The sequence below is a fragment of the Thrips palmi genome, unplaced genomic scaffold (genome assembly GCF_012932325.1).
Source record: "Thrips palmi isolate BJ-2018 unplaced genomic scaffold, TpBJ-2018v1 HiC_scaffold_2, whole genome shotgun sequence".
In the NCBI taxonomy this organism is placed as follows: Eukaryota; Metazoa; Arthropoda; class Insecta; order Thysanoptera; family Thripidae; genus Thrips; species Thrips palmi.
Window position 1 is genome coordinate 5,349,771 of NW_023144629.1, and position 67,225 is coordinate 5,416,995.

General features: G+C 53.2%; 6 protein-coding genes across 9 annotated transcripts; 1 reads left to right on the top strand and 5 right to left on the bottom strand.

The window, feature by feature from the left end:
* Positions 1 to 1,715: 1,715 nt before the first annotated feature.
* Positions 1,716 to 9,680, bottom strand: LOC117647414 (uncharacterized protein CG7065-like). The gene is made up of 12 exons (XM_034389142.1): positions 7,913 to 9,680; positions 7,572 to 7,818; positions 7,238 to 7,482; positions 6,943 to 7,151; positions 6,754 to 6,833; positions 6,448 to 6,655; positions 6,251 to 6,366; positions 5,892 to 6,111; positions 5,700 to 5,807; positions 5,419 to 5,587; positions 4,330 to 5,334; positions 1,716 to 4,186 (listed from the first exon to the last, which is right to left on the bottom strand). The coding sequence occupies exons 1-12, from the start codon at positions 8,024 to 8,026 to the stop codon at positions 2,732 to 2,734; spliced, it is 4,176 nt and encodes a 1,391-aa protein (XP_034245033.1). The 5' UTR covers positions 8,027 to 9,680; the 3' UTR covers positions 1,716 to 2,731.
* A 1,003-nt stretch (positions 9,681 to 10,683) lies between these two features.
* Positions 10,684 to 12,503, bottom strand: LOC117647600 (facilitated trehalose transporter Tret1-like). Its single transcript, XM_034389438.1, has 4 exons — positions 12,151 to 12,503; positions 11,850 to 12,026; positions 11,326 to 11,772; positions 10,684 to 11,264 (listed from the first exon to the last, which is right to left on the bottom strand). The coding sequence occupies exons 1-4, from the start codon at positions 12,385 to 12,387 to the stop codon at positions 10,743 to 10,745; spliced, it is 1,383 nt and encodes a 460-aa protein (XP_034245329.1). The 5' UTR covers positions 12,388 to 12,503; the 3' UTR covers positions 10,684 to 10,742.
* A 2,305-nt stretch (positions 12,504 to 14,808) lies between these two features.
* Positions 14,809 to 19,396, bottom strand: LOC117647598 (ceramide transfer protein). Its single transcript, XM_034389436.1, has 10 exons — positions 18,961 to 19,396; positions 18,734 to 18,850; positions 18,535 to 18,646; positions 18,336 to 18,452; positions 18,001 to 18,251; positions 17,172 to 17,360; positions 16,824 to 17,055; positions 16,530 to 16,732; positions 16,308 to 16,440; positions 14,809 to 16,224 (listed from the first exon to the last, which is right to left on the bottom strand). Exons 1-10 carry the CDS (start codon positions 19,216 to 19,218, stop codon positions 16,097 to 16,099), a joined length of 1,740 nt encoding a protein of 579 aa, XP_034245327.1. The 5' UTR covers positions 19,219 to 19,396; the 3' UTR covers positions 14,809 to 16,096.
* Positions 19,397 to 19,878: 482 nt separating this feature from the next.
* LOC117647597 (meiosis-specific coiled-coil domain-containing protein MEIOC-like) lies at positions 19,879 to 28,173 on the top strand. 4 transcript variants are annotated; one of them, XM_034389433.1, is made up of 12 exons: positions 19,879 to 20,040; positions 22,186 to 22,256; positions 22,363 to 22,504; positions 22,586 to 22,672; positions 22,751 to 22,828; positions 22,910 to 23,075; positions 23,165 to 23,307; positions 23,461 to 23,583; positions 23,674 to 24,101; positions 24,188 to 24,410; positions 24,493 to 24,667; positions 24,752 to 28,173. In XM_034389433.1, the coding sequence occupies exons 1-12, from the start codon at positions 19,945 to 19,947 to the stop codon at positions 25,018 to 25,020; spliced, it is 2,001 nt and encodes a 666-aa protein (XP_034245324.1). In that variant the 5' UTR covers positions 19,879 to 19,944; the 3' UTR covers positions 25,021 to 28,173. The 4 variants fall into 4 exon arrangements, with proteins under 4 accessions (XP_034245324.1, XP_034245323.1, XP_034245326.1 ...); XM_034389432.1 differs by lacking the exon at positions 19,879 to 20,040 and adding an exon at positions 21,436 to 21,606; XM_034389435.1 differs by lacking the exon at positions 19,879 to 20,040 and adding an exon at positions 21,972 to 21,989.
* Positions 28,155 to 32,055, bottom strand: LOC117647599. The gene is made up of 8 exons (XM_034389437.1): positions 31,964 to 32,055; positions 31,709 to 31,876; positions 31,317 to 31,493; positions 31,124 to 31,213; positions 30,921 to 31,040; positions 28,827 to 28,895; positions 28,614 to 28,709; positions 28,155 to 28,542 (listed from the first exon to the last, which is right to left on the bottom strand). The coding sequence occupies exons 1-8, from the start codon at positions 32,027 to 32,029 to the stop codon at positions 28,444 to 28,446; spliced, it is 885 nt and encodes a 294-aa protein (XP_034245328.1). The 5' UTR covers positions 32,030 to 32,055; the 3' UTR covers positions 28,155 to 28,443.
* Positions 32,056 to 36,263: 4,208 nt separating this feature from the next.
* LOC117647159 (nucleolysin TIA-1-like) lies at positions 36,264 to 50,315 on the bottom strand. The gene is made up of 6 exons (XM_034388729.1): positions 50,275 to 50,315; positions 48,911 to 49,091; positions 41,827 to 41,956; positions 39,686 to 39,894; positions 39,462 to 39,618; positions 36,264 to 39,377 (listed from the first exon to the last, which is right to left on the bottom strand). The coding sequence occupies exons 1-6, from the start codon at positions 50,288 to 50,290 to the stop codon at positions 39,330 to 39,332; spliced, it is 741 nt and encodes a 246-aa protein (XP_034244620.1). The 5' UTR covers positions 50,291 to 50,315; the 3' UTR covers positions 36,264 to 39,329.
* Positions 50,316 to 67,225: the final 16,910 nt, after the last annotated feature.

Sequence of the window (67,225 nt, forward strand, 5' to 3'; positions counted from 1 at the left end):
TGGCCTGGTCGGGCCCTGACAAGACCGACAACTATCAACTAATACCGAGTCCTCAAGCCCCCCAGCGATGTAACTGAACACAGCTCAAAGTGGGACCCTTCCCCCTCCCCTCCAAATCCTTCCCTCTTTTCCGAAACTCGGGGCGGTTTGGTGGCGAACGTGGATGTGGGGTTGTTTGCCCGGAGTCTGCCCCCTACACTACACACAGCGGTGCGGTGTGCGCGCGTCAACAACGTCAAAGTGCGACGGATTGACTATTCCATGAGTTTAGCTTCATTTCCTGTCTTTCTTTGCCTCTCTCTTGTTGTTCAGGGCAACTTGTTGTCAATGTGATATAGGGAAGAGGTCAAAATGAGAACAAGTAGTCCGGGAAATGTGCCTTTATTTCTTTAAGAACGACCGACAACTAGTGCAGCTTGTTCCATCTCGCTCGTGGTGGTGGTGGTGGAGGCCGCGTCGTCGACGGCCTCGCCCAGCGTGCTGCTGAGAACCGGGACCGGCTGGATGACCAGGACGACCAGGGGTCCTGCCTCCCTCTGCAAACAAACCAAAGAACAGATCAATCACTGCTTGCCTGCAGCCTGATTCCGAGAGTCGCTCTCGTCGCTCCGTCTCTCTCGCACCAACACGGGACGCCCCATGAGTGCGAGAGAGACAGAGCGACGAGAATGACTCTCAGTCCGCGGTAGGCTCGACTTGCCCCCAGCCCACAATGGGCCTTCGGCCTGTTTACCGGAGTACGAGCGTTATTATTTTCACAGGCCAGATATTGGTTTCTCTTCAAAGGCGGGAAGTAATTTGCAGAAGTGCCAGTGGCAAAATGCGTTCCAGCATCGCTGCAGGAACAGAGTCCCCTGGAGCGCCTCAGGGGTAGGCAGCCCATCGGGCACTGCGGCGTTGCGTTCACTTCCCGTTCTTGTTCGAAATTTGAAATAAAAAATGACGGTAAAGAACAAAAAGGAACACCTGGTAAGCCTATCTCCACAACTGATTGCTTCTGGGGACAGGGGACGCTGAATTTAGAAGGCGGTGCACGATGGGTGGCCTACCTACAAGGCGCTTGACCAACACCACCTTGTGCTATTTCCTCTCACCCAGTGGATTCTTAACTGTCTCCAATTCTTACCAGTTGACTGCATCGGCGCGTGGCGTCGGGAGCGGCGCAGCGGCGGTGGTGGTTGTTGGCAACGAGGACAGCTCAGGACTCCGAATCGATGACTTCCTTCACTTCAACCCGGTGGATGGGTGGGGGCCAGCCAAGGGACGGGGGCATGGCGGGTCAACCGGCACCAAGGCAGGTCCCTGCAACACCACAATGAAACGCCTTATGACTTTTTGAGTCGTTTCCTCATCGGCTGGCTGCCTGCCTCAGCGAGTATAGCCCCCACACCACGTGTCGAGAGACATCTGGCTGGTTTACTGGTTCTGAAGCGTTTCTATGCCAGAATAAGTATCAGGTGTTCATATTAGAATGACAGATTTCTTTCGTGGCTTTGTATTATGTAAGCATTCAGATGAAAGGGCAAAAACAGACCTTCAAATAAATGATTAACTTTTGAGCGGCAAGACAGTCCATTAAATTCATAATTTCCTTGTTCCTTGTAAGTTTTAATGCGAATGTGACCTTTCTTAATTTTGCAGACGGACATAGTAGTTAGCTGAGCGTTTCTTTTATATTTTTATGTATTGTTAATAACAGTCATGAACAAAAGGGGTTCAGTAAACCAATCTTTATTTGATGTCATTAAGATTAACATTACAGTGCTTCACATTTCTAGTGTAGTATGAACACAGCTTTGTGAAAAGTTACATCATAAAAAGACACATTTCTTTGGGTCTTCTGTTAGTCTTCTTGTAGTCTTACCATGCAGCCTGAGCCTGAAATATCACAAATCAAAAAAAGAACAAGTATACCATGATGATGATTCCTGGAAAAGAAACAGCATGAGTCACAACTAATATGATTGCTAGTTGAAACATAAATTAATTCTTTCAAGGGAAAGAAAACACTGCTTATCATGGAAGTGATTCAACTCTAATTTAATCCACGAAATTGAATGAAATTTATTAATATCATTATAAACTAATAATTACAATATTTACAAGGAATGTGAAAAAAAAACAGCAAATAGTAACGCATGAAACTTGAAAACGCCATTTGGATACCATTCTGTCATCATAATTTCATTTGGTTGAAAGAGATTCATGTGACTTTGGCAGTTACATGTAGTGGCAAAAAATAGAACAAAAAAAAATTCCTACCAATTTGGGCCTGTTAAATTAAGAGTTCAACAGAAAGAAAAAGAATATTGATTAAAATGAGGTTCTGAAACAACACACAATTGAAAAGCCATAAAATCCATGCTACATTTGGTTTAACTAAACAAGTATTTCACGCTAGCTACCAAATCTTGCATCACCTTAACCTCTGAGCATGTCATCACAACACATCCTAAAAATATTTTTAGTTCAGTATACCAGTTCAATACATGACAGAACTTAAAACAATAAATAAGTTCAAAAATAATTATACACTGTGCTGATATCCCAATCCAGATTAAGAAATGAATAATGGCTTCATGTTAAATTGCTAAAACGACCTCACGCAATTTAGCAGCAAAAATGAAAATAAAAAATAATTGTGCTCCCTGTGGGTCATGCCATCCAAGAAGTCTTTCCATATCACACTTTCCCATAACTCTTCTCAAAGTCAACTCATCTGTAAATCACGTCAATAATGGTACTGATTGCCATACCCACCATTGTACCCTGGTTGTGATGCAGGTGGGTACATGGGGTTATTACCAAACGCTTGGAATCCTGGCTGAGAATTATACTGACCCCCCTGTTGGTACATGTTGGCATTGTTCTGTTGGTTTGGATAAAATCTAGCTTGTTGGTCAAAACCATCCCCTTGTTGATACTGGTTGTTGAAAGTACCTGGATAAAATGAGTTTGCTCCATTGAAATTTCCCATGGACATATCCCCAAAACCAGCACCAAAAACATTTTGCATGTTTGGAGGGGGAACGGAGGGAGGAACAGGAGGTGGAGGTATTGAAGGATTTTGCCCAGGTACACTTGAATTATTTGAATTGAGGGCATTCCAGTTGGCGGCTCCCATGGACATTGCAATTTCTCGTTCTTGCCTTTCCTTTTCTTTCACTATTCGCCTCTGTTCTCTTTCTCTATCTTCCAGCTCTTTAATGGCCTGCTCTGCTTTGGCTTTCTCTTCTTGAATCCTTTTGTTCATTATTTCTTGTTCTTGTCTTCTTTTCTCTTCTTCTCTTTCCTCCACAATCTTTCGCTTCTCAGCCTCAGCAGCTTCTTGTTCAGAAACTTTCTTCTTAGCAGCCTTGCACACATCATCAAAACTGTAGTCATCGTCTGAATCCGAATCCAATTTCAATGCCGGTCTCTTTGGTTCCGACTGGGTTGGGTTGCGACTTTGATGTCTTGATGAAAATGGTGACAGCCTTCCGGACTGACCTACTTTGGCGAGTGCTTGAAGCTTCTCAGCTGGTACTACTGTTGAGGCAGGAGCCGCAGGAGCAGATCCTAAGTTAACATACTTGCGCAACTTTTCCACTCTGACAGGGTCTGTTGCTTCCAACTTTTTAAGATACCTAATTAAACCATGCTGTTCATCCAAAGGTAAATCCTTAAAGCTCTGCAGTAGAAGCCTCAGATCCGTCTCTGTTAACTCATCAACAAAAGCATCCACTGCTTGAGCAGCAGTCTCAGCAGCCGACTTGCTAGGGGACTTATTCCTAGCAGGCGGTTGTGGAACTAAACTATCTAAACTGAAAAGGTCTACTTTTTTCGCTGATGATGCACTAGATTTCTCCTGCGATGCTACAGTTGTGTTTTTCGATTCATCTGCATTATAAGCGGACATCAGCAGCTGCAGGCCAGTTATCTCAGGAACTTGCTGCAATAGATAAAAGAAAACCAAATTATCAATGAGGAAATTTGATTTAAATCGAAAGATAACAGAGCACCCGTTAATGACCAACTCCCTTGCGAAGCAGGGAAACGATAAAATGACTGGACCAACCTCCACCGACAGAGCAGAGTTTGTCACAGAGCGTGACAAACACTCGCCACTGACCAGACAGGAGGCCGGCAGCCAACCGTACCCACCTGCTTCGCGGCCACGACGGGGGCCTCGCGCGGCGCCGGCACACTCACAGGGGCAGGGGCTGCCGCCAGCGGGGCCGCGGGGGCCGGCAGTGGGGCTGCGGCCGCGACAGGCGCGACGGGGGCGGGGGCCGCGGGGGCGGGGGCGGGGGCCAGGGCCGCTGCGGGGGCGGGGGCGGCCTCCTGGGCCTTGGCCTGGGCCATGCCCACCACGGCGTTCACCAGCTGCTCCAGCTCCTCCTGGGACACGTCCGTCTTGCCCTGCATGACCAGCGCGGTGGCGATCTCCTTGGCGATGGCCATCCTGTCCACGTCGCCCACGCCGGGGACGGTCACGGGGTCGGGGGCGGGGGACACCTTGGCGACGGCGGGCTTGGGGGCCACGGGGAGCTTGGGCGCCACGGTCGGCACGGCGGGCGTGGGCACGTGGATCACGGTGGGCTCCACCTTGGGCGGGGTCAGCCTGGGGATGTTCTCCAGGAGGGAGGGCGCGTAGTACAGCAGGTCGGACACGGCGTTGATGGCGTTGCGCGTGGCGGCCACCATGTTGCGCTCCACGATGCCGGCCAGCAGCTGCCCCTTGAACTTCTCCTTGACGGTCTCGAAGAGCACCACCACGTTCGTGTCGCGGAGCAGCGCGTCCGAGTTGCCGTGCGCCTGCTTCTCCAGGGCGATGGCCTCGGACAGCACGCCGTTGACGCGCGGCCCCAGCGAGCCCAGCTGCTGCTCCAGCGCCGTGAGGATGCGCAGCACGTTGATGGAGGTGGGCCGCTCGCGCCAGTCCTGGCGTGGTGGCGGCACGCCGCCGCGGTAGGGGAAGTCGCGGTCCAGCTCGCGCTCGCGGTCGCGGTTCCTCAGCTCACGCTCGCGCTCGCGGTCCCGCGGGTGGCCGAAGCCCTGGCCCGCGCCCTGAGCGTGGCCGCCGTGGCCCGCATGGCCCTCTTCCCAGGGGCTGGGCGAGCGCGAGCGGGCCTTCCCCGGCGTGGGGCCGTCCGGGCCGTCGCGGATGAACTTCTTGCGGCGGTTGAAGTGCGGCTTGGCCTCGTCGGCCGGCAGCCCCAGCTTCTCGCGCAGCTCTTCGCGCCGCTTCGTAAAGTCCATCTCGTGGAGCTCCCGCATGCGCCGGTTCCAGAACTCGATCCACTCGGGCTTGAAGTCGTGCTTGTTCGGGTCCTTGCCGAGCACCTGCAGCTCCTGCAACAACAAGGCGGTTCAGCAAGGTGTCAAGGCTGCTGCACCACAAGCCTCAAACCCCTCCTGGAAACTAGGCCACTTTACCTTGTAGCGCTTGTTCCAGAACAGTTTCCATTCCTCCGGGTACTTGGGATGTTTCTCCGGATTCTTTTCATGCTGAGAGAGGATCTCAAGCATCTCCTTTTCAACAATAGCTACTTCCTCACGGAACTTCTCCCACCTGACTTTCTCTTGCTGCAGGTCATCTTCCACCCTGAGAGGAACAAATAGTGGTAAGAGATGGGGTACATGTAATGAAACTGAGGTTCAAGGACACATTACTACAAGACAGTCAGTGACACCCATCACACTGTCAGACAACTTGCCTATCTTTACTGCGCTTTTTGTCATCCTCTCTTTTGTAGTTGTTACGAGGACTTCTAGCTCGACGCCTTCCATAAGGCGACCGCGAGCGCCTACCTCTCGACAGGGACCTAATAAATTGAAAAAAAGCTTAAGTTCAATGAGAAAAAGGTAAAGAAAATGCCAACACTCAATAGGTAATATTTTAGACCTACCTTGACCTTGAGCGCCTGTATCTCCCCTTAGAGCGAGATCTAGATCTTGAGCGTCTTCTACGTCGTGCGCGGGAACCGGACCTTGATCGCGATCTTGAACGAGATAAAGAACTTCTTCTCCTAGACCGAGAGTCTTTTGGGCTGAGACTTGAACTTGCACTTGATATGGATGAGAGCGAGCACATTGATCTAGCATCATCTTCTTTCTTAATTCCTGCCACTGATGAAGAAAGAGTCGGATATTCAAATGACTTGGCTTGATATCAACAATATTTATACATAACAAAAAAATTCAAAAACCACAACATTTCACAAAGTTTTTGTCTTGAAAACAAACAAACAATTAATTTACTCCTTACCATCTTTCACATCAGGTTTGCTTCCAGCTGCAGTATTTTTATCTTCTGCCTCTGTCGATAATTTACGAACACGAAGTTGACGAGTTAAGGGAACACGTGTACCTTTGATAAACGCCCTGAAATTTGTTGGATGCGGAAATTAAAATGCCTCAAGGGGAAACCATATTTAGTGAAAACTGTGCATGTGATCTGCCTACCCTTGAAACTCAATTTCATCATCCTCCTCTTTCTTGTCTTTTTCTGGCCCTTTCTCTGGACCTTTCTCAGGACCTTTTTCTGGACTTTTCTGAGGGCCCGTTTCTGGACCTTTCTGAGGGCCATTTCCTTGACCTTTTTGAGGACCTTTCTGTGGCTGTTGCTTCGGCTTTTCGGCGGCTTTTGCAGATTGAATCTCTGGAGGTATTTCTAAAGGTAACACAAGACAAAAATCCTTTCTTATTTCTGTACATGGAACAGCTAAACAAATGAAATTAATATTAGATAAAAAGAACATTGCTATTTACTGATAACGATCTTGGTGGCAGCAGCAGCTGTCAAAAGCTCACGGTCCACAAGGTGCACAAATGTATTATCAGGAGTTTCACTGAAAATTAAAAAAATTAAGACATTAGAACCAAAAATGTTTGATAAGAACAGAAATCAGGGCACTACAGCCAATGCCCATTGGAATGGGCTTTTTTTGTTATACTTACATGAAATGTTTGCTCTTGTTGATGGTGCACATCAAGTTGAACCGATTGTCATCAAAGTGTCTTGCATCTGTTGCAATAGGACGCAGTCTTCCCAACTTTTCTTCCATTTCAGTAGAAATTCGAAGAACAATTTCAGACAGACCTTTCCTTGCACCCATAGTTTTTGGCAAAGAATTGATGGCATTATATGTGATTGGAAAGTGCCGTTCCTGAAGGTGAAAAGAGGCCCATAAAATTTAACTGCCGTACAGAGCATCAAAAATTCCACTTCACGATCACACAATAATCCTCTCACCAAATACTTAAGGCGATGCATGTAGCTCACTAAATGTGCCATTACAGTCCTAGGGTCCCCTCTTTTGTCACACAGCATGCAAACATAGGTGGATTCCTTTTCATAGGCATCACTTAGTTCAACAACATACTCAAGACCAATCAAAGGTGTGGATTTGAAATCATCCAGCATGGGCTGGATGTTGGTCGGTGGCGGAGGCTCTGGTTCCTCATCTTCATCCACCCCAGGAGGAGCTGGTTCTCCTTCTGCATTGGAGAAAAAATAGGGTAATGTTTACGGCTGTTGAAATCATCATTTTAAAAATATAAACTTTTCTCTACGCCCATATATTGACCTTTCATCTCCACTTTTAAGAACTGAGTGGCATGATGTTTAGAAGACTGCATGAGTGATGAATGGTTCATGCTTCTTTCATGGAACAACAAATTCTTGATTCCCATGAACACCATGTCACACACATGGCACTTCCACTGGGCATTATACCCTGTGCCAACCACAGTGAATACATAGCCAATAGCACCATTGTCAAGATCCACTTTTATATTCAGAAGGCGCTCCTTGTCATTTAAATCACCCTTAGGCTGAAATCAGTCAAGAAAAAAAAATTGGTGCAATATTACAAAATGCTAGATGAAAATTCTGCTTGGATTCAACAATAAGCTGCATAGGTCGTACTTTGTGATTAAAATTCGTGTTTTTCTTTTCAACCATGTCAAATGATTTCTTTCCCTCAATATCAAAATCATCAAAAGCATTGTTTGAACCGGACACATTGAAATATCCCTCCATTTTGATAAGGTATGCGAGATGAATACACTAGTGAAGACTCATGGTGATCCAGATGAAGTGAACTCTCTCAATCACACTGCAAACAAACAAATCAAGAAAGGAAAGTTCAGATCAACTTCTTCACTTCAGCATAACTTAGATCTATATTTTACATTGCCAGAGGAACAACCCACAACTTGAATACTTATTAAGATATAAATTTTAAAAAACCAACATAAAACAAGTTGCTTCACGAGGTAAATTAAAAAGCAGTTAAGATTTACATTAATTAATAATTGTAATTGAAACAAGAAAGGCAAATATGTAAGAATTTGAGATGACCATGATTAAGGCTTAAAGAACTCGTACAATACAGTCACCATAACAGTCTGCATCAAGAAATAAAAATGCTAAAACGGCTCTCAATTTTAATTCCTGCTGTTTAAGCTTTTAGAAAAAAATCTTTGAGTTTAAGGTCTTACCGTTCATTGGCATTTAAGCCCAACCATGCTCTTACTTTCTTCATCAATACTTTTATTGACAAAAAATAATATGTTGAACAAGATACATTAGGTTTTGAAGAACGAAGGAAACACAGAAGTCAATTTCCATTGGGTATTTAACTTATCATCCAGCTGAGACAAGCCTACTTAGAGATTAATACAGAATCTTCTTGTCAGATCCTCTTCAAATCTGAGCCTAATTATCACTTTGGAAACCTATATTTTAGTAAGCCTTGTAGATAACCCACAGTACATTTCTTGTTCGACAACAATTCATGTACACAGATCCACTTACCAACCAGTATCCTTAATCCTGCTACCACTAGAAAAGAGCCAAAGAAGAGCTGTGTTCTTTCTAGATTTTAAATATAAGCAATAGTTACTTACCATTAACAACACTTAAATACTGATAGAGTAGTTCAACAATAAAGAAGTTTAACTGCCACACAGGCATTAGATGTACCTCAAAGACTAAAGATAAATCCAACACCACACTACCAAGTATTCAGAAACTACCCTGGTATAGTAAACCACAAGGTGAACAAAACAACGAACTCATGCCACACCGAGATTTAAAGTATTAAAAAGGACACAACGAATCTGGGGTTACATGAGGAACATTCTTTTTTAAAGATGAGGGGCACTTTGTGAGAAAATACTTTTTAAAGATGAGGGACACTTCGTGAGAAAATACTTCACTCCATGGTCATCTCACTGGATATAAAAGCGATATGCACATTCCCATCTGCTGAAGTTAAACAAGGTATCTTGCTCCAGTAGAAAATAGGAAGCGTGTAGTTTGTGCTGCTTGATTTCGAGCCAACAAGTTGAAGCATCTAGCATGACTAAAGCAAAGAAATACGAATGATATGTTATGTGGTTTTAAAATGTAACTGTTTCTTTGTGTTTTTTTCCTTTCATTTTTTCTTTGTTTTAGCAGTGATATATGGATCAATGCAGCTCCTTAAAATTATTTGGAGCTGCTGATCCGAAACCGATGGAAGCGCTCGTGAATCGTGAGGCGCACTCCGATCCAAACGACTAGGTTGCTGCTAAATAACATTCAAATCACCTGTCAATAAATATACGCCTTCCAACCTCGATAAACCATTGTAGGGGTAGTAGAAAACACTTTTTAGCTGGGACGGTAACAGCGACCACGGTACAAAACAAAACCGAACAACCGGGAACCCGGGGGATAAAAAAAACGAGGGACCCTTAGCTTTTCCCAGCCACCTTTCCCGTCACGGTGCGCTGTTTACATTGTTAGCGAGGGTTAGGCAAAGCAAAGCAGAGCCGTTACCCGCGCCCACTGATTCGCGTCGCAACAAGTCAGAGACTCTGGTGCTGACTGGAACTAAACATAGCGGCGACGAGCAGCGGTTTCAATTGGATTCCTGTTTGGCCAGATTTGTGCTTTTATTCGTATATTGCGCTTTAAGTGAATAAATGGGTGTGACTTCAAAATAAATGCGCTGGGTGTAGAAAACGCTGTCTTGTATCAGTGCCTTTCTAATGGCAAGATGAGAAAGAACGTCCAGACCACCCTAGTCGGCATGTTGTCGGTCCGCGCCATGCCCCGTGGCGTGTGGCGTTGCCCCAAAGCGCTGACACGGGAGGAGGGAAAAGTGGCTAAATATTAATTTACAAATTAGAATTGCTAAAATCACGCTCATTGGGTCAGGACCTAGCTCCGTAGAGATAAGTCACAGACAAACATAGTATAGAATCTAACGAAAGTACATTAATAACGAAGAAACAGCCACCTTTTGAAATGGCGGTGCTCCGTCGCACGCTATCTGGGGGCGACGGTGCTGCGCTCTCGCGTCGTTGCGGACGCGAATGTAACCCGGACTTTGCGGCGTTGCCAAGTTGCCCGACAACACATCGGTCCAGTCTGGTCACAACGACGGCGAAAACGAGGCCAAGCAAATGTTTATTCTATCACTGTTTTTCAGGCGCATGAGTTGAAATAATCTTTTTTGTTAGAATTTTTGTTGAAAACTTGGAGAGGAACGTCGAAATTGTGGCCATCGTCGACCTTACATTGATACTGTTCTTTCGTGTAGGTTGGTGTTGTTACAAAACATGTGTCCGCTTCCCAAGCTCGAGAGGCGCGAATTTTTGTAGGCCATGGAAATGCTGTCGAGAAAGTAGATTGCAAAAGTTTCGGCGGGACGGCTTGCATTTTAATCACAGATAACTTGAATAACAACAAACAGAACGGCAGACGGTCAGAGAAGTGCCTGGATTTCGTCCAAGGACTTGCCCTTGGTCTCCGGCATGACCAGGGCGACGAAGAGGCAGGCGGCCACGCAGAGCGCGAAGAAGGCCCAGTAGCAGGCGAAGTTGCCCAGCGCGAGGGCCAGGCCGGGGTAGAACTTGGTGACGAGGAAGGCGAAGAGCCACACCGTGGTGCTGGACAGCCCCGTGGCCAGGCCCTTGACGTTGTCCGGGAACACCTCGCCGACGAACACCCACGTGACGGGGCCCCAGCCGCAGGCGAACATGAACATGTAGACGCTGACGAGGATCACCGGCGTCCAGGAGACGGCGGCCATGTCGCGGTGCAGGCCCTCCTGCAGGTAGAAGAAGAGCCCCAGCAGCCCCGTGCAGGCCGCCATGAAGGCCCCCGTGACGAGCAGCAGCACGCGCCGGCCGACGCGGTCCACCAGGTACATGGACACGAGCGTGGCCACCACCTCCACGCTCGCCACCACGATGCTGGCCGAGTAGGCGTCCAAGCCGCCGACCCCCTGCGCAACAACAAGATTAGCAAGAGCCAGCGAGTCCCCCTTACCCCCTCCCCCCACTCACCTGGAACAACTGCGTGGTGTAGAAGGTGATGGCGTTGACGCCGGTGATCTGCTGCAGCACGACGAGTACGAGGCAGATGCCCATCGTCTTCCTGGCGATGGGGGAGGCCAGGGCCCGCCAACCGTCCCGGGCCGGGCTCTCGCCCTTCAGGCCGAGGAGCGGCTCGCTCTCCGACCCGGACGACGGGTGGTTGAGGTTCGAATCCCAGCGGGGCCGGCCGTTGGGCGTTTTGGCCGGCCTGGCCGAGGCTTTGATGCCCTCACGGACCTGCTGGAGCTCGGCGTCCACGTCGTAGTGCGGGCCGCGGTAGAAGAGCATGGCCTTCCTGGCGTCCTCGGGGCGGCCGCGCAGCAGGTACCAGCGCGGCGTGTCCGGGAACCAGGCGAAGCCCAGCACGTGCAGCACGGAGGTGGAAAGGCAGCACACGTTCAGCCACCATATCGGCAGCTGCACGATGCAAATCAAGCGAAGGTGAATCAAGGAACAAGTCGGGTTCAAATTCGTTACCAGTGGGCCCTACTCACAAACTTGCCGCAGGCGTACACGGCCAGGATGCCGACGCACAGCAGGATCTGGAAGTAGGTGCTGAGGGCGCCGCGGATGGCGGGCTGCGCCATCTCGGCCACGAAGATGGGGGCGGCCACGATGGCGGCCCCGACGGCGGCGCCCAGCAGCAGCCTGCCCGCGTACAGCATCCACACCTACAGGCGGACAGCGGACTTGCAGTGGAGGGGTGCCTAGGGCACAAGGGGGAATGTCCTTTGCCCCCCCTCTGGATCCGCCCTTGCACGACGGATTCCTCGACGGCGCCCTCGCTTCGCTTACCGACGAGGCCCAGAGGTGCAGCAGCCAGGCGGCCAGGGTGACGGGCCCCAGGCCCAGGATGACGGCCTTCCTGCCCAGGGACTGCACCAGCCTGCCGGCGGGCATGGCGCCGACGGCGGCCCCGATGGGCATGAGCGAGGACACCCAGGACCACTGCTCCAGCGTGACGGGGAAGCCCTGCGCGCCGTGCAGCACCTCCAGGGCGGCCGCGCTCCACCCCAAGGCCAGCCCCACCATGGTGCCCGCGTTGGCGGCTGCGGAGAACAAGAAGGCCTTTGTCTCTCTCGCACCTAGACGGCACGTCCTGCGAGTGCGAGAGAGACAGCGCGACGAAAGCGACTCTTGGCCTCACCTGCGATGGCACCAGCGTGCTGCAGCAGGACGCGCCCGGGGCACGCCGTCATGTTGACGGACTCCTCGTCGCGGCCGTGACCGCCGAGCTCCTGGGCCTTCTGGGTCCGCACGCCGGCCTCCTCGATGGAGAGCTTGCAGCGCTTGGCGCCCGGGCCGAACACAGCCTCCATCCAGGCGTTGCGTCCGGGGTCGGTGACTGGCGACTGTCCGGGTAATGCAGACCAGACGCACCGCACACTCGCACCGCCCGACCAGCGAGAACCACTTCCCTGGCGGCGTAGGGCGCGCCGCGCCGGCTCCGGAGCGGAGGGGCCAAAGTACCCAAAACACGAGACCAGTGCGGGGACGGCGGGCAGGGCCTCGATGACGTCACTACCCGCTCATGTCTCGCACGACAAACGACAATGGGCCCGAAAACGGCGGGTAGTCCGTGCAGGACCGGCTGCTCGGGCGGGGAGGCCAATCCAGCTCGGCCAGTCCAGGCAGGCAGGCAGGGCTGGCGGAGCGCAGCTGTGTCCCGCGTACCCCGCGTGCAGCGTAATGGAACTGCAGGCCGCCAGCCCGACAGGCCGACCCTGATTGCTGCATCTGCCTCGAGCAAGCCGCGTGTACAATAAGAAGGGCAGGTGTACCTACTACGTAGACCACGCACAGCGGCGGGGGTGGCGGGGCTGCTAGACGGTCACAGGTCATTCCCCAGTCAGATAGCGAGCAGGCGGCCCCCATAGCAGGAAATGGGTCAGTGATTGGTCAAATAAACGACTGGTGGGTATAGATATATATATAGATGTATTCATTGCCCATGCACTGCAACACAGGTAACCAAATAAAATAATAATAATGATAATAAATTGCTGTACAATATACATATGATTTTTACAAGAATACAGAACCCTGTTCAGATTTTCAACAACAACAGTAACAACACAAAGGCAAAGCAAAGAATATGATAGGCATCTCCAGAGATCTACACACACTGTTACTTTCAATATTTTTCTTATCACAAAAGTTGGTAATGACGTTTGCCAGACGCTCGAATGGTTGAGGTCGAAGCAGACACTGCGCCAAGGCCTCACAGACGAAAAATTCCCAATTATCCAATTATCATTAATGATTATCATCACATAGTGTGACCCATGATACAGAAGCCCCAACGCACACTAGGTGCAAAAAGCCACATTTATCATAGTTTTGTATCATCATCTTAAGCAAATAAAAAAAAAAAATCGGCGAACTATTCCCGCGACTAGCAAAGATATTTGTGAGAGTATTGAAAGCAGCAATGAATGTTTAATGAAAACTCAAATAAGAATGAAACCCAATAAGAAATGCCACAGTAGGTACCATTGTTAGCAAATTGTGTGAAGTAACCTTAAATACAATGTGATACAAGCCCTAATATACAGGCAAGTATGCATATGCATGTATACCAGGGCTTGTGAGCTCTTATAGATATAATATTCAATATTTATAATAGAAACACTCAACAGTTTCTAAAAAGCAGTACAATCTGTAATGAAGTGCCAAATATTGGAGATGCTCATAAGATGAGATCTGTAAGAAGGACTTATAGATCAAGAAAAATGAGCAAAGGTAACAAGAAAACAATGCTTGTTAGTACTCACATTTTCAAAAACAAAAGGAAAACACAACATCAGTTTAAATCTAACAAGAGTAATGAAAACAGTCAGTTGGAAAGCAAAGTGTGACTCTGAAGTACAAATTGTAAGTTACAGCAACATATTTTTACTAAATGAAAATAAAGACGTAGATACATCATTTCAAATCTTCACAAAGAGAAGAAAATTTACAAAATTTACAATAAAAATTCAAGTCAGAAGCCCAGGCTTAAAATTTACATTAACAATGTGATTTTACTTTGATGGAGTCAACAGCCAACTTTAAAATGCCAAAAGGAAAACCATCGAGTCATTTGTATTTATCAGAAAGACTGAGTGCAAGGGCTATACAATACACAGAAATCTTGGCTCTTTGGCTCATAAGGGAAATTACATTCTCAAAGGATTAAATAAAAATAAAACACCATGGAATGTTTGCACAGTGTAGATACATACATATATAAAGCATAGTGATGCTTGCAGTCAAACATTAGAGTATTTTAAACTATTGTGGCTTGAGAGCAGAGAATACCACTTGAAATATTGTAAAAGGTTTAATGTTACACATGAAGCAACAACAATGATACACAGGCAAAGGCAGTTTATCAGCACAAAAAGTTGTGTGGACAGATTTAGATCTAAGTTCAATTAATTCAAGCCTCCCCCACCCACCCACCCACCCCAAAAGTAAAACTGGGTTCAACAGGAAATATCTGAGTGTTACTACTTTCAGAACATTATGATGAATAGCTTGTAAGTCTTAAAAATTTTGAAAGGAGAAAAAGAAAATTCATACCCCCAGGCTTCTAGCCAGCACTTGCTCCAAATCAAAAAAGAGTGACTTGAAAACAAATATCTAGCATTGGGCAGTCTCACAGTTCCCGCTCAGACTTTGAGCCCTAAATTGAGGAAAATAGCACCAAAAATGATATCAACCCAAGGGACACGGAAAATTTTCCAACAAAACAAACAAAGCTACAAGTCTATTAGAGTCGGGATGTTCAATATTGATCCCGTCTTCACAAAACTAAAATCAAACATTGTTCACTACTTTAAGTCAAAATATTCACACATTATACATATCATCAATCAGAAAATGTTTCATTAACACAGGCTTCCATGTTCAACAATCCTTAGAGACAAAGAGGGAAGGGTATGTTAAGTAAATGTAAATTGTTATTTTAGTTTTTAAAAAAAGAATCACACAACAAGAATGTTTTATCACAGTCATTGCTGTTACCCATAGTGAAGTAAGATGAGAATTATGACCGCCCCGCAAGTATTTCAAAACAAGTATCAGATCAGTAAAAGTAGCTACAATTGTAAAGATCCTCATAAAATAAGAATTCATTTAAATGAAAATTATGCGTTTGATACAAGTTAAATAGTGAACAAAAGTTTAATTTAAGTTAAAAATTGCTGGAGTATGAAATTAAGTGCAACATAATTTGGACAAAGACAAAAGGTAACTTGTCAGTACAACAACAATGCTCAATCTCAAGACATAAAATATTAACCACTGCATCCAACAGAGAAAAGCCAAAGCATAATGCAATTCACTCAAAAATAAAAATGGGTTGGTATAAAATTCAACATCTCAAGAGAAAGTCATAACTTCATAAAGATAAAGCTTCTGATCCTAACTTAATTAATCTAAAAGCCAACACAAAGAGAAGCACATAGCTGATTTGGACCTAACTAACTTCAATGATATTAATTAAGTGTTTGTTATGGCACAATGCTAGTCAAAAATGACAAAGCAATCACTATTCCACAAAAGTCATTTGTAACTGGTCAGCTCAGGTGTTGTAAATGGCATGACCAAGTGACTTTTATTACCTTCACATAGCGCATAAGCACCACATCAAAATAAAAATGAGATATTTTATAAGTGCACAATAATAAAACCATCATCAAAGCGCACATTTTACAGCTTCACTAGGCATGGATATATTATACAGTTTACTTCAAATTTAAAAGAGGATAGGTTTATCTTGGCACTGATCAATGACATAATTTGTGAACCGCTTCAAAAATTTGGGGTATTCTCGCTTGTACACAGCTCGAAGTACTGCTGGTGGGGCCCAACCTCCAGGGTTAACTAGAAAATAGGAGACGCATATATGTAAATCTCTGAATAAAAGAAGAAAATCAAGAGACAGGTAAGAAAATAGTGATACATACCGACAGAACAATACGTGATCTTGCAGGTCAGATCATTGCGAGTAACCTTTGCACCATCTTTTGGTGGATCAACAAATGTTTGACACATGAGGCACACAGTAAGGTACAACCGAACACATTTGCCAGTATTAGCCTGAGAGGAGCATAGAGAATTTAACAATCAAGACAAACCCTTGTTTCTACAAATATTATTACTTCAAAACAATCATCTCAACAACATACCGGTAGATCAGGAATGTCAACTGAATTATTACAGACAACCCAAATGTCAGGACCATCCTGATCCTTGTCATCTGGAACATGTCGCATATGAGACCAGAATAAGGCATCCCTTTGGCTTGCAGGCCAGATTCGTTTATGCACTTGAAGGAATAGGAGGGTGTCGTCTGCTATTTTTTCCAATACCGTCGTTGTTTCAACAGTAGCTGAAAATAATAAAGCAAATAGAACCTCAATAAAATTAGACACAACATTAATTAAGTGACAGTTGTGCAGACGGGACAACAGATTACTAACCTTCCCACTCCAGCCTATACTGAGGATTGAAAAAGTATTCACAAACTTCATGGCCAGTCACACCTTTCACAACATGGCAGGCTTTCAGGGGATCTATAACCATGCCATTGACTTCCTCTTCTCGACGGTACATTTTCATTTCCCCTTCCTCAGCAAACAGTTGCCACACACCTACAGAATCCTCCACACTGAGTCTAGCATAGTGTATCTGTTCCATGGTGACTCGCTCAATCTGAAAACCAGTGACAGGTGCTTAAAGGGTCACACTCAATTGACACTACAGATTACATTATAGAGAGAAAAAGTGTAGGAAAAACTAAAGCTGCATGAAAATTATAAAACACCAACCTCAGGCCACATGTGATGTCCATGATGAGCAGAAGATATTGAATTATTTCCGGTGCCGGTGCCAGCTGCTAATACACTGTGCTGCTTCTTCAAACGATGCCTGTATTCCACCTCCTCTTCCATTTTGTCCAGTCCTGTCTCCATGGCATCGTAAAATTCATCTTCATTCATTGTGCTGTGCGGCCCCTCCTACAGAATCAAAACAATAACAAACCATTTAAAACCAAGATGAAACAAATAACTTTTTCCTGAAATTTGCTTTTATTTTCTAACTTTGGACCTCAGAGGCTTCTGGGACAGTTGCCAGGAAACGACACTGTTTGGAGTCTGAAGCAGTATCTTATAAATCTGAGGCTTTTGTCAAAATCAGCAGTCAGTACGTACAAACTTGGGCTTTATCTTCCTGAGAGAGTGCGGTCAAAGTAAAAGGGGAGCAGGTTGGAGGGAGGGGAGGGCTTGGTTATCTAGGCAGCATCAGTCTTGCTGCACCAGCCTGGCTGCCTCTGTTGTCCTATCAACAGCGCCGGGCCGGGCCGGGCCCGGGTCGGTCCGGCGACAAGGCGGCAGTGGCAGTGGCAGCGGCGGCAGCAGGGCAGCCAGAGGCACCCGGGGGCCTACGCGGCCGTAACTAGTGATAACAGACGGTGTCAAAGCCCTCGCCCTCACACAGCAGGGGCCATGCAACACAACGGCCATTCTGGCTGCATTCTTTTACCTGAACCAAGTTATGGAATAGAGAACCAAAGTTCCATTTTCCCATCTGTGATTAACTTCCACATCGGTTGTCACACAGAAATGCAATGTTTACCAGCAAAATTTTCTTTATTACCTCACAGTCTGGTCCAGCATGCACAGAGGACCTCGGTCCATGACATCGAAGAAGACGAATATTTTCCTCAAGACGGCGCCGGCGTTCTAATTCTCTTTCTAAACGTTTCCGCCATACGTCTTCACTCTGACGAACCATCTCCAAGCAATGTTCAAGAGTAGTTAGGACCCCTGTAGTTGTTGCTTTGAAAGTCATTGCTTCACCTTTGAAATCAATGGCTTTGGAATGACTAGCTGTTGGATTGGGATTTCCTGAAAAAATAATTTTGAATTTTGAGCAATAGAAGACAGGTGCAAATAAAAGTAAACTACTAGTACATAATATGCAGTTCCCACCTCCATCAGTCGTGCTGGTATTGTGAGCACATTCATCAAAATAGCTCTGCAATGTATCAATCTGTCCACACAGTATGTCCCGGAAAGTTCCCAACTCCAAAAGCTTTTCTTTGAGACCTGAAATCAAATAAAATGAGAAACAATAAATAATAATGTCTTCCAAAAATCTTATCTTTGCAGTGTCTGCCAAAACTCATACCTCTTGCTTTCTTGAAGCTACTGGTAGAAGCTGTGGAGAGAGTATTTGATGCAAGCGACACAGCGCTTCCATGTCGTTTCAAGCTGTTTTCGCTGCCATACCCAGACTCGGCCTGAAATACACAGAGATAGCAAGGGTAATTTGATGCAGTGAAAGAATCAAAATGAAGAATTATTAAAAAGATGCTATCAAAAGGTACCTTGTAGGTCTCTAAAATGTCAACCCAACGAGCCTTTTCTTCAGGGGAGGCGGCTCGCAAATACCACACGCTGTCATTCACCGACACATCAAAGCGGCTTTCATCAAATTCATGGGGCTGCAAATAAAACCGCAATGAACTTAGAAACCAAGCAATGAGCAAACTGAGACAGTAAACAGCACCAAGCAGATGACTGTGACAGATGAGAGTCCCAGAGTAAACAGTACCTTTATGGTTGCTTTGAACAGGCTGATGGAGCCCCTGAACCCGATGCTCGTGTCTTTCTTGGACTTGTAGTACGAGAGGGTTCCGCCCTTGAGGACGACGTACCGCGACTGCCAGCCGTGGATGTAATTGGTCCATTTGCTGAGCTCCCCCTGCCATTCGTGGCTGTCCACACCAGTTTCGGAATCATCCTCGTCCTCGCTCACGTTCACGTTCACGCCCTGGTCCTCCACCGCGGGGTGCTCCGGCACCTTCTCCATGCCACTCGGGACTCAGTGGGCGATCCTGGGCATCTAGTTTCGCCTCGGTCTGCTCGACGACTCGCCAGCGGACTGACAGCGACGCAAAAATGACAATATTTACTTTTCAGCCGTCGATCACAACCCGTGGAAGAGCGCCATCTTGCCTGTTTGTGTTCTTGGCTGCGAGCAGACATTCTAGTGGCGGAGATGGAGACCGGAAGTGGAGAGGTGGAGCGGAGCGGGAGACTTTGAATCGTGGCGGGTGCTGCTTGCTACTGCTTGCCGGTAATGTTCCACTCTTCGAGTACTTACGAAAAGCCTTTCGAAGTTTCAGTAAGGAGAAGAGCAAAATACAGACCTGCACATTTTACAGCATACAAACGAGACAGCAAATATTTTTATTTCCCACATTCACTATGATATGAGTCAATGAAGTCAAGCAAGAAGAGTGTGTCTCACTACATTGCCGAAGTCCCGTCGACGGCCGAAGTTCCTCGCGTCTTCTTTTTTATATAAAACGGAGAGGAGAGACCGAGGCGTGGTGGACTACTTGTCGCGGCGGACGCACGGGCGGACGGTTCTTGTTTTGGCGGTCTTTTGAGCGGAGGCACCGGAAGTAGACCGGAACCACGCGGAGCGATGGCGAGCCGCCCGCGCCTCCGCGCTGCAGTGTTTGCTTCCGCTTCAAAACACAACACCGGACCCCACCCGGCCGGCGTGCGAGAGGCGATTGAATCAGTTTGAATGAACGGCGTACTGAGAAATCCACTGCAACAAGCGCAGATCCGAACGAGTATGGGGCGACTGTGGGCAGGAAATTTGACGGCACTCTTGAAGAAGGTGAGATGGTTGTGCGACGGGGACGCTACCCCAAGCGTCCAGCTTGGTCAGCGCGTCCTCGCGTCAACGGCCAGACGCTTTGCTGTCACCCGCGGCATTCATTCATTCATTCATTCATTCATTCCGTTCTCGATCCAGTTACAATCGCACGCCGTCCGTGACAAAGTCAACCCATTTGCTGTGAGCGTAACTTGAAGTTTTATATCCTCGGTCTTCGAAGTTTGAAAATTTTTGTTTTTTCAAACCCCTCGTGTACTTCTCTAAATGGACTGTCGTAAGATGGCGCGAAGCGTCGCTTGTAACTTTTCGAAATCTAAGCCACCTCCTGGGTTGCCCATGGGTCCATCTTTGCGGGTCCAGTTTCCATTCATTTCCACGACTGCTCTAACTTAAGATCTGGGCAGGGACCGATTCCGAGAGTCCGTTTCCTCGCTCTGTCACTCTCGCACTCACGAGGCCACCCGCGCTGGTGCGAGAGAGACAGAGCTCCAAAGACGACTCGGAATCCGTAGGCGGAAGAGGAGTGATGCGATTGGCCGAGGTGCCAGGTCGCTTCGTTATGGTTGCGGTCAGGAAAAAGTGGGCCTTCGCTAAAGTTCCCGAATCTACTGTATTCTGGTGTGAAGGATTCTAGTGGAGTGGGCGTACGCCGGCCCGGGCTAGGCCGGGCTTTCACCGCGACGCCCCCCCCCCCCCCCAGGTCGCAGCTGCACCCCTGCCTGCACCGCCCTGCAGGGCCCTGCACCGGGTGCGCCACCCCGCTGCAGCCGCGCCCTCCGAGGCTTTCCTCTCTCTTGCTCCCGCACGGGACGCCCCAAGAGTGCGAGAGAGACAGAGCGACGGAAACGATCCGCGGGATCGGTCCGCTGCAAGCTGCGCGGGCCAACGGGCTGCCGGGCTGCCTGGCACCGGTGTCCTGGCGAGGCCCTTGTCTAGGCCTAGGCGGCCCAGCAGACTGATCCCGAGAGTCGTTTTCGTCGCCGTGTCCCTCTCCCACTCCATTGGCATACAGTGCAGGTGCGAGAGGGATAGAGCGACGAAAACAACCCTCGGCGTCAGTCTGCAGGCTAGGCCCGGGGCGAAAAGGGGGCCTCTGGGACAGGGGGCCGCCGCGGTGCGCCGCGGCCGCGAGTGGGTGTGTGAGTCTCACAAACGCGATCGCGAACATCGCGAGTCGAGTCGGGACCAGATTCGCGAGGCGAGCCCGAAGAGCCAAGCCGAGCCAGCTGACCGGGACGGGGCGGCCGCGGCGGCCACGGGACGGGGGTGAGGAGGGGGAGGCGAGGGGAGGGGGCGGACAGGGGGCGTGCGGCGCGGCGGTAGGGCAGTAGCGGCGAGCGGCGGGGCTGGCGACCCGACCCGCACCGCAGGCACACTGCAGCGCACCGCGGCGACGAGGCGACTCCAAGACCGAGACCTTCGTGCCCACCGCCAGAGCACGGCGATGCTGCGCCCGGCACCATGAGCCTCTCCAACTCCAGGGGCAGCGTCACTGTCAACGGGGCGGCCTATCGCGGGCGCGCTCCCGGCCCCGGCCCCGCGGGTCATGCCCGCGGACAGCAGCAGGTGAGGCAGGCCAGGCCGCCACCGTCGGCGCAGGCGGGCAGCCAGGCAGGGCGGCGCGAGGGGCGAGGGGGTGCGCTTAAGCGGGGGGCTAACCTCAAAGTGGGCGTGATCCCGGCCGCCGTGGGGCACTGCAGGCGCTGCTGGAGGTGTCCGGGACTCGCAGGCCGCTGGCTGGTGTCCCGCTGGACCGGACTGCCGCCCTGGCCGCGGAGACCTTCCCCGGCCCTGGCGTCCTGCCGCAGGGGACCCTAACCTGTGCGGTGAGCTCGGCGCTTACGCCTGGGCAGCCTGGGCCTGACTTCCAGTGGGCTGCACTGCAGCCCGGGGTGGACAGTGACTGGATCCATGTTCAAGCGAACCACAGGGCATGGAGCTGTGATTAGGTCTCTGTGCAGTGGGTTTCGGGTTCTTGGGGATCCCTCTGCTTAGGTTTTGCCTTGGGGGTGGCTTGAAGGTGGCACCTGCAGGGAAGGGAGGGTTGCTTTGAGCATGGTTCTGTTTGTGAGCCTCGATTCATTTTTGTCGTCCTTTCAAATGGCCGCTGGACTTGGATCACACTGTCCTTTCTCTTTGTTTCAGACCGATGAGGATGACGGTGTCCTGCAAATGGTGAACAAACTGCTTGAAGAGGACAACCTATGTGGATCCAAGTGAGAGAACGACATTTTATTTTGCTGCCAATATTAAATGCCTCTCAACACTGTGTTGTGGTAATGTCTACATCATGCAGCTTCGTTTAATTTTTTTTTTTTTCAGCTATGGAAATTTTGATACCCTTCCAACCAATGAAAAAAATAATGGCACCTGGTGGCCAGATCAGAACCATGATGGATACAGTAAGACGAAGTACCATGATGTTGAAATGTCACCTCGGGGTAGTCATGGAAATAATTCATATGTAAGTCAGCCTGGCATCTTAGGTACATCCTATTCTTGGTAAAAGAGAAAATCTGATGCATATTGTTTTGTATGCTTACAGGACTTTACAAATGGAGGATACGACTCTAAGACTAAATATCATAATGTTGAAGCATCACCTCGAGGTAGTCAGGGAAATCATTCTTATGTAAGTTGATCTGGTTTTGAAGGTATGGCATTTCTATATTGAGGGATTTATTTTATTGTTCCTTTTGTGTGCTGACAGGATTTTGGGAATGGGGGACTAAACTGTAAGACTAAGTACCTTAATGTTGAAGCATCACCTCAAGAAAATAAATCCTATGTAAGTTTATCAGGCCTTAAAGTGATTTTGTTGTTGTTGTTACTACAAGAAATCAAATTCACACTGTAATTGTGCTTTCAGAATATTAGCAATCTGGACAGATTTGGCAATAATTTTGGACGAATGTCGAGTCCTAGAACTTCATTAATGCAGCAACAAATGTCAGATGAGTTGCTCCAACAGTCCCCGCCTCAGTGTTATTCCTACTCTCATGGATTTGATGCTACTCCTGGCTTGAATACCAATGGTACAAAATATTTGAGTTTTTTTTAGAAGCTTTCTTTTTGTTGGATTCTGCTTCAAAGATATTTTTCAATCTGATGTCTTATTTTCTAGATTTATTGACTGATAATAGCTGCCAGCACAACCCACACAACTCTCCTGGTTCGAACGGGAAACTTTTATCTGATGAATTGGAAGATTATCTCAATTCAATCACCAGTACTCCAGAATGCAGTGAATCTCTATCAGCTTTTGGGGTATGTTAAGAAAATAAATTGTTCTGTCAAATAATTTTTTGCAGAGGTAAAAGTAGGCAGTCTTTATTTCATATTCCTATTGATTTTGTTGTTGTGGGGAATGAGTTAGGTTGATGCTTAATCTATACCAATTTCTCTCCTTCCCTATTTTAGAGTGGATATGATTTGAACCTCAATCTTGGATTTGACACGGACTTCAGCAATGAGAATAATATGCATCCATATCTGCCTTCATCTTCTCAAAATCGTTTGGAAGGTCTTTATAGCCAAGCACCTGTGCGTATATTTCTTTTCCTACCTAAAGTTGGTGTCTACTTTCTCAACCATGATTGAAACTCATATTTCTTTTTTTTTTGAACATTCTAGGTGGGCAGACCTATTAGACAAGCCCCACACATGAGCTCTAGCAAAAAAGAAGAGGATTTCTGTATGGGGGATGGTACCAAGCATAATCACCGATCATGCCTTAACTATAACAACAATTGCAGTCACATTGCAAATAATAATACTATGAGTAGCAACTATGGCAATGGAATCAGCAGCAACAGGAATCATTTTAGGAACCCTTCCCCTTTCAATTATCGTCCTTCCCATCACAATCCACTTCCTGTTCCTATGTCGCCTATGCCATTTCCACCTGTGGTGCCCCCTCCATTTGAATTCCTTTCATACCCCGACATTTTCCACAGAAGAAATCCAGTTCCATTTTTGCCACCATATTATGACAATGCAGCAGCCCAAGCTGCTCTATTGGCAGGTGTTCCATCTGTTGGGGGCAGTGGCTTCCGAATGAGGTAACTGGCCATTTTACTATAACTTAAACTGTACCAGGAAGTATTGAAGGACAACAATTTAATATTTGTTTCTTTGATTTTTGTAGTAGGAGATCAGGGCCATCCAATGAGCTGCATGCTCGTCTTGAAGAATCCTACAACCAGTTTAAAAGTCTGGAAAAGGAAAGGAAGAAGACGGAAGCAGACTTGGCCCGCCACAATCCAGGCAAGAAGGTGTCTTCTGCCAACAATATTCCTGTGCCAAGATTGCCTCTTACCCCATCCAGAGTTGACAGATTGATTGTAGACCAGTACCGTGAACATGGGAGGGTGAGCATACCCACTATTTGTGTCTTGGAAGACAAAGCCCTGCAATTCAAATAATATTGTTTCTTTCAATTATGTTGCATAGGTTATCACGTTGGTTGCCAAAATGGAACGTCTTCGAGGAGCCCCAGTCCACCCACGCATTCGCCTTTCTATGGAAAATTGGTTGGAAGCCATTAAAAAGGTGCAGACCAGAAGGAGAGAGGAGTTGATAAATTCCAGCAGTAGGCACCCAATGTTTTTTATGGCAGATGATAAAGGTACAATTTTTCTTGTCAGGACACATCGCCATTTTTAGTTTGTAAATTTTCATTATCATAATAATATTTTCCTTAATTTTACAGATACATTAGCTTTAGCTAGCAGTCTTCGGGACCTCACAAGTAGCTCACGCCAGGCTAGAACAGGGATGTGGTGCGCTCTTCAAGTGACACTCCTTCACAAGGATGGTGTCAATGTGGAATCAGATACTGAGCCGGATACTGATGAAAATGAAACAGAAACAGAGTTTGACCCAGAGTTTGATTTTGACCCACCAGCACAAGATTTACCTTCTTCTATGGAGGATCTGGATGGAAAACAACTCAATGAAAGTGAGTTGTGCGATTCTTAGTTGATGGTTTTAATGCCTATTGCACATCAATGACAAACCAACCAACTAATATCAGGAAGTATTTGTATTTTATTATGTTTTCACAACTTTCATTTTATTTGCTAGACCTTGTAAAGGCTTATTTATTCTCGATATCAAATTCAGAATGGTGTGAGGCACCATCCACATTTTGTGAAAATGTTTAACTTTATCACTTTTTAATATTTGATTTGATTCTTAATATCTTATTTCTTTAAATTTGGCTCCTTATTCAGGCTGAAGGATGCTATCATTTTTGATTTCATATGATTCGGTTTTTCTGCTATGAAGTTGTGAATGAAGTATTTAAGCTTGTTATCACATTTTGTGTGTCCAAATGTATTTTTCTTAAGCTTGCGATGTGCTTTTAAGCTTGGCAACTTATTTTCTCAAACCTAACAAGTTTTTAAATTTTTTTCCCCTTTTGGAAACCAATGGATTTTGTTGTTTTTTGTGCATGAAGTCCTAGCTGAAGATATATTTGATTAAAATATCATTTGTTAACTCTGATTTACTGTGGGATTTCTGATGTCTACATTGTCATTTGATTGCAAGTTATATGCCTCAACTCAAGTTCCTAAGACTGTCTGACCCTCCAAGTGCCATTACCATATTTTGGTCAGTAGTAGTGGATATTTTGTGTTTCTATTTTAGTCCTAATAGTAATTTTAATGGAATTATTTTTCTTTCTTTAAATTTTGTCACTTTATTTGCTGTCTTTGTTAATTGAATTTTTGAAAGGCAGTGTTTTTTTGGTTTTCATGCTGCTGTGGCTAGTCTAAGCATAACATTGTGTTTGAAGTACTGTGGTCCAGGTCGCTATGCCTTCTGAGCCATTTCCTTTGAAAACCCGTGTAAGTTTAGATGTTTAACTAGTTGAAAATAATTGATCTGGCTGGATATTCGCGGCTGTGTGTTAACTGTTTTTGTTAATATGTGATTTAGTCATGTGTCACAGTAGATTTGTTTGTCTGATTTTAATGCAAAGACTTGTAGCTATTTTATGTATTTAAATAATTTGATGTAACACTTCATGAAAGAAGGACTATCTTTCAGTGTTATCTTGTATTGTTCTGGGGCAGGGCCTCGATTTAAAGATGTAAGTTGTTTACCTTATTGTTGTTAGACAAACTGTGCTTACAAGAATGTTAGGGCGCCAGTTTTTGAATGGCCTAGTAGTATGATGCAGCCTGTATGTAGCACTGTTACTGCCTCTATCTTGATGTGTTCTTATTCAAACCTGCACTTTGTGAAAACTGCAAACATTTGTAATTAATCATACATTCAACTGGTTTTCCTCGATTGATTACTCTATTACTGTAAATTTTCTGTGTCCTGAGAGACATAAGTTGTTTCCTCCTTTGCACTGCCTCCTCTGCTTATTATGGCCTTAAACTTTCCCTTAGTTTGATATCGTGATTTGAATGTTTCTCTTCTAAAGTTACCTAAAAACAACATGTCTTGAAGTGTCAACTTGTTGCCATTTCCTCGTGCTTTGAGAACTACCTAGTAGCGATGCTTAGTTGTTTTTTTAAGAGGGCTTTTCTGTGATAATTTATAGACCTCTTTTCTTCATATTAATCCTTAGTAGTTAGCTCCTGGAAAATGCTCAAAATTAGTAACTTGTCAGTGAGACTCCTAATCTTTCGAAATTTGTAAGACGAGTTCATAAACCATGTGCTAATTGTACTGAAAAATTGACCACTGTATGTATGCAATGGCACTCACTGATACATATCAAACTGCCTCTCTTTAAATTATTGTAATTCTTAAGTGATATCAATGAATGACTTGTTTTATCCCCTATCTCTAAGACTGCATTTACCAGTAGTTTACAGATTTAAAAACATTAGTCAATTTTAATTAAAGTAAATTTGTTTCAGCTTTGTTTTAGACTTTTATTACCCTGTAGTATTTGAGACTTATTTCAGTCAACATGTTTTCACATATCTTCAATTGCAACATGCAGCATATGCCAGTTGATGGGATAGAGGTGTGTAATTTTTAAAGCCTTAATACAGCTTCTATTGTGTATATCTGCTACTGTGATATTCCTGCTGGTTCCCAAGTGTTTTGTGCTCATTTTGAGCTCCATTCAATTAGTGTCATTGCAGCATCTCATTAAATTTATTCTAAATTGGATCACTCATTGACACTTTGAATTTGGATTTCAGCATGTCTATAACTTGGTCCAAGCAGTGAAATGCTCTCTTTGGCCTTAAAGTACTATTTTCGAAAGGAAGCGATCAAATTTTTTGCAGGGTTGAAAGAACTTTCAAAAGGAAATGGAATGAGAGATTTCATTATGCATGTTTCGATAGTGTTGTGGCTTTGAAGGAAAAGACAAACACAAGTGATACGTTAGTTCTAAATCTCCCATGAAGGAAAGCTGTATTCAGTTTTGAGTCAAGTAACCAGCAGGTTTGGTTCATTCTGTACTTTCCCTATCAGGAAGTACAACTTTCTCTTATATTTATACATTCTAATAATGATTTAAAAATGGAAGACGAGTTAAACACTTGTTAATTTGAGGGTAATTGGAGAACTAGGGTCCAAATATTCTCTAATGAAAACTTTCTAGTCAGGTTTCAGTCAAACAATTTTCAAATTTCATACCCAACTGGAGTAGAAGCAGTTCAATCTGTTAGTCTGTGTTGCCGTGGAGAGCTTCTTATGTATTAAAGGAATCCTTACTGTCAAGAAATAAATTTGTGCACTGAATTGTGGGTTTTGGGTAGTGCTGAGGGCTTAAGTAGCACTGTCTCTTTTGTTTCCACACATTTCTATCTCAAAAAGTAACCACTATAGATTTTGATTTGTGTCCCCAGCATCCATTTCTATGTTCCTTTTAAGTGGCATCTGTATCACATTTCTAATAACATGGCATGCCAACATGGCATGTCGTGTTTTGAACTATGTGGGGTCTCCTAATGCTTTTGTGGTTAATTTTGCTTCTCATAATAATTTATTGATATGTAGTCATATTACCGTGCAAGCTTGAATGTGATTATACTGTTCCTTGTGAGATGTTACTAAGCCATACGCTAATGATCTTTAGCCTGTTATGTGAGAACAGGGTCTATTTCATTTATGGTTCTCTTTTTATGGAATAAAACTCTCTCATATACTGCTTTATTGGCGTTTGCATTGTTCAATACACGCAATAAACAAATCTGAGCCAATCACTACATATTTTCACACACATCAGAGCTCATTTGGAAAGAAATCTAGGATCTAGGCCGGCTGGCTTCGGGGAGCGCCTGCGGTCGGGGCGGGTAGACTACGATCATGTGTGGTCTAGCCCTTAATGGTAATGGTACTAGGGTAGACTAGCCCGCCGAACTTGCGGCCGCTGCGTGCGGCCTACCCAACCCTTCGCAGGCGCTCCTCACGTGTTCTTTCACTTCACAGTGGACCATCTTCTGCGGCCTGCGCTACTTCCAAGTCAAACCAGTTTGACATTTGTAACACGACGACGAAGTACGAAAACACGTTCGACAGCACCTGATTGAAAAATGAAACGTTAACGTCGAATTGGCGGTAAGACACCAACCGGCGCAAGTGCGAAGTCTTACTTGAAACATGGTGGCTCTGTCGAGGGTGAACAGCCCCAGGACGCTGCAGCAAGCGCTCCCCGTGCGAAGCCTGGTTTGCTCAAGAAACATAAACGCCTGGAAAATGGACAGAAATCGATCCCCGTCATCCTGTAGGAATAGCTTAACAGTGTGCACTCACCACGTCACTTAAAACGCTGCGGTTCCGAGCAATACAAAACAAAACATACACACCTCGCGTTTTTCCGCGTCGTTGATTGGGGACAACGTGCGGGTGCAAATGATGGGGCCTATCTTGACACTCTGCCCGGAGAAACAAGGAGAACGTAACAAGATTCGGTTTTGGCGGCCACGGTGCATATAGTGGGCCAGAAGACCGGCGCAGGCGGCCAACACTTCAGACGCGCTTTTAGCTCCAGAGTCACTAAACAGAGCTCCAACCAAACGTGTGACCCCACCAATAGATTCCTGGTCCGGGGAGCAATCCATTGATGGGGTCACACGTTCGGTTCGACTCCCATTTAGTGACTCTGGAGCTCCGTCCGGGATTTGGACCGCCTTACCTCGTTGGGCACCAGCTGCGTGGCGCAGCACAGCAGGCAGAAGGACAGCACGTGGGTGGCGGCGTTGAGCAGCTTGGCCGGGCGCACCGAGCCCAGCACCAGGGCGAGGAAGCTGGACTGGGTGAGCTGCACCGTGACGTAGACGACGGTGCTGGACGCCACCACGAGGAGCCACCACTGCCCCACGGCGTGGCAGCCTGCGTACATGTCGTGCACCAGCTGATGGCGCACACGCAACGCCCGCCACTGCGCGGCCCTCAGCACGTCGAGCTGGTCGCGCTGGTCGAGCTCGCGGCCCGACGCCATCCTGGCGCCTTTCTCGGCCAGGATCGGCACGAGCGCCTGCCGCGCGCAGTCCCGGCGCAGCGTGGCGCTGCAGTCCGCCAGCACGACCATGGGCAGCATGGACTGCAGGAAGTACAGGCTCAGCAGCAGGCCCCTGGCCACCGTGAGCAGGGCGTACAGGGCCTGGCGCGCCTCGTCGCCCTCCGCCGGAACCTCGTCCAGCATCATGTAGACCACGCTGGCCACGGACACGGGCACCACGGCCGCGACGGCCAGCACGCGCCGCCAGCAGGCCGCCGTCAGCGGGTAGCGCTCGCAGTACAGCCACACGCAGCTGCCGAGAGGGGTGGCAAGTCAGACGGGGCGTCCCGTGTAGGTGCGAGAGAGACAGAGCGACGACTGTGGGCGTACCGCAGCGTGGTGCTGCACGCCGACCGGGCCAGCACGTCGCCGACGGCCACCAGGACCCGGAGCGCGTACATGCCGATGCTGCACACGGACAGGAGGCTGTGCCCGTACTGATGGATGATCAACGGCAGGTGGGAGCACTCCAGGAACAGCACGCCGACGAAGGCCGCCGCCCAGGCCCGGCGCGCCGGCCAGGCCCGCGGCCGCAGCGGCCAGCCCGACACCGGCAGCCCGCCCATCACGGAGGAGAGCACGCCCAGCAAGCGCAGGACCGCCGTGGCCACGCGCCGGACGCGCATCGCGAGCACGGGGAGGAGCACCAGCCTCGTAGCCAAGATCCTCAAGTCGAAGAGAGCGTGAAACTGTCCTCCACTCAAATTTCCAACGACTGTAAATACACTATAAGCCATTTTCCTATCCCACTGGTTTGCCTACCTCTACCTTCCACCTTCCAGCGGGGCGGGGCGCCACGGCAGGAGCCGGTCGAGCCGAAAGACAGCGCAGCACTGTGGAACCAAGGGGCACGGAGTTACAGTGTAGGGCCGGCCTTTCCACTTTGACACGTGTCGCGAGGGACACGTCAGGGCGACACACTGGCCGCTTTCAATATTTTTCAAAGACTCCGCGGGCTGATTCAGGACGGCGCCATTGTCACTCTGTCTCTCTCGCACCCTACGGGAGAGAGAGAGAGAGAGACGACATTGTGTCAGGATAGTGACGGCAACGCGTGTTGGCGCTCGATGCTTAGAGAAGGTTTCGCGGCGTTTCGCGGCGTCAAGGGGAAGCGGCGCCCTTGACAGCCGCGCCTCCATTTCTAGATTGCCATTACGTCATCGTGTGGCTCACAAACAACAAGGAAACAAAAACGAAACTTTGTTCAAATTCGATCCTGGCGAGGCGCAGCTTCCCGGTGGATGCAGCCAAAATTGGAGGTTCGTTTTTACACTCCAGGGTCGCTTAATGGGACTCTGGAGCTCAAAACGCGTCTGGAGTTTCGGCCGCCGGCGCCGGTCTTCTGGCCCACTGTGCAGTCGGCCTAGGGGTACAGGGCCTTGACCCTGGAGACGCGCACCGTGCCGCTGTAGTTGGCCTCGGCGGGGACGCCGGCGCCGCGCCGCCCCTGCACCTTGGGCACGGTGTCCACGAACTCGCGGTGGCACGACAGCACCGTGTTCGTCTTGCCGTCCAACGACTGCGGCAAGAGCACAACAACCTGTCTAAAAATCGGCCAGGATTCTCGTTCATTTTTTTAAAAGGAAAAAAATCATGCCGGACCTGAATGTCGATCCGCCACTTGCCGTAGACGAACTCCTTGAACTCGTCCGCCGTCACGTCCACCGGGAAGTCGGTGAACTCCCATCGCGACTGTGGGATAAAAATCGTCTCTTTTGAGTGGGCCCGGGTTCAAACCCCACCACCGGCAAGTTCGTTTTCCTTTTTTTTTTCTTTTTTTTGGGCGTGCACTTACCGCCGGGAAGGGGCAGGAGAAGACGAAGTCGCTGCCCATGGCGGCGAGGATGACCCGGCGGTACACTGGGTTGTTGAAGCGGGCCTTGGCCAGGTCGCAGACGCGCGTGAAGGTGTGGTGGTACGCGTTCTCCTTCCAGCCGCCGCGAGAGCTCCAGCTGCTCAGCCTGATGGTCCACTGCGCACAGTGGCTTTGCCAGTGTGGAGGCGGCCGAAACTCTAGACGCGTTTTGAGCTCCAGAGTCGCTGAACAGGCCTCGAACCGAGCGTGTGACCCCACCAATGGATTCCTCGTCCGGAGAGCGATCCATTGGTGGGGTCACACGTTCGGTTCGAGTCCCATTTGGTGTCTCTGCAGCTCAAAACGCGTCGGGGACTTTGACTGCCTCTTACCGCCAGCGAGGGGAGGACGTCGAAGAAGTGCTGCACCACGCCGGTGTAGTAGAACCGCTTGGGGTACTTCCGGTCCCGAGTGAGCCGCTGGGTGAAGTTGAGCAGGTTGAGGCCGCTCATGGCGCCGGGGCAGATCTCCACTCGCTGCAGCTCCACGTCGAAGGGGCCCTGTGGAGGACAGGCACCCCGTCAGAGGAAGAGAGAGAGAGGGGGGGGGGAGGGAGGCAGACGAGCACCTCGACGAACTCGACTGACCGCGTAGCTGTTGATGAACTGCCCCCCGACGGCGGGGAGCAGCAGACAGGCGGCGGCGAGCAGCATGGCGTCGACAGGTGCTTCGCGGTGCTTCGCGGACAGACCGACATGTGGCCGGGGAGAGCCCTACTTATAAGGCCGGCAGACCGACGACGACGGGGACCTCGGACGTTCAACCGGGTGACCGATCGGCCGCGAAAAAAAAAAGAATACATGTTGGAGCCATTGATAGCGGTCCCGGTGTCCGAGGCAGCCCGACGCAGTCTGCGAGGCGTCGACCCCGACGTCATCGGACCGATTCGAACGAAGCGCGAACGATTCGCTTGTACACACCGAACGCGCGTGATTGGATCCGGAGGCGAACCCTCGCGTGCAGCAGTCGACCGGGAACGCATTGTAGAGTCCCGGTCTCGAGTGACGTTCTGGCGGCTCGACACAGTTTTTTATTGCGAAAAACTGGAATTGAGTGAGAATGACTGCTGATGGCGCCTGCGAGGTAGGCCACCCATTCGGCCCGCGGCACACCGACGCGCAGACGGTGGCCTACCTCGCCCCCGAAGTCGACAGGGGCAAGGTAGGCCACCATCCTCGCGCCGGGCCGAATGGGTGGCCTACCTCGCAGGCGCTTCTGTCAAAGGATTTGGGGGACGGCGCAACCCAGTCGATGGAACACTTGCGCCGCCCCGGGGGGCTTGGGGCTGTGAACGGGGACCCGGCGGCAGTGCGGGGCCCAGCCAGGCCGAGCCAACGACGGCAAGGCGAGGCCCCTTTTCGGGGCTCGTTAGTTGACTTGAAGGCAATTTGCACGAGTCGCCGCATCCGACTATGGTTAGGTTGGCCCCACTGCCGTCGCCGCTCCTCGCCCGCGGCCACCGAGGCCACCGAGGCCCTCATGCTGGCCGTGCCGGCCGGCCGCCACTTAGCCGCCATTTATGAGAAATTTCGAGGCGCTCCTTTTGCCCGGCCGGCTGTTTTATAAACATGAGGCGGTGTTAGTGGAGGCAACGCGAATCCCGCGAAACCGTGGGCAAACCCTCGCGGCGGCGTCCCGGGCAGAAACAACAGAGCCTCGGCTCGCATCATTTCGACTCTTGTGTATTTTTGGGCCGCCTTAAAACCCCTGGAGCACTGCACGACGGCCTTCGAGGGAAGTTACCGTAGCCGAGTGGTCACGAGCACCGACCCCGATGCGTAAGGTTCACGGTTCGAAACCTACGCACCCGGTCTCTTTTTCTCGTTTGTTCTGTGTGTGTTTTTACGTTACGATTCGCAACCTGGTCCCGCCGCGGGGCGGGGCGGCCGTTTTACGCGAGAGCGAGTGAGAGAGAGGGATGCGCGTGGGAATGGGAAAAGCTGTCCAGCCAGCGGCTCTGAATGCGAAGCAATGCGAAGTTGCAATGCGGCGCTTCAATAATGCTGCGAGCTGTGTTATTGGCTGTTTCGCGATGCCGCCACTGCAGCGCTTCCACCTGTTAGGCTCTGTCAGTTCCGCCCGACTATACATCCGGACTAGACGCGCCTATAGTCGCACCCACGACCCCACTCGCCCGCCGAGCCGCCAAGTTAAGACCGACGCCCTACTCACGTGTCCGCCGGAAGCATTTCATTTTTACGTCGTCCGCAACGGCAGGTGTATGTGCGTGCGTGCGCGCGCGCGCGCGCGTGTGTGTGTGTGTGTATGTGGCGGGGGTCAGAGATTGGCCGTGCGGAGTAGTGGATATTGCCACTATAAGGCGAAAACAAACGACTCACAGCGTTGCCATAGACACACGCCCTCACTCACACACACACTCCCACACAAACAAACACACACACACACACACACACACACACACACTAGGGCGCCAATGCTAGTAACTTTTCTGGGCGCGGTGCGTGCTACGCGCGCTACGCGGCGCCCCATCCCGGCCTTCAGCTTTAGCAGGAGATATGCCCGCGCCGCGCCGCTGCGCTAACAACGTGTATTATCGGGAGGAATTTGTTGTTGGGGCGCTGGGCTGGCCGGACTGGGCGCTGGGCGCGCTGGGCTAGGCGCGGCAGTGGCCGTGGTGCCGTGGTGCCCGCAGTAATTCTGCGGCCAATTCCCTTGCGGGCTGACGCAGGGTCGCCGCAGCACGCCGCCAGGCGGCCCGGCCAGGCCGCCCGGCCGACAGGCCGACAGCAGGCCGCGTCCGAGCGGCAAACTCTCGCCGGCGCGTCTCTCTCGCACGGCCCGCCGAGCCGCACCGCGAGTGCGAGAGAGAGACAGAGAGGGTAGGTCTGCTGCGCTGCCTGGACAGCCGGACAGCCGGCCGGGCCGCCGCAGAGCCACGCAACTCGGCCAGGCAGGCAGGCAGGCAGGCAGCCCAGAGCCAACCTACTTCTTCGGAGGGGCGGCGGCATGGCGGCGGGTAGTTTGAGATTCGGCGCGCGTCCCGGAGAACAGGTAACGGCTAGCATCAACAAGGCCGTGCTTCGGAGCGGCGCTTCGGCTGCGCTGCCTGCCTGGCGTGGCCTGGCGGGGACGCCCGGCAGGACACCACTGGGGACACGGCGCAGGCGGAGCGGAACCTGAACGCTTATGTGGATGGAAGCATGTTAACTTTTTCAATTAGTGCACAGCGGGAGGAAAAAAAGAACAGCAAAAAGAATGAGACTCGTGAATCGGAACACGCCGCTTCGCGGGTCGCTCGCGGCGCTCTGGGCTCACGCTTTGACCCCGCCACCCTGCCTGCCTGCCTGCCCGGGAAGCAATGCTTTTTAATTTTCCGGCCGACTCCCCGCAGCGTGTAAGTGTGAGGGACGGCGGCTGGTGGGGGCAGGTGGGGGCAGGTGGGGGCTGGCGGGCGCGCTGGTGGGGGCAGGTGGGGAATGGTGGGGCGGCAACCAGATGCAATTCAATAACGATGTCCAAAGTGGCCGTTATTGTCTCATTTCGCGTCTCGGCCCCGCCCCGCCCCGCCCCGCCCCGGGCCGCACTGCGGACTTCTTTGCCGTTTCGCCTCCATTCGCGGCGGCAATCCGGAGCGGAACACGGCGACACGGCCGCCGGGAAAACAAGAAGCTAACGAAGCTTCGGAATGTGTAATATCGCCGGCGGGCGTGCCGCTGCCGCTACACGGCCGTCGAGGCAGTGGCCACCGATTTCGTGTTGGCAGGGTCATTAAAAATATATAAAAAAAACCGTTTTGGAGTCTTTTTATTCTTTTTCGAAACCTTGTTTGTACTCTGCATGGGACTTTTTACGGTCCGTGACTCACGGGACATATTCACACACTGGCGGAGTCTCGGGCCGACGCTATCCCACGCGTCAGTTAACTCTGACGTCAAACTCGCGCATGGAGTATCGACGCGGTTTTGCCACCGCCGCCGCCCCTCCTTGCTTGGTTCTTGATGTGTTCCATCGGCAGGGTGCGGTTAATTAGTCATCCAGCCCACCTTGGCTGGAGTCTGACGCCCTGGGCGCAACGCCCCGCCCCGCCCCGCCCCGCCCCGCCACGCCCCCTCCGCAAACTCTAAACCTTGCTTCGCTCTGCCTGGCTCTGCCTGCCTCTGCCTCGCTGCGGCACACGCCTGAATATTTTACGCGCCTCTTCCTAGAGACCGCCCTGCGGCTTGACCGCACTGCGTTCACTGGGTTATGCTTTTGCCGGCCGTCCAAAGCCGTTATTGGACGCTTTGAGGCTGAAGTTCGCCCGGCACCGGCAGCGCAGCACAGCGCACACAGCGCAGGCAGCCGCGTACTAGGATTTGCATTTCGGGGGGCGTGGCCGAGGGCGTGTCGCACGTTTTGCGTACTTGCAGGCTCGACAAAGTGTTTGTGTAAGTAGCATAATCGCGGTTTGTGCTCGTCTCGATGCTCTTAGAGTTTGGCTCGGGTCGTGACCGAAGATTTCTCGTCGTCGTGTCTGGAATTCGTCTCTGAATTTCTTGTTTCGCTCGGTTTTCCCAGAGACTTCTGGAGGCTATTTTTTCTCAGTGAATGCTTTTGAACGATTTGGGATTCCCAAGGAGGCTCCCTCTCTTGCTGGTCTTGTGTCGGGCAGCCGCCCTTAATTCCACCCTTTCCTGGCGCTTTGCTGCTCCACGCCGCGCCCCGCCCCCTGGCTTCATGAAGGAGTGATGCTCATGAAACGTTTACCGGCCCCACCGCAGCCGACTGGGGCCGACCGGGGCAGACTGGGGCCCGGGCTGGGGTGGCCGGGGCTGCTGCGAGCCTCCACGCCGCGTCGATGCCTGCCGCCAAATCTCAGAGGAGCAACTCGGACTCGGGGAACGGGCCGTCGAGAGGGGCGCAGGTTGTAAAGGAACACGCCACAAGAAGAAGTCTTACTTCCAGAGTAATTTATTTCAGGACTTTATAAGACACTATTTTCACACTTATTTCCACGTTTGGATTTACTGTTTAGGTTCTCGACTATGAGAACTAAGTCACAACGCAGGGAAAATGCAACAAAATAATGACCATTTTTATCCTCACTAACATCGGAGGACTGATGCTTACTATATAGCTCATGACTGCCCATTCCATTTTTGATCTATGGGCTGAGCTCGGATACCTGCCTGGCCCCGCTATCGCTGTCCTACTAATATATACATAAATGGTGCGCTAAATATAGCTATTGTGCTGTACTTAAGTACAAACATGATTACTTACAACGTTACTCTTTCACATTTTTTAAAAAATAAACAATAGTAGTAACCATTATGTTCTAAAAATTACACTCTTAATGTAACTACAATCAGTATCAAAACACTTTCCTTCATTCCTCGTGAAGAATATGATGGCCTGTGTAACTGGCAAAGGGACGGCATCCCATTAGTACCAAAGCGGTGAACAGTCTTCGACAGACCGATTGCATGAGTATCAAGTTTACCCTTTGTGCATGATAGGCCTCCTGGTAGAAGTTCGTGAGTATCTTGCTGAGACTTATTTAAAATATCTATTTTTTAAAACTAAACCACATAAAAAGCACAGCAATAATAACACCTTTGAGGCATTTCCATTAAATGGAAAGGTTTTCGAAAAACAACAATAGTAACAAACAAATAATACGAACGATTGATAGCAAGATAGACAAAGACTTGCAACTGCCCAGCAGGAGTTATGAAAATCCTATTGAAACCTTAGCGTTTCAGAAACAATGTGAGCAAGTTAAAACATACAAACATAACATCAATATTGCATACAATGCAACGTAACAAAACACACAATCACAATACGATCACAAGAGTACAAAGAAAAAAGATAGGTTATTTATCATTTCCGCAGGCAAAGAAGAGACTACACGAAACCAGACAGTGGCAGTGTTCGCGCAAAAGCAGGCTTCGGACGAAAGTTCTTTCGTCAACCAGTTTATGGCCGAGGTGAGAAAGCCTCAGTGAAGAAAGCAACTAAAATGTTTACAGGATCGAGTCAGTGCGGGCGTTCGAGACAGCAACAACAGAGTACATGACTTGGATGGGTTTGCTAAAGCTGCTCTCCATGGCCTGCTTGCATGAAAATTGCATTAGTCTCACTCACATAACCTTTCTTAAAACATTGGTAACTCACTTTGGTTAAGAATCTTACGCTCTTAGGGGTAATATAAGGGAATCCTAAAAGTATTTTGTTTATAGCACCGTGAACAACCAACACAACTTCGTAGTTTTATAACAAATTGCGAAATTGAAAGAAGATAGATCACACACTTGCGTTAACTAACAATTACCAATTAAATGTATGATATTATCAAACGACGTTTTGTTTAAACATAAATACAAACACCTTTCTGACTTTTAATAACGGGAAGCTCAATCCGTGAATAAGGCTTCCACATATTTAACACTAGTTCAACTTATTCGCACGCCGTACATTTTTTGCCACACAACTCACCTTACTATTAATTTTGGTTTGTAAAGGATTCCTATTTTCCTTTTACAAAATACATTAATATAATCTTTCAATTAACAAATTGACTTTGTCTATTTCTATTTACACTGTACACTTGTGAATATTTTTTTTGTTAAGTGATTCACTTTCACACCACTACAAAAATGGAGAAATATGTTTTTGATTTGATTTTTTTTTGTTGGCTGAGAACCTTGCTTGAGTCTGGCAGATCACTTCTTTGCGCAGTGAAAGTGTCACACACTGTTAAACAGTTCGTGACTTCAGAATGAATTATTTGGCACTGCAAATTTCTTTATCATAAAACACTTTTCGGGGAAATGATTTGCATTTTAGATCTCGTACAACTAAACGATGTGAAAATATGATAGGTTCGGTCTGCACACCCAGCTTTTCGATATTGTTTGTCCTTCATTTCGGACAACCAAATTTTTTGCTCTGTATGATGGAGAATATTGTTCCGCTGTCCTCAAACGGAAAATATCATACTCCGTTGGCAAATTTAATGCAATCACAATATAGTTAATGACTAGAACCGAAAGTAACTATCTTCAACAAGTAAAACAAAAACAAAAATAGTTTGCAGACTAGAAAATTCGTCGTTATCAGGGAACGTTGACCAAATTACTGATATCAGAAAAGAACTAAAACGTAAGGGCATACTTTGTTATGCACTGTGAAACAAAAACAAAAAGAATAATTTAACATGTAATATTCCCAAGTTTCGAATTGTCTATGAGGATGCGGTATTGGAACCTCGGGCCAATCCTTAAGCAACATAACCTAACCGTTTGTTTTTGAATCCTTGGTTTTAGGCATCTATGTTCTAGATCTATAGAAAGCTATCAGTTTATCTGATCTCCATAACATGCAAGTAAGGCTATTTTCTTTTATCGAGGAGGAAACAGGCTGACGATACAGAATCCCCCTCCATACACTGTTTATTTGTACATTGGAAGGTGCAGTTGGAACCACACACTACATGGCTCCTCTGGGGTTCTCTTTGAACATGTTGACCATGTGTCCTAAGCGGAGTACGCAATAACAAACTATACATAACCACATTCGATTTATAGGTAAATTATATATAATGCATCATTATGTCCCCCGATCTTGACGGAATGCATCATTTGTTCCTTTTATTTATCACGTAATCCATCTCCATAAAATAAATTTAACCAGCCCTACGATGTATGAGTTTGGTTTCGTAATGGCATCAAATAAAATGATAATGCTACGGAATCATTCACAGTTTAGCTTTTTACGACTTCATATCTCTTAATTTGTATTACTAGGTATGATATCTGTATAGTTAGCAGTGTACACTCAATTAACATTGTCACCGAGTCCAGCGCCCAGCGAGGTTTCGCGTATATTAACATGTACACACAGTGTATCAATAACATGCTACCAACACCCGACAGCTTTCTGGCAGGAAAGGCAGAGTTGGTTGGCCTACATGTGAGGTGGGTCCCAAGAATGCGGCCGTGCGCTTCTTCAAACCAGTAGACTCGGTGTGAGCCAGTCCTCTTCCGCAGCCAGTTGCTGTAAAAAAGGCGGAGTGATTGGTTAGTTGGATGAGACCGGGCGTGCGGGTACACTGGAGGGTGGTGGACAGGGCAGGCCTACCTGGTACTGCGCCTGCATGGCGGGGAAGGCCATGATGCCGGCGGGTTGCTGCAGGGCCGCGGCGCTGGCCTGGGCGGCGGCCATCTGACCCGCGGCGGGCATGGTGGGCTGGGCGGGCAGGCCCTGCCAGGTGGTGGGCATCTGCAAGCTGGCCATCCTGGAGACGAGAAAGTGTGAGTGGAAGGCGTGGATAGAGACAGGAAACGACTCAGAGTGACACTCACCCCATGTAGCCCGCCTGCTGGTAGGCGCCGTACTGGCCGAAGGGCGACGCGGTGTACCCCGTCTGCACGCCCTGCATGAACTGGCCGGCCTGCATCTGGGCCGCGTTGGAGGCGGCGGCGGCTGCTGCCGTCGGGTAGGTGGCCGTCTGCGGGTACCAGTAGCCCATCTGCTGCCCGTAGGTGTAGGGGTACTGCGTGGTCGCCATGGCCTGCGGACAACCAGTCGGGGGATGAGGAAAAAAAAACATTGAGTTTGGCGCGCGCGTGTTTGCTGCCGAAGTTGGTTCTCTGCGACTCGTTGCCTTGGTTGCCGTGGGCTGCCGTCGGCGGGCCGTAACAAGCACGGTGGTGGGGGAGGGACATCAGAAACAGTGTCCCTAACCTAACAAAAAAACGACACATATCCAGCTAGCGAAAAATCGAGGAATGCAAACCAAAATCTAGAACCGCGCGAAAGCTGCGGGCTGTGGAGCAAGTCCCGAAAGGTCGCGAAAGGTCGCGTTTCGCCATCTGTAGACTCATTCCTCGAGAGTCGTTTTCGTCGCTCTGTCTCTCTCGCACCTGTACGGAACGCCCCATGAGTGCGAGAGAGACAGACTCTCGGAATCAGTCTGCAGCCTGCTGGGTAAGGCCTGCCGGGGCTACATTCGCCACGGGGCCTTACGGGCGCAAGAAGAGGGCGGCATGGAACTACACTGGGGATGCTAAATGGCTCTGCCCATATAATTTGTCTCGTTAATATATATGTATACGTCCCGGGGAGCACGCCGTGCCGTGCCGGCCGTGTAAGGGCCTGGTCGGGCTCTACACTGTACACGAGGGCTGTGTGTTATACACTCATTAGCAGCGGCCCAATGCGGGCAAAAAGTGTCGTGCAGGTTAGGTTTATTCATGGCCGAGCCGCGCCACTGTAACCCGCAGCAGCAGGGACGCCTCAATCACGGCCAACAACAACATCTTGTTTTTGTTTTGCTTGTTTGTTGTTGTTTTTTTTCGGCCACGGGATCAGAGCCGCGGGATCACGTTAGGCCAGGCAGAGCGCGCTGTAACGTAATGGCGAGAATGAAACCAGAGAGACGGATGTACACATTTACATCTTCATTCTACTCGCCATGCCATCGTTCGCGTCCCCCCACTCCCCTTTCCCAAACCATACCCGTCACGACCCCCCTCCCCCTCCCCGCGTTGGGCCTCATGACATTGATTTGTCATCCCAATCACATCGGAAATGGCGGGCGGCAGTCTTGGTTCGTTACGGCACGACAAATCGCTTTTCATTCTCGAATCAGCGTTGGCGGCGGTTCGCGGGGGTTCGCGGGGGTTCGCGGGGTGGGGTCGTACGCCGCGGCCCCTCGACGACCCCAATCGACTGTCGTAGTCGGACAGGGTGTGGTACAAGCGAGTCGACCGCAATAAAAAAAAATAGTAAAAATATACCGATGAGAATACTGGAAACGGGTTTGGGGGAGCTGAAAACCGAATCCGTGGTTTCCAGCGACGAAAAATCCGCGAAAACCGCGTTCCAAATTTTGCTCTGGGTGGGGACAATGGGTGGTACAAAACGCAATGATTCACGCTAATTGGAATGCAAATGCGGGGGCTGTGGGGGCGTTCGGGAGGCACCGCCAAATGCCCCCTGATGGCGACGCCGGGGGCCGCGCCTAAAGCGGCTGGGCCGCACAGTGGGCCAGAAGACGCGTTTTGAGCTCCAGAGTCGCTGAACGGGACTCGAAGCGACCGTGTGACCCCACCAATGGATTGCTCCCCGAACGAGGAATCCAATGGTGGGGTCACACGTTCGGTTCGAGTCCCATTTAGCGACTCTGGAGCTGAAAACGCGTCTAGAGTTTTGGCCGCCGGTGCCGGTCTTCTGGCCCACTGTGCGCCGGGGGCCGTCCCTAAGCGGCGGGGTCTTTGACGCGGACGTGGCATCATCTTCAATCTCGGCCGTCGTTTCACGCGTGGCGGGTCAAAGCCCGTCAAAGGGGAAGGAAGAGGCGCGCGTCTATTGGCAGGATGCCTCTCCCTCTCTCTCACTCACGGCGTTCCGCGCGTTCCGCGGGGGAGCGAGAGAGAGGGAGAGAGAGAGAGAGAGAGAGAGGGAGAGAGAGAGAGAAAGGGGGAAAAGGAGAGGCACGCACCTGGGTGGTGGGAGGGGCGTTGTTGGGGTCCCCGGACTCCTTCCCCCAGGAGCACTTGACGGGCTGCCCGCCGATGTCCGTGTTGTGCACGGCCACGATGGCGTGCGTGGCGGACTCCTTGGTGGCGAACCTGCAACACAGAGGCGAAGAGTGAGACGCGAAGCCAGCAGACTGAGTCGTCGCTCTGTCTCTCTCGCACTCGCAGGGCGTCCCGCCACCGCCGTGGAGGTGCGCGAGAGACAGAGCGACGGATGAGAACGACTCGCGGAATCGGTCTGCCGCGCGTTTGAAGCGTTTGAAGGGGCGAGCGTGGCGCGCCAAGTGCCGCGGCCGAGCCGCCCGCAGAGGTTTCCGTCGTCGCCCGGTAGGTGGCGCCGCCGTGGCCTCGGGGCGGCGTCAGTGGCAGGCCGGGCCGGGCCGAGCTGCTCGCCGGCCGCCGCGCTGCCAGCCGCGCCGGGCCGAGGCGGCATCGCCCTGGCATTGCAGCTGACGGGATCACCGCCACCGTTGCCGCCAGCACCACCAGCACCGCCAGCCAGGGCGCAATCTTCTGGCTGCGCGGTGCGGTGCGGCGCCGCGACTCATAGAGGGTGGCGGCTTAGAGGGGCTCTCCCTTGCTCTCGCTCCCAGAGCGTGCGCGGCGCACAGTGGGCCAGAAGACCGGCACCGGCGCCGATTTTGATGTCAGTGCCCGCGGCGGCAACGGGGGGAGAGAGAGAGAGAGAGAGAGAGAGAGAGAGAGAGAGAGAGAGAGAGAGAGAGAGAGAGAGAGAGAGAGAGAGAGAGAGAGCCTTTGTTGCAAGGGCGTTCGTTGGCCGCCAAAGTGTTCCAAGAAGCGCCGGGGCGAGGCGCGGCGCGAGGTCAGTTTAGAAGTTCATATGAAAGCGCGCGCGCCGCTCGGTACCCGGTTCTCGCATTTTGTTACACATACGCGTGTGTGTGTTTGTGTGCGTGTGTGTGTGTGCGCGTACTGCGGGGATATGTAATATCATGGCGGCGTCCGACAACACCCGCACTCACACACGTCCGGACACACACACACACACACACGAACGCCACACAGCCGCGACCGCCGCGCCACCGCCGTTCTTCGCCACCTCACAACTCGGCGCGAACAATATGCTGCTACAATGCAAAAGCACCACGGCGCGGCGGCGGCGAGCGGCAGCGGCGGCCCGAAAACATCATCAAAAACAACAACACATGGGCGCCGACATGCAAGTAAGGAAAGAATATTGCACTGGCACGTAAATAAGGCCCGGGGACTATTTCCGGACTTAGCGCGCGACGGAAGAGTGGGGGGGGGGGAAGTCAAGTAGCCCGACCGGAAGCAGGGGGGTGGGGGGGTCAGCAGGGGGGAGGGTTTTTTCCCTCCAGTGCGCGGTGGGGGTGAGGCTCCACAAGGTGCACAGTAAATCATTAGCGAGAAATAATACCCGTGGGGCTGAAAACACACAGGAGGTCGAAGAGGGGAGCTTTCACGGCGCGCGGTGTTTCGCTTCAAGTTTTCGCTTCCATCGACGCGGCTTCCATCGGGGCCCACTGTAGGGCGGGCCCGCGAGCGGTACATTGTTTTCGCACGAAGGGTTTCCTTCTTTTTTTGGAGGGGTATGAGTCCCACTCGTACGTGTCCCCCCCTTCTTCCCCGGTCGCCATATTTACTGTATATGCGGCGAATGAAATTGGGCCCTGGCTGTTGCGTTGCGGTGCTCCGGGGCCGTGGGGCCCTGGGGCCGCGGGGCCGCGGACCCCGGAGGGGACCGGAACGGTGGGGATTTAGCTTCTCCCTCGATACATAGTAAAAAGGGTCTCCCCTCCCAAGCCTCTTTCTTAACCCCGGGCGGCAGAGTGAGGAGGGTGGGGAGGAGGAGGGGGAGGCAATGATAGTCTCGCAATGGATCCCCTCCGAGAGGGACGTGCACTAGGGGACATGCTACGCCATTTCAGGCCCCGGTTTGGCGCGCCTAGAGTAAAGACAGGTGAAGCGGCGGCCGGACAGACGGACAGACGGACAGACAGACAGACAGACAGACAGACAGACAGACAGACAGACGGACAGGCAGACACGGCTACTCTGGGTGATGAGGTAGGGGACGACGCTTCGGTCGCATCCAGCAGCAGGAGGAGGGAAGGAACCCAGTTGTGGTCCAAAAGTTTGTCGGAAAGCAAGGAGGGAGCTTTCGGTGCGGACTGTGCGGCGCGTCTCTCTATCGATACCGCAGACAATGAATCGCACGCAACAAGTGGCGTGGTGAAGCGGCCGCGCGAAACCGAGCGAAGCGCAGCGCGCCGCTCAAAACGGAGGGTGGCAAATAACTCGCCGCAAAACTGGGGGGAAAGGGGGAGGGGCACACACGCGTTCGCAGTGCCGCCACCAAGCCGATTCACGACCGCGTTTTTCTGGTGTAGGAATGCAGAGCGCCCGCGGGATGCGCCGTGCCGTGCCGTGCCACGCCGTGCCACGCCACGCCGTGCCACGCTGCGACGCCAGCAGCGCGCCTGCCAACTGCCGGGTAGGCAACGGGGAGTTGGTGCGACGCACGGCTGCACAACGGGTTGCCTACCCTGGACTCGACAGGCGCGCTACTGCCGGGGTAGGCAAGGCAGGCAATGTGAAGTGCTTGCCAAGGGGCTCGCCACGGGGCGGCCCAGCCCGCGCGGCGGCACGCTGTAAGTGCAGTGCGCCGCGCTGCGACTGAAGGCTGTTAAGGCGCCAGTCCGTCCCGGCCTGCTGCAGCCTGCTGGCGAGGCTCGCAACTAAAGATGGCACCACCAAGGTTACGGCGGAGCCCAGGCGAGGCTAGCCCAACCCGAATTAAACTCGTAAACGTAAAACCGGTGACTGCCACGTCTGTCTGTCTGTCCGTCTGAGCACCTGTCGGCCCGCCCGTCCGCTCGCCCACCAATGGCGCCGCGCCGCTTTGGGCTGTGGTGTTTGCCTTCATGGGAAATGTATTATCCGCGACTTTTCACGACTATTCGAGCTTCATGGCCGAGTCGCTAGTTTTTATTCCGTACCGCTTTACGGTGTAGCGGTGTGCCGCAGAGATTAAAAACGCAGACCACCCATTTCCTTCTGCAGGTGGCCCCCGCGGCCCCCGCCGCCCCCGCCGCCCCCGCCGCCCCGTGGAAAAGTCGAAAAGTCTCGACCTCCATCTCGCGTATTTCCAATCACGGTAGCTTCGTCGTCTCGCGGAATCTCCGGGAAATCAAGCCGAAATGCCGAACCACGGCACGGCACTGCACGGCGTGGCCGTGCGGATTCCTCTGGCGTCGCCCCCTGCCCCCCCCCCCCTGAACATCGTAGACACTCGCACTGGGGAAGAAGAAAAAAAAAGGGGAGAAAAAGGAAAATGATGACTTTCCTTTTCGCCTAGTGCAGCGCGCAGGCCGCCCTGCAATCTAGGGCCCGTTCCTTCATGCCCCCCCTCCCCCTTCCTTAAACGTGGAGCCATGAACTCCCCCCCCCCCCCCCCCCCCCCCCCCCGCCGTCTTCCGACGCGCCAAAAGAAAACTCTTTGCTCGCCGGCAAGTTCCAGTTCCCGGGGTCCGGCCGGGAATTTGTTGGCTCCCCCGCCCCCCCCCCCCCCCCCCGATCCCCAATCTCTCTCTTCCCGTGTCAAGACGTGGAGGCGCTTACCAACTCCACCACTGCCGCGGCTTAGCCCCCCCCCCCCCCCCGGTGGCGACACGTTTAAAGGGGAAAATAACAACGCGTTTCGCGCTTAAAAGGCAAAACTTTGGGAAAGGCCGGCCGCTGCGGCGTGGTAGCGGCGGTGTGACCACATCGTTATCTCGTTTGTCGCGTGACGGCCGCGTCACCGTCACATCCGGTGGGCGTGACGGGCCGTGACGGGCCGTGACGCGCCGCTGCCCCCGAGCTAGTGGGGGAGAAAATGAGATTCGTCCGGCGGAGCGGGGCGGGGCGGGGTGGCCACACCGGCCACCACACTACCTTGGCCGGCCGGTGCGGAACGGGAACACCGCGAACGGGACGGACGCGTCTGCCGCGTTGGCCGCGAGTGCGTGACTGGCCGACCGCCCGGCCGAGGACACCACTCTCATTCCGACGCGGGCCTTGTGTCTGTCTCTCTCGCACTCATGGGGCCGACCGAAGACGCGGCCTATTGACCGATATCGCTCACTCTCTCGCACTCGTATGGCATCCCGAATCGCTCCGACACCTACGTCTCTCTCTCTCTCTCTCTCTCTCTCTCTCTCTCTCTCTCTCTCTCTCTCTCTCTCTCTCTCTCTCTCTCTCTCTCTCTCTCTCTCACGCCTGGAGGAACCCTCAGAGCTACTTTTTCGGATTCAATCCGCGCTGCGATGATGCGAAAGTGCCGAAAAATCATTCCTCAAAGGCGCGCGGCGCGGCGAAGATTTCTTTACGATGCAACAAAAAAAAGGGGGGGAAGGGCGGAGGTGCGATGCGCAGCAGACACACTAGCGAAAGAAGAATCTTGAATCAGTCAGGCGGATTCGAGTTTTATACAGTACTGTAAAATTATATTGCGCCAGTCCCACTGGCTTCAGCCCGCCGCTGCTGGGCACTGGGAGGAAAATCCAGAGTCAGGTATGGAACTTTAAGGAGAGAAAAAGGCCGGGGGGGGGGGGGGGGGGGGGACGTCTGTCTGCCTCTCTGTGTGACTGCCGCGTGGCATACTTCCGTGGTTTATGCTCGGCACCTTATCACCATCAGGAGCGTGGCCAACCGTGTGTGTGAGTGAAGAAGAGAGAGAGAGAGAGAGAGAGAGAGAGAGAGAGAGAGAGAGAGAGAGAGAGAGAGAGAGAGAGAGAGAGAGAGAGAGAGATCGGCCGCCAGGCTGAGAATAACTAAAATTCTTTGAGTCGCATAACATTATGCACACCGCTCGAGGGGAGGTAGAAGGTAGAAACACACACACACACTCACAAAAAATAAAAATAAAAACAAAAGCGAAACCGATAAAGAAAACAGTCTTTCCGGTGTGTATATAAAAATAATTCCTGATGGATAAACTGCAGTGCATACAAAACGATTTGAATAGAAATGCGCCGGCTTATCTGCGCGAAGGAGAACAATAAAAAAAAAACAGTGTAGAGGGTGAATTTGTCGCGCGACTTTGCAATCGAGTACTGTACGAGTTTTTGTCCCTGCTTTTTTTTTCTCTCTCTCTGGTTCTGCTGAGCGCCTGTATCGTGGAGAATGAGGTGTGTTTACAAGTGGGGCGAACAAGCTATGCGGCGAGTCGCGATTTCACGGTCCTTTAGCCGCGACTTCACTTGTGAAAAATCAGCTCATCCGCCCATTAGTCTTCGTTTACTGTGGGGGCGCAGGGCAGGACCAGCGGACTCATTCCGAGATATATGTTCGTCGCTCTGTCTCTCTCGCACTCACGGCGCGTTCCGTATGCGTGCGAGAGAGACAGAGCGAGGCTCTGCAGCGCCCCCTATCGCGGCGCGCCCCAACTAAACACCACTATCTGTCCGGTCGGGCTTAGCGCCTGATCCTCTTCCAAGGTGTGCCTGTCGTCGGGGCTGTCTGTCGCCGTGTCGTGTCTGAGACGCGGTCTGAGACACGGTCTCCAGGTCGGGGACTCAGCCACCCTGCCTAGGGCTGGAAGAAAACGTCCAACGCGCGTGGAGCGAGGGGCGGAGGCAACACAACTCTTGAGTTTGATAGATTCCCTCTATTTTTTTTTATTCCCGTCTTGGCGGGAAAATTGAGTCAAAACAAGGCCGATTTTTTTTTTTACTTTGTTCTTTCCCTTGAAAAACAAAAACAAAGTTTGTTTTCATGAGCCGCGTGATCAGGCAGCGGTTTTCTCTGCGAGCTTGACGCGCGCGGCTCGCCGCCGGGCCCCTTCAGGACGCTAGTCGATGAACAGAGGAGAAGGAAAAGGGAGGGGAGGAAAAGAGGGAGAGAGGAGAGGAGGAACGGAGAGAGAGAGAGAGAGGAAGGGCGGAAATAACGTCACTGTCACTACGTCAAAGAGCCGCAGAGTCGTGGAGGGCGTCCCCCGGCAGGCCAAGGAGCCCCGGAAGACGGTATATTGATAAAGTTGCCTACGACAAGCCGGGGACGCCGCCACGGCCGCCACGGACTGGGCCGGGATCAACTCTTATACCACTTGAGGCGGGCGAGGCCGAGGCGACGCGAGCAACAGCTGCAGCGGTGGGCCGCGGACGGACAGGACACGGGCAGGACTCGAACCGAACCTGTGACCCCACCAATGGATTCCTCGTTCGGAGAGCAATCCATTGGTGGGGTCACACGGTCGGTTCGAGTCCTGTTTAGTGGCTCTGGAGCTCAAAACGCGTCTAGAGCTTTGGCCGCCTCCACCGGTCTTCTGGCCCACCGTGGGCTGTGAGCGGGCCGAGGCAGGAACGGGCGGCGGTCCGGTGCTGTTTTGCCCTGTTTTGCAGTGCCCTGCACTGCTTGGCACTGCTTTGCAGCGTCGAGTGACGAGAGGACGCGCTGCTAGGCCCCGCCGCTCCGCTGCTACGCTGTAAGGGTAAGCGCAGGGTGGGGTGGGCCGGCCCTGTCTCCGCGCGATAGGGTGATCGCGCATGTAAACTACTGCTGGCGGTGGTCCCAGGGGCGGGGCGGGGCGGGGCGGGGTGGAGGGAGCGACCCTGGCAGGTTGCCCGTCCGTGAGGCCACGCACCGCAGCCATTACACACAGACCATCCTACATGAGCTTGTGTGCTGCCCCGGCGGTGGAGGTGGTGGTGCCGGTGGTGGTGGCGGCCACGGCCAACCATGGCGGGGCTCATATAGTGCACCGAGCACGACATGCGCGCCTTTCCCGAGGTGGCCGACGACGGCGCCCCGAAACAATGGTCGTCCTTGTTTTTGTTGTTGTTGTTGTTGTTGTTGTGTTGTTGTTGGCCTGCTGGAGCCTTGCAGAGGTCATTATTCCTTTGCAGCTCGCTAGGGGCGCAAGGGCCGCGCGGTCCGGTACGGACGATTCGCTGCATCCCCCCACTCCCCCGCACAAGTCGTTAAACTTAAAATCACCCAGAAATAAATTAAAAAGCAACTAAGAGAACTACCTCCTGACAAAAAAAACACTTAACAATGTCATCGTTTCTGCTTACTCACCGGATGAACGCGTAGCCCTTGTCCTTAAAGACTCGGATCTCCTGGATGTTGCCGAAGGGGGCGAAGGTCTTCGTCATGAGGTCCTCGGACAGCCCCGCGGCCAGCCCCCCGCAGTACACGGTGCAGTTGGTCGGGCTGGACTGGTTGTACACCTCGTCGAAGGTGAGGGGTTTCGAGTTCACTGCAACAAGGCAAAGAGATCGCGGTCAGGCCGGAGCGTCCGAAGAAGAGGCGCTGAAGAAACGTTTCTGTATGTATGTGTGTGTGTGTGTGTGTGTGTGGTATGGGGCGTCGATGAAACGAATGGACTTTATGGAGCATTCTTGGACTTGTTTTTAATAAACTTTAGTCACAATTGGTTTGATTGTGTCGTGGCTGAATGGAACCGAGCAACGGCAATTGATGGATGAAAGGAGAAATGATTCTAGAATTAGTAGTCTACGAATCGTTTATGCTTATTTCTACAGGGCAGCGAGTGTATAATACAAAAACAGAACAGTACGGACCCTCTTACGGTGTACATGAGTGATGAAGCACTGGTGCTGCATCCGTAGATTAAAGTGCACTTTACGAGGTTTTTAAATATTTGATCAAGAAAGTGCCAAATGTCGGGGTCCAATGAGGACATCATCTTTTGTCCAGAGGAACGAATCGACTTCGCAAAGATTTCAAAAGTTGCAAAAGACAACAATGAGAAACCATTACCGATAGTAAGACTGCGTCCAAAATTATGACTACATAATATAAAAATGCGGAATACGTAATGGAAAATAGTAGAATACTGACATACAAATTTTAATTTTGTAATGATTTTGGAGAAAATTTCTTTAAATGTTATTTACAGTAAAACTCTACTTGTTAACTGGCATGCAACGAAATTATCAAATACAAGAACTAGGGGTACATTTTGTGTTGTGTGTCGCTCCTGGCAAGACAAACAATAACGATTTCGAGTTAATCAATACTATTTAAGTCACTTTTTTAAAATCATCACCATGGCGCCTTATGTTAGTTTTATTATGCTGACAGCTATTGGAAGAAAACAGATTAATGCAGCATTTTTGAGAGGTGAATTTTGAAGGATCTTTAGTTTCTGGTAGACCCTCTCAACAGGCAGTGGACCATAGCATACGCACTTCAGGACACATAGTTATTTTCTTGCATGGGATTTTCGTTTGTCCATAAGGTTCAAAAATTAAAAGAAAAGTAAGAAAAGCATATCATCAAAAAACCAAACTAGTCTAAGCGGAAACAGTAAATGTATATGATGAAAGACGTAAAAATTATTGTGAAGAAAATAGTGTACGAAACAAAAACAAAACAAAAAAAGGGTTCAAAGGATACCCAGGAGGCTTTTAACTTACGATGCCCTTGATTCATTCATTGCCTACTAGTGAGGTGGTTTGGGATCTGAAATAGAAGGCCGGAATAAAACGAAAAATTAATCAGTGCATTTATCTTTTTCTTTTTAAGAGGAAGGAAAGGAAACACCTAACCGCCAGTGAGGCGAGCGGCACATCGTCATGGGTGCATCGAGAATGAGATTGATCGTTCGGGGCGACTGGCTACGAATGATTGGGGACGAAATGCACCGATGAAGGCAGATAGGCCGACGGGTTGACCACAGCACGGAAAACTTGCGACGGATGCGTCATACGGGCCTTCCCTGCAGGCCGAAAGTCTCTCTCGCACCTGCACGCCACGCCCCATGAGCGCGAGAGAGACAGAGGGGGTCGCTGTTTTTGGACTCGGCCCTCTGCTGGTCGGTCGGGGCCCGCGCGCGCGCTTAGCGGGCTCTAACGTTCCATTGGCACGACACTGGAAAAGAGGGGAGGGGGAGGGGCAAGGCCGCGTCTGTGACAGTAACCTTAGAAACAATTGTCAAATAATGGGGCGTGTTGATGCTATCTCTCTCGGATGGATGCGGCCACCTTCCGCCTTCGGGGAGCCCAAGCCGAGGGAGGGAGAGAGGGACGTTTGCCTACTTTTTCGGAACCGGAAAAAGTGTGCTTCCGATTTTAACAAACATCTTGGAGCGCTTTTAAGTTTAAAAAAAAAAAAAAAAAAAAAAACGACGTAGCCGACTCTTTGCCCCCTCCCTCATTCGAGAACAAACGAAAAGAAAATCCACACGTGGCGATGATGATGATGATTCCGGAAACAGATTTCGAAATGCCGGAACTCGGCCACGCCGTCTCGAGGCTCCGTTTCTCTCGTCGATGCGGCACGACCGTCCCTGGCGGATGCATTCTTTTTTCCCTCTTTCTCTTTCTCTCTCTTTTACCTTTTCTTTCTTTCTTTCCCCCCTTCCGGTGGGAGCAGCCGAACGGGGCCGGAAGTGACCGGCACGTCTGCCAGTGTGGGCGCGGCGGCGCCTGCCCAGGTGGCACGCCTCTCATTGGTTCGTGTGATTTGGGGGAGGGGGACGCGATGACGCCCCCCCCCCCTCTCTCTCTCTCTCTCTCTCTCACACACACCACACACACACACACACAGCGCATCAAGGAATCCCGGCTGGCAGGCAGGTTCACGAAAACGTGTACGGCGAGCCGGTTGCAAAATTTCGGCCTCACTGTTTCTGCCTGGAGCTCAAAACGCGTCTAGAGTTTCGGCCGCCTCCGCCGGTCTTCTGGCGAATCCACTGTGGGTAGCACTGGGTAACCAGGGCCGCGTCGCGGAGGGCCCGACGGCCCGAAGGCCCTTTCCGGTGTGGCTTTGACAAGTTCTTTGGGTACGCGCGCGGACCGGCGGACGTGGCCGATCCCCGCGGGGGAGGATTTGCTCGGAGGCACGGAGGTGCACAGCGCGAAACACGGCCGAGCGTCCAGGATCGATAATACTATGAGGAATAATAATACTACTAATAATGATAATGATAATAAAATAACGGTGCGCTAAATGGAGCGGTGCGCCGGACCGGTGCGCCCACACCGATTAATTCCCGGGAGCTGCCTCCACCCTTGCTTGTTGTCCTCCCCGGGCCGGGCCGCTCCGAGTCGAGCACCTGCTGCGAAAGTGGATTAGGTGTTAGCACCGCCGCACCGCTCCGACTCCGTCCTGTGTTCGTCAAATAGAAGGGAACCGAAGGGAACCATCTGGGGGAGCGAGCGAACACTTGCTCCAATTAATACGCCACGTTGACCCTGTGACGGGCACCCTGTGACGGGGACCCTGTGACGGGGACCCTCTGACGGCAATCCAGTTTGAAACCAATCAACTCTACTTACTGCTCACCAGGGCTCCGATAAAAGAGCCGGTGGTTCATGAGTTGGTCAAACTGAGACTGCTGCGAGCACGGCGATGAGGAAATGCCCTACGCCCTGGGTGAGTTGAATCAACAAATCAATCAACGTTTTAGTTGTGCATACTAATCTCCATTCATGGCTCTTGGGACACGGCGAGGCAGGGCACGGTGCGGCACGGTGCGGCAGGGTGCCCAGGGGGGACGACGAGTGCTCCAGGGGACCACACTGCTGAAACGCCGCACCCGTCCCATGAGGGCCCAGCGCTAGCAGCCCAACGGCCCAGCCCAGGGCCGCCGCGCCATGCGCCATGTTTGTACATTTGGCTTATTGGTTCATTTGCATGGCACCGCCGGCACGGCCAGCGCGGCCAAGAGGTGGGCTGGGACGGCCTCGGTCGCGGCCTCGGTCGACCTGGCACTGCGGCAGAACTCGCCAACTCGGAGGAGACCGCGTGGCGGCTCAGCGCGGCACGGTGGGCCGGAAGACTGGTGGAGGCGGCCGAAACTCCAGACGCGTTTTGAACCCAAGAGTTGCCGTGGCCGTGGCTGGCCGTGCCACGCCACTCCGCCGTCGTGCTCCGGGGACTGCATGACTGCATCGGGAGCTCATGACGGAGGAGCTACTTTTAGCTTCACCCTGCGGTATCTGGGTCAGGCTCATGGGTCATGGGCTCGGCGGCGCAGGGCTCGGCGGCATGGCCTCGGCCCGCCGGCCAAGCGGCCCTGGATGGCCGGACGCAGAGTCCTGGAGGGCGCGGGCATTTGGCAGTCGGTGTGTGTGTGTGTGTGTGTGTGTAGGTGTGTAGGTGTGTGTGAGGTCCCACTGTTGCATTGTGTTGTAGCCGCACTACGGCCATCCCCCACCCCCAACGGCCAGCCAGCTGCCCCCCGCCCCCCTCCCCTGCCTCGTTGCTGTCAAACAGCCAGGATACGTTGGCTGATTCATGACACCGCAGCCAGGCAGGGTTATCGGGCACACATAAAGGCGTGGACTGGAAAATATATGCCCCGCCAGGCCCCGCCAGAGCGCGCGAGAGTGTGTGTTCGCGCGCGTGTGCGACCGTGTGTGTGCGCGTGAGTGGCGGGAGGGGCTGGTCCACGCCTCTCTCTCTCTCTCTCTCTCTCTCTCTCTCTCTCTCTCTCTCTCTCGCACATCGCGAAGCAAGCCGCGATTTCGGCGAGGGTCGTAGCACGCCGCGGCGCCGCGAGGGTCAAGAAGACCGGGGCAGGCGGCAGTGGCTCGCAGTGGCTCCCCCTAGGCCGCCTCTAGGCCGCCTCTAGGCCGCCGGCCGTGCCGCCAAGTGGTATCGGAAGGCTGGGGCCGGGGCCCTTATCGACATGACGCGCTCAATGGCCTGCCGTTATCGAGGCCGCCCCGCCCCGCCCCGCCCCGCCCCGCCACCTGCCGGCCAGCTTTGTTTATACAAGCGAACCTGACGCAGCAATCCACCACGACTACCCCCATTCCATCCCGTGCGCTATCCCATGCCGGCACACCCCCTCCCCCCTCCCCCCCTCTCGCGGACCGCAGGGCCGGCAGAGCAGGCAGAGCCACGCCGTGCCGCTATCTTGACACGCTCAAGATTTGTTTTACGAGCATCACACCTGTAGCAGTGCAGTGGCAGCGGCAGCCAGCGTGTTTGCGGCCCCAGCGTGTGTGTGTGTAGGTGTGTCTGCCGCTGTGTGTGAGTGCGTGAGAGAGAGAGAGAGAGAGAGAGAGAGAGAGAGAGAGAGAGAGAGAGAGAGAGAGAGAGAGCGCACGTGGTGCGGCGTCGCCTCCAGAGTCCGTGCGGCCGCTCTGGCCCGCCCCGCTTTTGAATAATGAAATGCAGCCATCCATTAAACAGGCCGAGTCGGGTGACTCCAGCAGGGCCGGGCCCAGCCAGGCCGAGCCAGGCCTTGGAGGTCAGTGCCGCCGCCGCTGGCTGGCTGCCTGGCTGGCGGAGGCAAAGCTTAGGCACAGCAAGCGCCTAGAAGAGCGGAAAACAACAGAGCTGCCTCCACGAGGCGGAGCCGCCGGAGAGGTAGGCAAGAAGCCACACTTTGCCCCTGCACTGCAAGTAGGCTAACAGTGCCCCGCTGGCTTTCGGCGCTGGATCCGCCGCCTCTAGCACACTGTTGTTCTCGAAGACGGCGATGATGGCGGACCCGATGGCGGCGGCCGTTGCCGGGGCGACAACGAGGCATCCACCAATCGCCGGCCCGGTGGCGCCCGCCTGCAGTGCATTACCAACATTACGGCCCAAACTTTGAACGCACCGCCGGCCCCCGCCAGGCCCCGCCAGGTTGGGCGCCCTGGAAAGTTTGGCCGATTACGGCTACGCTCACAGCCTACTTGACGGCAATAGGATCATGCCCGGGGTGAATAAGGCTCATTGGTGCTGCCCTTCCCCCTCCCACCGAGTTTACCTCGGGAGGACAAGTATACTGGCTCCTCAAAACAATGATCGGGCCCTGGTTTAAATAGGTTTCCTGCTGTTTTCCTTTGAAAATTTTAGATGGAAGCGAGGTTGGACGATTTTTAACTGTGCCAGCACGCTCGCGCTCTCCGCTGACAGCAACGCTTCACGAACAAGTTGCCAGGCACCAGCAACATTCTCTGGCGACCGCCGCTTCTGCGGGGGGATGTCGGCTCCAGTCTTAAACACACCTTTCGGGCCGCGCCCTTCATCTTTCGCTCTTTCAGGTTGTCACATTTTCGACAAGCCCCGTGGGCTCCGCCCCGGTACACCCCGCCCCGCCCCGCCCCGCCCCGCCAAAAAGCCCCTGGACCGACGCGGCCGGGCCGGTTTTAACGGCCGTCCATTTAAATGCGGCTGGAGGGCCTGGAGGGGTGTTAATCCTGCTTAGAATCCCAGTGGACAGACTAGACCAGCGCCACTAAAGCCGGCGCGGCGGCCCTCCCCTCCCTTCCTTTTTCCCTTGGCTTTCGGCGACAAGAAGCAGGCGCCGTCCGTCTCGGAAGCTGCGCGAAAGCGGCGAGAAAGCCGGGCGAAGTTCACGCGAAAGCCCCGCGAAAGATGCAAGAAAGCTGCTTGAGAGCCGTGCAAAAGCTGCACGAAAGCCGTGCAAAAGCTGCACGCAAGCCGTGCAAAAGCTGCTCGAAAGCTGTGCAAGAGCCGTGGCTAAAACCCTTCACCAGGAACGAAGCAAAAAAAGGAGCAAAATAATGTGGCGCGCACAAAAAAGTTACTTTAATTATTTTTTTAAAAAGGGGTATAAATAAAATAAACAGTCTCCTGCCGGTTGGGCTGGGGTGTTTCAGAAGCAGCCCGATAATCCCGGGGCATTGCTTCGACCCCGCCACGCCACTGCAAGGCAAGGCGGGCAGGCGCTCCCTTTTCCAGCCCCCCCCCCCCCCCCCCGCGACCTGAGGCCTATTCCAGCACTAGTTTTCCGTGCCTGCACCTCCTTCCGTCTTTCACCGGCCCAGTTTTCACAAATCATGAATTCATGACAAAATACTTATGCGTGACTAGGGGCAGACAGGGGATAAAGGAAAAAGGGGGGAGGGGGGGCAGAAGGGGACCGGCTCTCCGCGGCATCACGCGTGTCCTAGCGCGGGCCCAACCCCTACCTGACACACACACACACACACACACACACGAGCGCGCACGCGCAGGCCGGCCTCTAACTCTCTCTCACTCCCCAAACTCTGCCATAAACCCCCCATCCACCCCGGCAGGCCCTACAGGCCCTGCAGGCCGGGCAGGCCCGGCAGGACGGCATTCCCTGGGTTGCCTTCCTCCCCCACGTGCCCCGTTTATTAAAACCAGAGTAGTGGCAGTAGCAGTGGCGGCATCACGCGCCCATAATCGCGCGGCCGTATACTCAACAATTTGAATGCGACCCCCCGCGGGGGGAGGGGGGGGGGGGTGCGCCGGGTGAACGCCAAGCAGGCCGAGCAGGCCCTGCATGTCGCCGGGACGGTGCTTTGTTGTATTAGCGTGGTGGCGCCGGACTGCACGGCCATGGCGGCCTCGACGGAGGGCCAGAAAACCGGCGCCGGCGGCTTAAACTCTAGACGCGCTTTCAGCACCGGCTTTAGTCACAATGGTTTCAAACACATCCCCAAAAACATCATCTTGTTGCAACCGCTTACGTCCTTACTGCCAACACTTCACTCCCTCACTCGAAAAAAAACAAACCAACAACACAATTTTGTAAAAAGACAAAAAGAACGAGTGCGCGCTGCTGCAGTAAAAGTGCTTTACAGTGGCGACGACGATGATGAGGGACGGGGAGCAAAGCTGCTTCCACGGAGGAGCGCGGAGCGCCCAGAGCACCGCAAGTGAAAAGACTAAGTGAGACGCTACACACGCCGCCACGGCACGGCGGGCACGGCAGGCACGGCACGCCCGTGGCACGCGCAAGGCACGCCCAGCCCGAAGGGCCCGCTGACGGACAAGACCTGCACTCTGGCAGCCCGACCACCATTTCTCTTTAAGTTTGATGAGAAAAGTTAAGCAAAGTTGTCCCGGAAAAACCGCACGGTCGTCGTCCCCCGCGGGCTCACCGGAAACACTGGTATTGAAGGGAATTTGGGTCCGGCCCTTCGCCTAATTTACTTTCTCTATCCGACCTGCCGAGCGCACGTCGGGCAGGGCGCTGAGCAGCGCGTCGAGCAGCGCGTCGAGCCCCGACCGTGTCGCTCTTTGACGACATCCCCCACCCCACTTCCCGTTTCAATTTTCATCCCAACTCAGTGCTTGCCCGCGCGCTTTGGTACACTGCAACCCGTGAGCAGAACGAGCAGACCGATTCCAAAGAGACGTTACTTCGTTTCATCGCTCTGGGCCCGTCGGCCCTTCGGCCGGTCGCAATCAAGGCAGTAGTATGGTCCCTCCACTATGACAGCCGCCATCGAGGCCCCACTTATTGTAAACTCACCATCGCGGCGGCTGTAACATTGGAGCACCAAGATGGGAGATGTTACATTGGAGCACCAAGATGGCGGCTGTTACGTTGGGGGACCAAGATGGCGACTGTTACATTAGGGACCCAAAATGGCGGCTGTTACAATAGTACCCTTATACTACTTCAAGACAAATCCATTCGAGAGAGAGACCGAGCCACAGTTCCCGAATAGCTCGTCAGGCGGGAGGACAACCCACCTGCAGGACGCAGAACAGGGGCAGCGGCGCGTTAGGGATGTCGCCTGCTTCGGTCCGCTGAGGCGCTCAGTGCGTCTGAGTGCCGCATCGATTTTTCTTGGCCCCTCGCTGCCCGGCCACCAAAGCCAAAGCCGCCGCCAAGCACACTGCCTACAAGTGGCGGCTCGGCCGAGGCTAGGCTCCTTGTCCAATCTGCGCCACTTCCGGCCTGGGGCGGACCTCCCCCGGCGCCACTGATCACGGCTCGCTTTCAGCCAGCCTTTTGTTTTTGCTTGAATGTTACTATTGGAAGCACTTCACCGCGCCGGATTTGAGCGTAACTCAGAGTGTGCTAGGTGCTGCTACACTAAATCGCGCCCAAACAGTCCAGCGCGCTTTTGCATCATCAAGTTTGAAATGACGGCTGAAATTGGGCGAGGGAAAACGGGTCGGCGGCGGCGTCACAAAACAAACCGAGAAACAAAACAAAAACGCTGTACGAAAAGGGAGAATGGAGAGCAAAAAGACACGAAAAGGGCGTGGTAAGGGATGGGGTAAGGGATGGGACGAAAAGGAAAGGGCGATCACGCGATGCGGCCACTCAACAAGTCACCCCCCCCCCTTTCCACCACCACGCACTCCACTGCGGTAAGTACACCGTGAAAAATGTCTCTGCGGCATATTAATAATGTGTGGCGCCGCATGCCACACGTTTTGTTTCCATTGTTTTTCTTTATCCGACGACTTTGTGTTTCTTTTCGTGGGGGTTTTATACCGTTCGCCCCGCAGTGGAGCTGCCACCGTTCGTTCGACTGGCTGCTCGAGAGTCTCGAGAGGTAATATCGAGCCATCGGCAGGGACAATTTTAAAGAATAACACACTTCGGCGGACGGTCTGTCTGCTGCAATCAAAATCCCTCCCCCCAGCGCTGGCGACGGAAGGTGCAAAGTTGGGCTGATTGCGAAGGCTTGCGAAGGCGGTGGCCGTGAGGCGGTGGAGCGGCGGGGCGGCGGCGGCGGCCCAGAGGCCGAAACCGAACCCAATTCTCGCGCCCACGGCCTTCGAAGCAGCACTTCGAAGCACAGTGATTTCACCAAAAAAAGGCAATACAATTTCGTACCAACAGTATCACAATGACGCATTGTCAAAAACCAAAAGAAACCTGAAGGCGCAAATTTCATTGCGAAAACTGGAGTTACTGCAAATTCTGCGAAGAGCAAAGTCTCTTGCTTGCGACTGCATACTTTAATCCTTGTCTCTTGTTTCTTTTTTCCAGGCCACCTGGTTTATTTGCCGCTCAAAATAGAACGAATTCTACAACAACTTCTCGCCTTTGAGTTCCAGCTCGAGAATGCAGACGGGCGAAAAAAAAAGCAATAAAAGAGAGCGCAGTGGACTCGCTGCCACGGATTTAGCTCACTTAAGGACGCCCCCTCACTGTCTTCTCTTTCAAGCGCTCTCTCTCTCTCTCCTTTTTACTCGGCCAATATTAGACGAATAAAGGCTGTCTCATTACTGGCGATGGCAAGACAAACAGGAAAGTCAATCAAACAGGCTGACAGGTGGCGCCCGTGGCGTTGCGCGCGGGGCGTTCTGGGTGGCGTTCTGACTGGCGTTCTGGGTGGCGTTCTGGGTGGCGTTCTGGGTGGCGTTCTGGGTGGCGTTCTCGCCCGGTTGACGCGCTGCTCGGCTCGGCACGGCTCGGCACGGCACAGTGGTGGGTGGTGGGCTCGTCAGGGGAGCCGTGCGTTACGAGATAGCTCTAATACGTCTGGATAGCATCTCCTGTAAATTATTCCGCCGCCATGAAATACGGGGTGCAGCCCGACGGGCTGTCTCCCTCTCCGTCTCTCTCGCACCCCTACGGGCGGCCCCGTGAGTGCGAGAGAGAGGGCGAGGCTCCGTTCGGCATCGGCCTGCTGGACGAGGCGCCGCTCGCTTGCAACAAGCAGATCGGGTGGCCATTATAGGGTGGGGCGCGCGAGCCCCGCGAGCGCGTCGGAGCCTCAAATTGCCCACGCCGCGGGTTCGAATACCAGGTAAACACTCTTTTTTTTATTTCACTTCTAAGTGATTTTTTTCCAGTCAGACAAACTGAATGATGTTTTTTCACCGGTGGCACTAACGTTACCCAATTCGAACCAAAATCGGTTTTATTCGAAGAGAGAAAAATATTTTATATTTTACGTTTCGGGTCCCCCGTCGGCCCTGTTTCCGGACTCTGGCGGGCAGGTTAGGTGGGGAGACGGGTCCGGCTAAGTGCATTGCGAGTTGGCAACTCTAGTGGGGGGGGGGGGGTAGCCGTGCCGGCACTACGCAGCAAGTACAGCCAACGCCGACCAAAGCCAGCCGGGCCGCAACTCCTCTGCAGCATGGCGGCGGCGCAACGCCCCCTTGACTAATTCGTCCTCGTCACCAAGCTGCCCCAAGGTGTCTGGCCGGCCTGCCAGGGCCTGCCAGAGCGGGGGGGGGGGGGTTAGTAGCGTGCACAGACAGACTAATTTGTCGCTGGCCGGTGCGTATTTTCCACACACCACAGCAACGGCATACGCTAGCTTGTGCTTGTGTGTGTGTATGTGTGTAGGTGTGTGTGTGTTAGTGGCCGAGCGAGGGGGATATCCGCGTTCCTTGCAGGGAGTGTGTCTTTCAGAACGTGTACGGCAACCTGACCGAGATAGCGGAAGGGTGGGGGCAACCATAAGGGCGCAGAGAGAGAGAGAGAGAGAGAGAGAGAGAGAGAGAGAGAGAGAGAGAGAGAGAGAGAGGAGAGAGAGAGAGAGAGCCCTCTCACAGCGTACCTCTCAAGGGGCCGGGGAGGCAAACACCCCTTGTGAAGTGACACTAGAGGGGTGCAAGCTCTCTCCTTTCTTCCCTTTGCCACCGTGTTTACAATTTCTTCACGACACTTGTCCTTGATTAACAGCAAGATGGAGAGAGAGGGGGAGGGGGAGCTAGAGGGAAGAATGGGGGTCTTTTTGCAACCCCCCCCCCTCCCGCCCGTTTTCATTCCCATTCGGACAGGGAAGGACAAGTTGGACACGCTGCAGATTCGACGCTGTTGGAATTGGCCACCCGGAGGAGAAAAAACAAGCACGCCAACACACGCACACCAAAAAAAAATGTTACAAAAATAATAAATAAATAAAATTAATTCGTTGAGGTGAACGCGAGAGTCGCAAACCAATTTCCGGTTCAATTAAAAGCCGCAGCAGGCGGTGGCGGCCCGCAGGGCGTTCCCAAGGTGTACAGCCACCCCGCCCCGCCCCGCCTTTCCATCCACCGCGACTCATTTTTCGCCCGACTCATTTTCGAATCGACCGCCAACATCAATGTGACCTTTCGGGGCGCCAGCGTGCCTGGCCAGGCCCAGCAGGCCCGCCAGCGGCGGGCAGGCGGGCAGGCAGGCAGGCAGGCAGGCAGGCCTGGCTTAATTAAGAGTGCCGCGACATCCCCGGCAGCGAGGACGCACTGCAGTGTGACAATCGAGGGAGTAACGGCGCCCAAACGCCACACGAATAAAAACAACAACAGATGGCCGCCGCCGCCAACGTACCAGCAACAACAACAACAGCAATACAGCACGAAAAAAACTTTTTTCTTCATTTTTTTTTTTTTGAAATTTTTCTTTACGGGTGAAAGTTGGCTGCGGGGTTGGCCAAGCCAGCCACTACTACGCTTAGTATAACGACACGGGCTCCAAGACACCGCGAGGGCGGGTTTAAGGGGACAGGCGGTTCGCCCCCGGAGAGCGTCCACGGCGTCGACGGTGTCCACGGCGTCCAGGAGGCCCCGCCCCCGTCTCGGGGTGGCATGCGGTAATAGGGACCACTCACAGCACTGCAAGTCGTGTGCCGGCCTGTTAACTTACTGGGTCAGGCGGCGAGCCAAACCTTCAGACCTTCAGCGCCACCAGCCCCCCACCCCCAGCAGCCTTCATAACCACCCCCACCCCACCGCCGTCGCAATGCAAAGGCGCCGAAGCATGCCGCGTTCGGCCTCGCGGGCGTCCGCCAGCGCGGTGTGGACCGTCCGCCACGTCGACGACGTGTCCGTGTCCGGGACCGTCCGGGACGCCGATAACGACAAAGAGGCACTCCATCGCGAGCACGCCAGCGAAGCGGGCGCGGCAAGCGACGCCCCGCGGTAGTTCACCGACGGGAAGTCGGTCATATCTCACACGCCTAAACCGCGGCCGGGGCGCGGTCCGCCGAACACCGCCTCCGTCTTTGTCCCGCCAGGCCGCCAGGGTGCGAGAGAGACAGCGACCGGACGGGCCCTTCGGAAGCTTACTAGTGGCTAGAGCGGCGAAGCCGCGAAGCCGGGCCACACCCTTGCCTCGGACCGGCTGGTCCTCGAATGATCCAGGAATGATCCTGAAGTGACAATGCAGAGGCAGGGCCCAGGGGCCGTGCTGGCTGTGCTGGCTGCGACGTGCTGGCCTGACTAATGACAACGCAAGAGATGCCCACCCCCCTCCTTTTGCACCTCTGTACAGTACCTGGCCCGGCTAACCCCCCCCCCCCCCCCCAGGAGGCGCCGTGCCGTGCCGCACCTGGCACAAGTCCCTCGCTGCTTTCCAACAATGAGCTAACCACCACGGGGAACTCAACAAAGCAGCTAAAGGCCCTGCAGCAACACTGCAGCCCCCCACTGCCCCCCCCCCCCCACCAAGCCGCGCATCGCCCGGCCCGGCCCACACGGCCCCCACGGCCACACTGGGCCAGGCGGCCGCTGCCACACGACGGTGTTTGCCGAAATATTTGGGCTGGAATTTGGGGAGCCCGGCAGAGAAGCCCCGCCTGCCAAAGCAGCGGTGGCCGGGGGCGAAGGGGGGGGGGGGGCTGGAGAGGAGCGAAGGCCTGCCGGAAATGTCTTTGCCTACTCGGGGAGGAGGGAGGAGGGGAAGGTTTTGGGGAGGTGGGGATCTTTATTAGCCATGCGTTGTCACTTTGCTTGGCTGCTTCGCTGCACCGTCCCCCTTAATAAATCAACGGCCTCCTTAAGTGACCTACTTACTGCAGCGTCACTCCTACACTACACGCTGCGCGCGATGACGCCGCGCTGTTAGTTAGCGGAACAGTTTCGCCCCTCGCGCGCCCCTGGGGAAGGAGGGGGTGGATTTTGAATTCCGCGCGCACCGGCCGGCGCCACCCGCCCCGATTGAGCCAAAGAAGTGTCTCACGCGCACGACAAGACTGCTGCCAGGCAGGGGCACTGGGGACAAGGTATTTTGATTTCTGTTTCGTCACGACGATTGGGTCTAAACGTTTCACAAAAATAGACTTTGTTTATTACAGTGTTGTCTTTCGGTCCTGCTGCAGGTAAGTGGGCGGCTGGACGGTTAACTGGGTGGCTAGTAGCATGCAGTGAAACAAAAGAAGGCACCACCACTGCCCGACGTTTTTTGGGGGTTGCGGAGGGGGACGGGGGAGGGTCTCTGAAGGAATGAGGTTATGGCGGAGGCGTGGGCCTTGTGGGCGGCCCGGCTGGGCTGTGCGGGGGGGTGCTGGTCTGCGTCGGATGAGAGGGTAAAGGGGTGTACGAGTGTGTGTGTGTGCGTGTGTGTGTGTGTGTGGCGGGGGTTGGTGGTTGTCGGACATTGACTTGCAGATGAGTGCGACTACGCGGATCCACCCCTTCCCTCTCTCTCTCTCTCTCTCTCTCTCTCTCTCTCTCTCTCTCTCTCTCTCTCTCTCCAACCCCTCCCCATCTTTGTCTCTGTTTCCATATTTCTGGCTCTGCTGAGTATGTAGTCCGCTCGGGACGGTGGTGCAGGCCGCGGCGGCGGCGGTGGTGTGTGTGTGTGTGTGTTGGGGGGGGGGGCAACAGCAGAGACCCAGCCTGTATACGACCCAGACACACACTTCCACTGCGGGTTTCCTCTTCCGGGCGGAACAAATGAAACTTTCACTCCTGTGCCTCCCCCTCCCCCCTCCCGCCCCTGCTCTGCAGTACAGAGCTCCCCCCCCCACCTCCTTTCAAACCTTAACTGCTTCCGTGGGGGTCGCCCGCTACTGCTACCAGGGTCCCGATACCGACTGACACAGTTGCGTGTGCGGACCTTGAAATCACGCGCCTCTGCGATGGTGCGATATACAGTACTTCTGCGGCCATATCTCGTGTCTACCACCGCCGGACACAAAGACAAAACATGTTTCAAGAATAACTTTTTTTTATGCTGCGGCGAAAAAATTTGCATGTTCGTGGCCGTTTTTTATTGACTTGCCTTCTTCTTTTTCTTTTTACGCTGTGCGCTGCTGCCTCCCGGGCGGCTGGGCGCGGCCTGGCGCCCCGCCCCGCCCCGCCCCGCCCCGCCCCGCCCCGCCCCGCCCCGCCCCGCCCCGCCCCGCCGGGCCGGCCGACCCCGATTCCTATTCCTCGGCCACTGTCCATCAGGGGGGAATCGGAAACGGTTTTTCTCAATTTATTCCGGGCCAAAGAGTTGCTGCCGCGAAAATGGAAACAGAGTGACTGGAGTGGCCCACGGACCGTGGCGGGGCGGGGCGGGGCCTCGTTTGTCTCCTTCCCCCACCTGTCTGGCCGCGCGCCAGGCCGGTGTAAGGCTCACCTGGCCAGCTGCAAGGGAAGGCAGATGGGCAGATGGCGTGCGTTCGACCTGTTGCCTTGCCTGCCTTGCCTGCCTTGCCTGCCTCGGCCGTCACGGCGCAGGCAGCCCTTTTCTGTCTCCCTCGCACCCCAGCGGGTCGCCCCGCGAGTGCGACAGAGACGGGGCGACACTCCGTGGAACGCAGCAGGCTAATCGAAATACGACTACTGGCTCGCTGCGGATTTATCGCGTCTTGGACTCTATCCGTCTCTCTCGCTCTTGCGGGCCGTCCCGTGCGAGAGAGACAGACTCTAGAGGAACAGCAGGATGCCGTCGGAGAGGCCGTCGGTGACGTCACCTGACGCGAGGCTAGAGAGGCGTCACTAATGAAAGAGGGAAGTGTGTGGCGGAAAATGGCATCGCCGCCGCGCCCCGCCCCGCCCCACGACGTGCCTCGCACTGCTTCCTTTGTTTTCTTTCTTCTCGCGTTCCTCGCTATTTTGCGGTCTCATGACACTGGCTGCGGCGAGGCAGGCCAAGCAGCCCCCACCCCGTTGGCGACGCGCTGCTGCTGCTGATGTTGTTCACCGTCTGCGCTGCTCTGATTCCCCCTCATTCCCTCACGTTCCTGCTCCTCCTCCGCTCCATGGTGGCTGCGTTACAGGACAGGATCCCCGAGGGGCGAATCCCCCGCTACCTGCCAGTTGGGGATATGGATAAACGTATCGCGAGAAAGGCACGGCTCGGCGCGGCTCGGCGCGGCATGTAGATTGATGGTCCTGGGGGACTAGACTATGACACGGCCGGGCCTTCCGCCAGCCAGCCCCGCCAGGCTTAGCGACGAGATCCCAGATTCCACCTCGCAGCCAACAGGACCTGTTGTTGAAAATTCAATCCGGACGAAGGCTCGCCTGCGTCGCCCACGCCGTCGCCCTCTTCGCCGAAATTCGGTGCGTGGACCGGTTTGCTCCGGGTTCGGGAGCTCAAAACGCGTTTCTAACTTTTTGTCGCGACCATCCAACGCTGCTCCTATCCGTCACACCACGCTAAACCTCCTCGAAAGGCTGGCTAACACCCCCGGTTCCCGAATAAGATGCGTCGGTCCCCGCTGCCGCCGCCGCTGCCGGGGCTGGGGCTGGGCTTCGATTTGAGACGGGGGGCCCCAGCCCGGCCCGGCCGGTGACGGGTGTCAACAACAACAGAATGGATCACCCGGCCAGGAGAGTCCGCGAGGAGAGATATTCACGCGATTGACTTTTTACTTTCTTGGCCAGAAGGCTTTATCGAGAAAAGGATTTCAGTGTGATTGATATCTGCATCGCCCGAAGGCTCTGCTCCACCCCGAGGGGTTTAGCTGCAAAGTTGAAGGCCTGCCGCGCCGCGCCGCCCATCCACTCCGCTCATCCATTGTTTTCTGGTCGTTCTCGAGGGCCGCACGGCCTCGCGAGGCGGGAGTACGGAAAGTAGGCCTTGATCCATTTTTCTGGCTCTGGCCCCAACGGTCGGCCGCGCACTGCACTGCAAAGCACTGCATCGCCTTTCATCTCACTCACTCGCCCCACTCTGCAGCCAGCGGACCGATTCCGCTGCTCTGTCTCGCTCGCACTCGTGGGGCGTCCCGTACAGGTGCGAGAGTGACACAACACTGCCCAGCCTGCCGGCGCCGGCGCGGCAGTGCCCTGGCCGGACATGCCACGGCGGCCGTGCCGTGGCGTTGCGTTACCGACGCTCTTTGACTTGGAAAAGAGGGGGGGAGGGGGTTAAGAGGCAATGGAAGGGGTGGGGGCAGCCCCATTGTTGAGATAGCAATGCAAAGACACCGACCCAGGGGAGGGGGAGGGGGGCGCCTGCCGTGCCGAGCCGACCGACCTGGCTTTGCTCGAGCCAGCCAGCCAGCCAGCCAGCCAGCCAGCCAGCCCTGCCGGCTGCCCTGGGCACGGTCTCGCCGGCGTGGTCCCGTGGGTCTCCAGGGGCGATGCAGACGGCGGCCTAGTCAAAGGCAACGCCGCGCCACGCCGCCGCCGTCGTCCTGGCGTGTCTGCCCCTCCCCCTCCCCCTCCCCCTCCCCTCCCGGCCGGCTGATGTACGCAGCCGTTCCCTGCCGATGGTATCCGTGCCTTTGTGCTGGCGTGCCGGCGTCCCCGCGGCCCGCCTCGCCTTGCGTGGCCTTGCGGCCGACGCCGGCCTGGCCGCCGGCCGGGAACCCGACCGACCCGGGGGCGCCGTCGGGCCGGGCCTTGCCGCCGCGGGGGCGGTTCGGCTCGGCTCGGTTCGGTTCGGTGAGGAGTGTTTGCTGGTGTATTGCAAATTAGCCCAATTCAGGGGGCGGCCAATCGCCAGCCGGAGGGGGGGGGGGCAGCCATGCCGAGCGAACGCCCGGCTGGCTCCGGCCCCGCACCCTCCTCCTGGCGGGGGCGGGGCGGGCGGGGCGTCCTTGAGGTCCTCGACGGCGAGGTGCCGCGTCGCTTGGCGGCCGGGACTGTCACCTGCCCGTGTAGTAAACCGCAGTTGCAGCGGACACCCCCGCCCCTTTCGCCACCCCAGCAGCGGTACGGCACTGTGTGGAGCGACCCGACGACACGAGATTCAATACCGAAAGCCAAACTGCACGCATCGGCCCGGCGTGGCACGGCGTGGGCAGACCGGCCGGCCAGTCGCCCAGTGGACGTCAACTAAGATGTGGGTTCGGTTGACAAGGGTCGAGCCAACCTGTTGCCCGCGCTGCCGTGCCGTGCCGTGCCGGCCAACACGCTAAGCGCCGAGGAGTAAACTTTTGTTCGGCCCGCGTGTGTGGGCAGCGCGCTGTCTCTCTCGCACTCCCGCGGGGCCGCGGGGGCCCTGGGGGTGCGAGAGAGACGGCGTGTGTGGCTGCTTTGCCTGGCATGCGTGACGGCCCCACGGCGTGTCGGTCCGTTCAACAGGCGGCACGCCGCGGCACGGTGCACGCCAACGCGCAGCACCGCGCAGCGCGCACACTGTTAGACGCTGTTAGGCCGCGACGCCACCGGGCCTGCACAGTGGTGCAGGACACACTGGAATGGAACCGGCTCCACGCGGACAGCGGTGCGACGGGCTCGGTATAATTGTCTGGCCAGACCGATTCCGAGGGCCGTTTTCGTCGCTCTGTCTCCCTCGCACTCACGGGGCAATCCCGTGCAGGTGCGAGAGAGAGAGAGAGAGAGAGAGAGAGAGAGAGAGAGAGAGAGAGAGAGAGAGAGAGAGAGAGAGAGAGAGAGAGAGCCAGTCCGCGAGTCCACACCGTGTCGGGTTGAAAAGGGCCGGCGTTCGGTCCTTTTTCGGGCCCTGGCCCTTCCGCCGCTTCCGGCTGTGCCTTTTCGGGTGTGCCCCGCAGACTGGTTCCGAGAGTCCTTTTCGTCGCTCCGTCTCTCTCGCACCCACACGGCTCGCCCCACGAGTGCGAGAGAGACAGA

Bases quoted from the DNA above. Each gene is read 5' to 3' on its own strand.
- LOC117647599 (XM_034389437.1), bottom strand. From the start codon at position 32,029: ATGCTGCTCGCCGCCGCCTGTCTGCTGCTCCCCGCCGTCGGGGGGCAG. The intron at 31,877-31,963 runs GTCAGTCGAGTT...TGTCCTCCACAG, and splicing joins AGTTCATCAACAGCTACGCG to GGCCCCTTCGACGTGGAGCT. The intron at 31,214-31,316 runs GTAAGTGCACGC...TTTATCCCACAG, and splicing joins TCTCCTGCCCCTTCCCGGCG to TCGCGATGGGAGTTCACCGA.
- LOC117647597 (XM_034389432.1), top strand. From the start codon at position 21,502: ATGAGCCTCTCCAACTCCAGGGGCAGCGTCACTGTCAACGGGGCGGCC. The intron at 22,257-22,362 runs GTGAGAGAACGA...TTTTTTTTTCAG, and splicing joins GACAACCTATGTGGATCCAA to CTATGGAAATTTTGATACCC. The intron at 24,411-24,492 runs GTGAGCATACCC...TATGTTGCATAG, and splicing joins AGTACCGTGAACATGGGAGG to GTTATCACGTTGGTTGCCAA.
- LOC117647598 (XM_034389436.1), bottom strand. From the start codon at position 19,218: ATGGAGAAGGTGCCGGAGCACCCCGCGGTGGAGGACCAGGGCGTGAAC. The intron at 17,361-18,000 runs GTAATAAAGAAA...TTGATTCTGTAG, and splicing joins ATGCTGGACCAGACTGTGAG to GAGGGGCCGCACAGCACAAT. The intron at 16,225-16,307 runs GTATGTATCACT...CCTATTTTCTAG, and splicing joins GATCACGTATTGTTCTGTCG to TTAACCCTGGAGGTTGGGCC.
- LOC117647159 (XM_034388729.1), bottom strand. The intron at 39,895-41,826 runs GTGCGTGCCTCT...GGTTGTCCGCAG, and splicing joins ACGCCCCTCCCACCACCCAG to GCCATGGCGACCACGCAGTA. The intron at 39,378-39,461 runs GTAGGCCTGCCC...CCTTTTTTACAG, and splicing joins CCATGCAGGCGCAGTACCAG to CAACTGGCTGCGGAAGAGGA.
- LOC117647414 (XM_034389142.1), bottom strand. From the start codon at position 8,026: ATGGAGGGATATTTCAATGTGTCCGGTTCAAACAATGCTTTTGATGAT. The intron at 6,834-6,942 runs GTAAGTATAACA...TTTAATTTTCAG, and splicing joins AACAAGAGCAAACATTTCAT to TGAAACTCCTGATAATACAT. The intron at 5,335-5,418 runs GTAAAGTGGCCT...TTGTTGTTGCAG, and splicing joins TCTGGAACAAGCGCTACAAG to GAGCTGCAGGTGCTCGGCAA.
- LOC117647600 (XM_034389438.1), bottom strand. From the start codon at position 12,387: ATGGTGGGGCTGGCCTTGGGGTGGAGCGCGGCCGCCCTGGAGGTGCTG. The intron at 12,027-12,150 runs GTAAGCGAAGCG...GTCCGCCTGTAG, and splicing joins TGCACCTCTGGGCCTCGTCG to GTGTGGATGCTGTACGCGGG. The intron at 11,773-11,849 runs GTGAGTAGGGCC...TGCATCGTGCAG, and splicing joins TGTACGCCTGCGGCAAGTTT to CTGCCGATATGGTGGCTGAA.